The sequence below is a fragment of the Bidens hawaiensis genome, unplaced genomic scaffold (genome assembly GCF_021521415.1).
Source record: "Bidens hawaiensis isolate Kalapana, Puna unplaced genomic scaffold, B.hawaiensis_p1.1 tig00034286_1, whole genome shotgun sequence".
Classification (NCBI taxonomy): Eukaryota; Viridiplantae; Streptophyta; class Magnoliopsida; order Asterales; family Asteraceae; genus Bidens; species Bidens hawaiensis.
In genome coordinates, this window is record NW_027495933.1 from 1 (window position 1) to 72,089 (window position 72,089).

Below are 72,089 nucleotides of genomic sequence, written 5' to 3' on the forward strand. Positions count from 1 at the left end.
GTGCCAGTGTGCTCTACCTCTGGATCAGTACCAGTACATAGTCAGGAAGTTCATGCTCGAGTCTCTCGAGCCTGAGTTTCCTGAATCCCACCAGACTGTGTACGATGCCCCCAGTGGCAAGATCGGGGTATATGCTGCATTCTTTGTTTATGGGAACCTTAGGTTTCCATTGACAAAGTTTATGTATCGTGTCCTGGAGAGGCACGGTGTGCACCTGACCGAGGTGCATCCGATGGCGATTGCCAAGGTCCGGCACTTCGAGTGGGTGTGCCGGATTCTGGGTATTGAGCCCTACGTGGACCGCCTGATGACCTTCTATACTTGGAGGTGCGTCCAGGGGTGGTACACCCTAACAACCCGTATTAAGGGTTTGAAGATCTGCGTGACCGAGCGCAGTCTCCGATCGTGGAAGCGGGAGTTCTTCTACATCTCTGCCCGCGCCATCCCCATTGCTATGAAGTTCAAGAAGGGTCAAGCGCTTCCGAGCCTTCACGCTTCCAGCTACCAGGAGGCGGAATGGTTCGCGAAGATATCCCGGGTCCAATCTCCGGTTTACCGGTTTGCGGAGTCCGGGATGGTGCTGCTGGGGATGAGCCGGGTATGGAAGGATGCGTCCCGGTTTCCCATCCTTCTTGAATATGGTTTGAACTCTATTCCTTATGGTATGTCTTGTCTTTCTTGCTGATATTAGTTAATTTTCTAACTGTTTCTTTTTCTTTCAGAGGGGAATAATTTGGAGTCGCTCCTGTTCCCGCGGGAAGCTGACAGTCCTGTGCGGGTGGGCACTCGTGCTCTGGATGACAATGAGTTGCCCATCCTGGAGCAAACGGCGGATAGGTTTGTGGAGGTCTATCCGCCAGGCCAAGAGATCCTGAGCCACCGGCGGCCAGGTAAGGAGATATTCTATCCTGAACCCCTCAATGCTGTACCCGTTGCTGAAAATCCTTACGTCCTGTCTTCTGAGGAATCCGCAGATGGTCCTCCCCTTGTGCGGAAGAAGAAGACTGCTGCCGGCGTGAAGGGGAAGGAGAAGGCCACAGCTGATCCAGTGGTTCTATCTGACACGGGGTCAGATAGTGAAGAGGTGGCGGGGAAGCCCGGTGGTGAGAAGACCACTGCTCCGGAGGCTACGACCGTTACCTCCGGAGAACCAACGAAGACGACGGTGACCGGTACCAAGAGGCCGGCTCCATCGGGTTCCTCCCCGCCCGTCCGTACGTTCAGGGTCAAGAAAACCCGTAAGTATAATCATAATGCCTTTGTAGATTTGTCACTTCATAATTTTCTTTTAACACTTTCTTTGTGCAGGCGTGGATGTTGACGCAATCCTGGGTGAAGCGCAGGGGAGTACTTCCTCGCCAATGATGGTAGGCTCGGTCAGCCTTCCTGAGGCGTCGACCCAGTCGCCTGCGCCTGCATCCGCTGGTCCAGTTGGTCGTTCCGTCGAACCAACTGTTCCGGCCGAGATGACGTCACCCAGCCGGCCGTGAGTGCGATTTTTACAGCATCCTTCACGGAACCGGCGGTTACTGTTGCTTTTAAGGAGGCGGCGACCGCGGCGGAGACAACGACGGCGACCACGGCGGCTGCCACCATGCCCGCGCCACCGGCACCAATGGCCGGACCATCAGGTACGCGCAGGGCTTCACGCCGATCTTTGCCACCTTCCCGTCTGCCTGACCTGTTGGATGGATTTCCTTTAGGTTCAGGTGATGGGTTTGGCGGCTATCGGCCTGTCATTGACCCTACAGGTGCGTAGGGTTCCTTTCTTTTTCCCTTGTGTTTTTCATCATCTTTTCCTTACTGCTTTTGTTTCTTTTGCAGTGTCGGATTCCAATGAAGTGTATGTTCCTCGATGGAACATACGCCGAGGAACAACCCTTCGCACACCCGTGGAGTGCGTGGACTGGGCTCGCCACGCTGCTCCTCCGGGCGCGTTGGGGGAAGCCATGGTTAGCTACCAGGAGGGTAGGCTAACTAATGAGCTTCGGGTTCTCCAGGCCCGGATGCAGCCGCGCGTCGAGCTGCTTTGTCGTGAAAACGACAAGTTGAAAGCAGCTCACGCCAAGGACATATCTGAGGCGCGTGCTCTTCGGGAGGAGAACCAACAGCTGGCGGCAGCTGCCGCCGACAAGGAGAAGGCCTTCAAGGCCCTCGAGGTTGAAGTTCAGGCGCGACTCGAGGCCCGCTCCAAGGCTGCCCAAGCTGTGAATGAACAGCTTCGGCTGGCCAGGGAGACTGCGCGAAACGCAACCGAGAGGGCTGCCAAGGCTGAAGCCGTTGCTGAGCCTTTGCGTGTGGAGAATGAGGAGCTCAAGGCCAAATTAGAGGCTCTCCAACGCGCTCATGATGCCTTGGCAATGGAAGATGCCAAGAAACTCCAGGAAATCCTGGACCAAAGGGGGGTGCTTGACCAGACCCAGCGGAAGCTTAAGGGCGTCGAAGAGGCTGCCGCTAAGGAAGTTTTACTTGCCAACCTTAACAAGAGCGAAGCCGAACGCGCCCATACCGAAGCTCAAGCTGCCCTCCGATGGCTTCTTCGAGAAGCGTTGCCTCAGGTATGTTTAGATTTATCTTCACGCATTTCTTTTGTAAGAAAAGGTTCTAATACTTGTGTTTTCTTTGTAGGTTGTGCGTCGGGTCTTTTCAGAGACCTCTTACGATGATGCTATGACCGCAGCCCTCAACGCTTCTCATGATGATGGGGAAAAGGCCGGCTTCATGCTTGGTCTAGGGTTTGTTGAGAAAGGCGTCCCGCCTTCCAACTTCCCTTTGTTCAATGTGGATACTGAAGCCATTTATGACCAAGCATTGAACCAATACGCCGCCTTCCCGCATCCAGTGGTGGAGAAGGTGGACGAAGTAGCTGCTGCTGATGATGGGTTAGCTGTCCTCAAAGCGTTCCTCGAACCACCCCGTTCTTCTGACGGAGCGGGTCCAAGTGGAAGCGGCCCTGAGGCTTGATCCTGAAGATCCCTTCCCATTGCTAAGACTTGTATAGTTTTTTATTTTTTCTTTTAGGCGGGTAGTTACCCGGCCATTCTTGTAATATACTCTTGAAATATTAATCTTTTTGCGTATAAGATTGTTATTTCCTTCTTTGGATTCCTTGCTTTATAAACTTATGACTTGCATACTTAGTTTAAATTAGCAATTTTCCAAGTGTTTAGAATAAGAACCTTTGAACGTGGTTGATAGTGGGTTAAAGTTTCGCTTCCTCCTTCGTGATTGTGCGGGTAGAACCGTCACTTGCACTTGGTAGGATGGCTAAACTTTTAACTTTTATCTAACCTGCGTGTAGGTTTTTCTTACTTTTTGAGGATAAGTTAACCTTTGAACGTGGGTGATAATAGGTGTGAAGTTTTGCTTCCTCTTTCGTGATTGTGCGGGTAGAACCGTCACTTGCACTTAGTAGGATGGCAAAACTTTACCCTTATCTGACCTGCGTGTAGGTTTTTCTTGCCTTTTGAGGATAAGTTAACCTTTGAACGTGGTTGATAATAGGTGTGAAGTTTTGCTTCCTCTTTCGTGATTGTGCGGGTAGAACCGTCACTTGCACTTAGTAGGATGGCAAAACCTTACCCATACCTGACCTGCGTGTAGGTTCTTCTTACCTTTTGAGGATAAGTTAACCTTTGAACGTGGTTGATAATAGGTGTGAAGTTTTGCTTCCTCTTTCGTGATTGTGCGGGTAGAACCGTCACTTGCACTTAGTAGGATGGCAAAACCTTACCCATACCTGACCTTCGTGTAGGTTTTTCTTACCTTTTGAGGATAAGTTAACCTTTGAACGTGGTTGATAATAGGTGTGAAGTTTTGCTTCCTCTTTCGTGATTGTGCGGGTAGAACCGTCACTTGCACTTAGTAGGATGGCAAAACCTTACCCATACCTGACCTGCGTGTAGGTTTTTCTTACCTTTTTAAGAATTTTGTTTTGAACCGTTCGACGCGCGGTTGTCGATAGGTTAGTGTTCATTTTCCTTTCATGATTCATGCGGATAGACCGGCACTTTCATTTAATGGAATAATTGAACTCTTCTCCTTCAACTGACCTGCGTGAAGGTTTGCCACGTTATTGGGTTCGTGCGGGTAAGACCGCCTTCCCACGCAACGACTTCACGTAATGTGAATGCCGTCACCAGTGTTGGATAGTTTTAACCGTTCGACGCGCGGTTGTTGATAGGTTTTTATTCAGTTTCGTTAATGATTCATGCGGATAGACCGGCACTTTCATTTTTGGGTGCTGAACTTTTTCCCCTTCAACTGACCTGCGTGAAGGTTTGTCACGTTATTGGGTTCGTGCGGGTAGGACCGCCTTCCCATGCAATGACTTCACGTAATTATGCGGTGAAAACCGGCATATTAGTGTCCAGAAAAGTATAAATGTAAAATCATCAGCTTCGATATTCTTAAAAGAGAATCATTTCCATTAGAAGTGGCTCTTGGCCTTTTCTTTACAAATTGGAATTGATTTACATGCAAACTGTGTAAATGAGCTCCCTTGTTGGGATGGGAGTGCCATCGAGCCGATACGCACCTGGTTCGGGATCTCGTTCTTTACGCAGCATGTAGTCTCGATTTTGAAGCTGGAATTGATTCGTGTTTTCCCCAGCTGGGGTTCTATACGCACCCGCCTGCTCAGCCTTTATTACGCCACGAGGTGCGCGAGCGTCCCATCTCTGACAAATGCTTCGACCATATCTTTTACATCTATGCATTCTTCAGTGTTGTGGCCCTTTGTCTTGTGAAAGTCACAGTATTTGCTCCGATCTGCATCGTGACGATGTCGGATTATTGGCGGTTTTGGCCATGGGAGCCCTTCAGTGGCGAATATCTCAGTGACGCTTTTGGTGAGTGGCGTCCATCTGGAGTTCCGGTGCGACTGTACATTATCCCTTCCGCCCAACCGATTTTGCAAGCCGGATGAGGTGTCAAAGTTTACCCTTGACTGCCAGATGCCTAGCTTTCGTTTTTTATTTAATCGGGCGGTGAGGACGTTGTCTTCTCTCGTCCTCTGGGTGTAAAGGTTTGTGCTCTGTGGGAGATCTCTACCCAGTTGCTTCTCTGTTTCCGCATAGCGTTTTGCTGCTGTCATGATGCCATCCCATGTGGATGGCATGCCATCTTTACCCGTTAGGGTGCGGATGAGCTCTGGGTCATGTGCGCCCTGGATGAAGGCAGCGCGAACAAGATCTTCACTGATATTGCCCAAACTTAGCTTCTTTGAGTTGAAGCGAGTGATGAAGTTTGGCAGAGATTCGTCTTCCTCTCGTATGCATTTGAGGATTGTCCATTGCTCCTCGGTATACTTCCGTTGCTGGCTGAAGTGTTGGCTAAACTTTTGTTGGAAGTCTGCCCAGTCGTAGATGTGGTTGACCGGTAGACGATCGAACCATGCTCTAGCAGCCCCAACCAGCGTCATTTGGAACATGTAACACCACGTGGGTTCCGTCCAATTGCTGACGGTTGCCCCTGCTATGAACCTGTTCAAATGATCGTCTGGATCAGATATACCGTCATATGTGCCTATGTTGGGCATTTGTTTGGCACTCTTTGGGGCGATTGCTTCAGCAATGTCCCTTGCAAATTTGGACGTTCCTGCATTTGCAACGTTTGGTCTGAACGTTTTAGAGAAGTCTCGTGGACTTCCACCTGTACTTTTTGGTTTGAAGGCTTGTCCAAAATGCCTTTTCGGTTGGGATTCCGTTTCCTTACGCTTCCCTTTTGCCCTATGGCGAGGGTTCGCGTCGGAGTCGGATTCCTCCGAGTCATCCTCCCAGTATTCGAATTCGTCGGCCTGTTGTACGGAACGCAAGCGTTCGTCCAACTCAGCCTGGAATTCCTTTTGTCGTGCCTCCGCCCATGCCTTAACTTCATCGAGAGTCTGGCGGGGGAGTCTTCGTTTCTCAACCTGGGTATGAGTGGATCCCAGTAGGCGCTTATTTACTGCACTTGCCCCAGCTTTGGTAAGTGGGGTAGTGTTCGTAAAATTTACTTCGCTTGCCCCGGCTTCGGTAGCCGGGGTAGTGTTCGTAAAAACTGTGTTGCCGGTATTCCCCCTAGTAGCAGGGGTTATGGTTACCGGAATCTCTCTAACCATCTTTGTAGAAGTTTGAAAAAACTGGAGAAAAAGTTCTAGCTTTATGCACGGATGGCGCCAATGAAGAAACACTAACCAAACCCCGGGCAGATTACTGGTAACCTGGGGGTTGGATAGCTGTTTCCCACGAGGGGTTAGACCCTTGGAAGATGGTTCTTCTGATAACCTGCAAAACAGACACCGTGAGCTCGTCACTGGGAAGGGGGGGGTTCCTCCTTGTGACCACCCTCCGGCGTGAGAATCAGACTAGATTGCTCTTTAAATATAAAAGTATATTAAGAGATTGCTAGAGCAGATATCAGGTATAATATGATGATAATGTAGTAAGATATATTGTATTTGGATGATCATACCATTTGGGGTATTTATAGCCGAAGGTAGGTTTCCAAGGAGGTATGGCCGGCTGCAACAGTGTTCCTGTTCATCAACAGTAGCCTACGCACGTGCCCTGCTGGTAGTTGGTGGGTAGGCAGCGGCTGATAGCGACCAGGCCTGCTGTATACTATTCCCTTTCCACCAACTGCCGGCTACGCACGTGGTATGACAGTAGTTGGTGAGTAGGCAGCGGCTTAATAGTGATACAGTACAGGAGCATGCTGCTCGCCATACTGTATCAGTGAGCTGTCGTATCCCTGATCAGATCTTTCGCCCATACCTCGTCAGGTACAGTGAAAGGTCCTTCAGTATAGACTGGCTTATTTGGGCGGGAGTATTCCCCCTCCCGCCTCTGTGCGGGATTGCTCCCGGCTTTGCTCATTCCTTCAGGTGACACTGAATGATCGAGAGCTAAGTACCTAGTGCGTGTAGCCATGCTGCGCGGGTGGCCTTCCCTCATGGCTTGTATCCGAGGCTGCGGGAACAGGCGGAGTCCTTCACCATGGGAGGCATTTCCTGCGGGACCAGCTTGCATACTGCGCGTAAGGACGTCACTTCTCTGAGCATGGTTGGTCCTGCGGATCCAGTTGGTCTCTGCGCAGACGTCCCTGTTTAAGGTGAGTCCTGCGGGTCCAACTGGGCTCTGCTGGGACCTACCTCTTCAATGAAGAAAAACTATGAGAGAATGGTATCATATTTTCCGGGTCATAACTCGTTTCGAGATCCGAAAACCCAAGCTTAGCAAGACCCGTTCCACCCTCCCAATTCTTGTGTTTTGAACTCGAATAGTTTTCCTTTTAATTTTATTATTGCTTTTATTATGTTACCGTTATTAGATAAAAAATAATCGTCAAAATGTACAGACTGACCCAATTTAATTTCGGTGCCTCGTAACATAATACAAGTAATAATATAATTTAAGAAACAGCAAGTAGACATTATTAATATTATTATTATTATAATGAATAAAAATAGATGAAGTGGACAAGCTATAAGATTATGTTTAAGACATTCAAGTATGAAGTAAGTGGTAAGTTAAACTCTTCTGATAATAAAACAAAAAACAAAAAGTTTATTTAAATAGACATTTTAATGTAACAATTAAGTCTAACCTCCCTCAGAGCTCAACTCAACGCAACGCAACGCAACGCGTTTTCAGTTCTGCATGTGCATGATCCCCTCAAGTCTTACATGCATACATAATTACATATATATTATTAAAATAACATTTTGAAATTACATTATACATATATTATTAAGTGTTCTTAACGGCATTATATTTCGAGACAACACAGCATTAATATACATGACTTCTATATACTTAATTAAATAATGCTCAAACGTCTATGAGTTTTATTAAATAGATGCTTCTTCTAGATGACCCCCAAGTTAATATTAAATGAAATTGTTCACTAAAACGTTTTTATTAATTAAAGCCAAAGGAGATACATATGGATTAAAAGATAACTAGTAGGATTCTCCCGAGTGGTGTGGCGATAATTCTGTCATAGTCAGTTCGGTTCGTTATGATACCTGCACTAGCTATACTAATCGAAAAATTAAACCTAAAAAACCAAGTGGTGTATGCACAAAAGTTTTGGATGTTGACATGTGTTTTACATCGATTGAAAGTCATAAGAAGAATACCAGTAGCTCAGATAATACCTATTCCCGGTATCGTTGTTGTTCGGTTGAAATCAGTTCGATTCATCAAGGTCTTGGTATGCCACTGACACTCGTATAATTTACAATACAAAAAGAATACTATATTTTGAATACAAGTACGTTTTGTCGACACATGTTTTGTTGCTGATTTTTCATACATTGAATTTAAGTATGCTAAGAGTCTCAATAAGCTATTTCTTATATTGTATATAGCAGTATTTGTTTAATTATACAATAAAACTATCTACAAATAAGTTTAGTTAAGTTATTTGTGAATTGAGCTCGAGTTTTAGACACAGAGCTCAAAACATTAAAGGGATAATTTCCAGTTTGGATTCAAGTTTTCTCATTTACGTACCTATACTATAAGCCAAACCCCCAAAATTCATATCCATTCACTAACAAGTCCTTTAATCACCATAGAATCACCATAGTTCTAGTTTTATTTAAACTATAAATTTAATTGTAATGTTATGAACTAATACCTACTAAAATGTGTGTGATGGACCATTCCAATCTCCAATTACACATGTTGCATATATAACTACCCAGTATGATAGGAGTTTAGGACAATCGAAAATTGCCAAGATAGACTAGGAGTTTAGGACGATATAAAATTGCCGAGGTCGTCCATCTTTGACTTTTTATGCCTTTTTCTATTAGTTTTTGCTAACCTGTCACAAAGTTACTGGTGCAATTCCTTAACAACAATTTTTGATCACTTATTTGTTTGCTATTAAAGTTATATTATTAAACATTTATATAATTATCCTAATATCTTTATATTATAAATATACAATTTAAAAACGTATAAAGTATTATTTTAAATGAATAATTAAAGTTTATTAATAAAAGTAGTTCTAATACAGAATAACTTTCGTGTCTTTGTCACTTCATGTAATAGATTATTTTACTATTATTTTACTTTTATCTCTTAATATTTAAAACTTAGGTGTGTGTACTGTCAGTTGCATCAGGTTTTTGGGTTAAGTAGCTGAATTTTAGAACTCGAACATGATTCATTTTTTTAATTGTGTTAAAGATTTCAACCTTAATCCGAACATATATACATGGCTTGTTTAACCAATTAACCCAAATGTCAACCGATCATCCAAACCCAAAATAGCTTACTCTGGTGTGTGTATATATATATATATTTCATATTAACAAATAGGTTAGTAACCCGTTTATTATATCATCTTATTTAATTTTAAAAATAGAGTTTCTTTGCTATAATGAATTGATTTATTACCAAAGCTTTAATTTTTATGTTTACTCAACAAACTTTGTAAGGGAAAGAATAACAACTTTGATAATAAATATATCCACTTATAGCAAACCGAAAAGCAATTAAAAAATATATATAACCGATTTATAGTAAATCAATTCGTTTATAGTAATTGGGAAAATAATTGAAGGGTTGTTTCCAGCAAGAAAAAGGTAAAAGAAAAAAAAATAATTTCGAAAGTTAAAACCTAAAATAGGGATAGCGTGTCAACTCAAACCTGAAATGCTTATACTGATTATCTTTGTATCGTTTTCTCACATAGTCACATGTCAATAAATTGGCGACCGTACGTACTTAACACATGCTAACCGGAATAAGAAGTTCACGATACATATTCTTTCGAACCCCAATTGCACCTGACTAGTTTCGAATCATGGTTATAAAACTCGAACTAGTCTTGTTTAGTATATTACTAAACCATTATATATGTTTATACAAATGATTATTTGTATGTACATATTTACATTTTAACCTTATATATAACAAAACTAGTAATTTTTTTTTATGCGCTGGGCAAGTCGGTAAAACCCAAACGGTGATAAAACCTAAGCGGTGATACGGTAAGCCGACACGAATTAAGTCGGTTTCGATAACTTGCATTATTTTATCAAAACTAAGACAAAATAAAAAAAATATATAAAAATTGGGGATGGACCAATGGTGTGGCGTCGCCGTGTCGGTCGGTAAAACTCAATCGCTGGTAAAACCTGGCCGTTATCAATCCCGAATATTGAGGCGGCTGAGTCTACGCGAATTCAGTCAGTTTTCGTCATGTTGTTTACGGTACCGGAACTAAAAAACAAAAAGCCGCGTTCGGTCAGTTTTCATTGCGATACTGGAACTAAAACAAAACGCGTCGAGTCTATATGAATTCGGTCGGTTTCCGTCGCGTTCGAAACGATACCATAACTAAAACAAAATAATGAAAAAAAGAAAAAAAACAAAATTCACATTTGATAGGTTTTCATTACGTTCATTATGGACAGATACTAAATAAAAAAACAAAAAAAAATACAACCAGTAGGGTGCCACAAAGTGGCCCAATAGAGCCTTTGCGGCACCTAGCATGTGAATTTTATATATAATAATATACTATTTTGTTATTTTATCATCATGATGCATGCATATAAAAATATCTATTATGTAATTATAGAAAATGGTTCAAATAAAAAATAAAAAATTTTCTAAAAATGGTAAAAACCAATAGATTTCTAACATGTGACTAGGGGTGCAAACGAGCCGAGCCGAGCCCGAGCTCGACTAGGCTCGAGCTCGGCTCGTTTAACTTAAACAGAGCTCGAGCTCGAGCTGGGCTCGATTCGAGCTCTATTTTCATAGCTCGAGCTCGGCTCGGGCTCGACTCGTTTAGTTATATCAACTATTTTTTATATAATTATAATTATTTTTATATACATTTTTTTCTATTATAACTTTATGTAAAAAATAATATATATTATTTAGTTATTTCTATTTATTTTTTCCTAACATTATATATATTAATTAATAATTATTAAATATATATTTTAAAAAACTATAAAAATGTTAGGCTCGTTTAGGCTCACGAGCCGGCTGGGGCTCGATAAGTGAGGCTCGGGCTCGGGCTCGGGCTCGGGCTCGATTAAGCTCGGCCTCGATCGAGTTTTTTAACGAGCCGATCTCGAGTAGCTCGCTAGTAGCTCGGCTCATTTGCACCCCTACATGTGACATTACAAATTATGGTGAAAGAACAATTTTAGAAACCATGACGGTTATAATGGTGAAAGCGTAATTCTAGAAAACTATGTCGGTTTTTGATAATTTTAAATATCAACCATTGATTAACATGATTCAATAACTATGATATATTCCTAACCTAGAAAACCACTTGTTTTTAGAATAACTCTCTCATGTGATTATATATTTATTTATCATACAAAATAATTGCATTTTAAATGCAACGGCGGAGTAGGGTGTGTGTAACTGTGTAAGCATGTAAACTCATCCCCTATATAAACAAATATCAACCCCCCTGTTCTCTTGCATTACATTTACAACTCTCACATCTACCAACATGCAAACCAATAATATTATCAATCTCACTTTTCATTCTCATACTCAACCCCCAAAACGCCGTCGTTTCCTCTTTCTCGTTATGCCACTTTCAGCCCTCCTCCTACTCACACTCTTCGTTTCTTCCTTCTTAACATTTCCAAACCACACCCCTACACTTTCACTTTCTCCAAAACACACCCCTCAACTTTCAAACCATCACAGACGACTCCAAACCCAAACAGCCGTGTTACAATGCACGGGTGCACTTTACCACGACTTGTGCGTGTCCCCATTAACCAGGATCGTACCCGATCTCACCTCGGCTTCGTTGTCGAATATTATCTCGGCTACGGTTAATGAGACAATTTCGGATGTCCGAACCACGGATTTTAATGTGACTAATATTCGGAGAAAGCTTCCCCACCTTACTCTCCTCGAGATCCGAGCGCTCGAGGATTGTCACACGTTGTTTCTTGACACGGTCTCCCAGCTTAAAGCCGCTGTCTCGGATTTGTCCACGTCACCCGCGAAGAAGTACGATGATCTTCGAACGTTGCTTAGTGCCGCCATGACGAACCAAGACACGTGTCTTGATGGGTTTGAAGGCAGCAAGTCTCAGGTGAAGTTATAACTCTTGAGTAGCGGTTCAGTTTGATTCGGTTAATGGCTTAAAAAAAACCAAAGTCATCGGTTAATCTATAACCGATATGTATTTGGTTAATCTGTTAGTTTGTCAGTTTACGGTTCACTTTATAACCAACCCAGGCTAAAATTTTTGCTTAAAAATAAATGAAATAAATGTATAAATACATGAAATGCACGTATAAATATATAAAGTGGAGTTATAAAAAATACGATATGAAGATATAAAACATGAAATATAAAAGTAAAAAATGGAGGTATAAAAGTTTGAAATATATAAAATATGAATGGTTCTGTTCGGTTAACTGATTGTACAAAAAGAAGAAAAAAAAAGATAACCGATTTCTTGTTTATTTGTTTTTGTTTATATAAAGCTTGAAATATAGAAGTCATGGAGGTATACAACTGAAAATTTTAAATATATAAAAATATGATTTGTTTTGTTTGGTTAATCGGTTGTAAAAAAAAGAAAAAAAAAAAGATAACGGATTTCTGGTTTATTTGCTTTTTGTTAATTTTGGTTTGGTTTTGTTGGTTTTTGGTTAGCGGTTCGATTAGTGCTCACCTCTACTAATGTTAAGTGTGCACATAAAAATATTGTGTAATTATTGTTACATAAAGCTACGTCTAACATTTATTAATTACATTTGTGTCTAACAGGTAAAAATCAGTCGGAGTTTCCGCAAGGCGTTGAAAGAGATTTCTAAACAGGTGAGCATTTCGCTCGCATTATTAAAAAAAATAAACGGAACAAAGTCAGATTCGTTCCTGGACACGTCCAACCGGTTCCCAAAATGGGTGAAAACGGGGGACAGGAGGTTGCTACAAACTCAAACAAACGAAACGAAGTATGATTTGGTTGTTGCCAAAGACGGAAGTGGTAACTTTACAACAATCAATGAAGCATTAAACGCGGCCCCAAACTCAAGTACAACTAGATTCGTGATTTATATTAGAGCGGGCGCGTATTATGAGTACGTGGAGGTGATTAACAAGAAGAAGAACTTGATGTTCGTAGGCGATGGGATCGGGAAAACGTTGATTAAAGGCAACCGGAATGTGATCGACGGGTGGACTACTTTTCGATCAGCTACCGTGAGGAAGTAACAATAGTACTAGTACAATTACTACTATTTATTTTATGTGATTCGATATTAATTGGATAGTGGGTAAAAAAATGGGACATGGATATGACACGTTATTATCGTTTCTATTATTAGATAGAAACATAAGCATATCTAAAAAGGGGTACAGTTGGAATCTAGGTAAGGAAATAAAATATATTTATTATTTATATTTTTTTAGTTAGGTAAATATGTATTTTACTAAACTTGTTTTGGAAACTTGTTATGAAAATTATAATAGAAGTTCAATGTTGTAGTATATAAGAGTTTGTTAGTATATATATTTGGAATGACTCAAATTTATAACCATTACACTAAATTGGCAAATTATATTGTCTTTTTTATTATTTTTGCTTTTATATTTTAAGAAATTGTCTGGTTTGAAATATAAATATTTCATGACTGATCTAATTTTTCAGTTTTCACATTACTGTAAGTGTAGCAGTAAAATTGCTATTAGGTTAAATATTAGATAGAGATGCACAACCAGTCAAAACGTAATATAATATCATATTCAATCAATAGAAACAATATTATTAGATATACTTATTTTTAAATTCACGTCATACATACAATTATCTTCAAACATGAAATAAGATATGATATTGTGAAGTTAATGGAGAAAATAAGAATATAATGACCATGCAATAAATTATATTAGAAAAATTAGTAACTATAAAAAAAATTAAACTATATTTAATAAAGCTAGCTAGTAAATATGAATTAAAATCTAAGAGTATATTTGATATTAATATTAATTAGTAACTAGTTTAAAGAGTATATTTGTTGATAAAAAATTAAGAGTATATTTAATATTAATTTTATTCGTTTGAAAAAAAAATGATATTATATATATAATTTTCCTAGAAGTGTGTCTTTATTTAATGACTAAGTATTTTAGGGTAAAAATATAAATTTAGATTACGGTTCTATTGAGAAGTAGACAAGAAGCTGATACTATTGATCTATGATCCATCAACATGTTTATTAATTAAACAATAAGTAACTTATTAAATAATATGATTCTTACAAGAAACATGAAGATTCGGAAAGTGAAGCTACATGAACGAGCCCAATAAGGATTAATAAAACAAGTCAATCCGATGTTGGACTGACAAAAAATGTTTTTTTAATTTGTTCAAAAAAAAAAAGATTGGATCCATAGGAAATGGCAGGTAGTTGGGCCGTAGGTCACGGAAATAGCCATGCATGAGCATCATGTAGTCATGTACTGTTAAACCTCTTTGTCGGTGTATTTGTTTTTAAACCTATGGTCCCTGTTTTCATGTAAATGCACTTACCTAACGTTACATAATTATAAAGTGATCTTAAAACAATTTTTTTTACTTTTAAAAGTATTAGAAAATATTAACTTGTTTTGTATAATAAGTTAATTAGATTTCGATTATCTAATAATTAATATATACTAAACAAAATAAAACTTATCCAAAAGAATGTGATTTTGTTGCCCGCTTTCCTGCCACTTCATTATAAAAAAAAATGTATCTTGTCATAAAAAAAAAAAACTATTCCTGGAATATATTTGGTTACTCAAAAGAAACGAGTTACGATCAAGCTCGTCAAGGCTCGAACTTGGTTTGTTCCAAACTCTATACCTAAAGGCTAAAGCTCTCAAGTTTGACTTGGGAGAAACTAAGAAAGTTTTCAAGCTATGTTCTTGTTTATTATGCATTACTTATTTTATTGATCTACATGTATAGTTATGTACATATGTATTTACAGTTTACACATGAGCATAATATGTTATCAAAGTAGTTTTTTGTATAGAAATTACTCGTTTTGTATATATCTATGTAAATAATACTTATTATACTTACATAAATAACAATGTAAATAATAGGGTCTCGTTTAAACTCGCAGGACTATTCAAGGCCATTATATAAAATTTTTCCTGTTTATCTAACACAATCTCTAGTGGTTCACAAAGAACCGGGGTTGTTTAGACCAGAATCTATGTTATAGCTTATTCCCAAACACTCCTCTTTAACTATATTTATTGCTTACAGTTGTTTCAGGTGCAAATTTTATAATGAAGGGCATAACAGTCGAAAACTACGCGGGCCCCAGTAAACATCAAGCAGTTGCATTAAGGACAAGCGCCGATTTCTCTATGTTCTACCAATGCAGCTTCATCGGCTACCAAGACACTCTATATGTTCACACACTCCGCCAATTCTACCGTGAATGTGACATCTATGGCACCGTTGATTTCGTCTTCGGCAACGCAGCCGTCGTGTTTCAAAAATCTAACTTCTATGCCCGCCAGCCCGATGCAACCCAAAAGAACATGTTCACCGCTCAAGGTACTGTTGACTGAAATCCGACCTGGGGCAAGTAGAAAAACTGGCCCTTAAAATATAGTTTTTTATTTGAAACTATATAGAAAAACCATAAAAATATTGTAAAAATTATATCTTTTGGGCCCCGGGCCCACCTTGCGCCTCCTCCGGGCCGGCCTTGCAGTTTAATCAAGTCAAAGATTGGTTTTTTACTACTTTACCCTTAATGTATTTAGTTAGAAAGTCAAATAGTTGTTGATTAGCTAACAGATTTTTTTTAGTTGTTGAAAATTTTACATTAAGGCTTGTATTTCATTTTGCAATTAGTGAAATCATTCGCATCTTTCCCAAATCACAGGTAGAGATGATCCGAATCAAAACACCGGGATTTCGATACTAGAGTGCAAAATTGCAGCTGGATCAGAGCTTATACCTAACCAGTCCATGTTCAAATCCTACCTCGGGAGGCCGTGGAAGCAGTATTCAAGAACTGTGATTCTACGATCATATATCAGAGATTTGATTGAACCGGCTGGTTGGTTGGAATGGGACGGTGACTTTGCGCTAAGTACGCTTTATTATGGGGAGTATATGAACAGAGGACCAGGTTCAAACACAAGCGCTAGGGTCAAGTGGCTAGGATACAAACCGGTTTTGAATGAGACGGAGGCGAGTCCGTTTACCGTTGGAAACTTTATTCAGGGTGGGGAATGGTTGAATGGGACTGGGTTCCTTACTATCTTGATCTTCAACAGAATTTAACTGTTTCTAGTTGAAGTTTGCATGGTAGTTGATGGTTGTTTGTGGTTTAAGGTTTAGGATTTTAGATGAACAAAATTTATATTTTTTATATTTCCACATAATTGCTTTGATAATTTTATTGTTGCAGAATTGCTAAAAAGTTGATGATTCTTATTTATACAAGTCAACTTCTGCTATTTGTTTCTCTATCAAATTATCGTTTTATATACATTTAAATTCTCTGTTTCCTTTAACTGCATGTCATTATAGCATCAACGGCACGATACGTCTATACTCATCATGGCATTGACATAATTCAACCTTACAAGTAGCATTATGGGCAAGTATTTATTAATAAGTTGTGCTAAAAGTATACATGCAGAACATTTATATGACATTAAACAGCTACAACATCATCATCATTCTGGAAAGGCTACTTCATATGCCTCACATTTATACAACCAGAAAGATCAGTTTGCAGTTATAACCAGTTTTAAATTTTATTTAAGCTAAGCCAAGTGGAGAGCAACATTTATGGGCTTTCATCAATTGCCACTGGAACGGATTTCACCTGATAAATACGTTAAAACTAAGTTAAACATAGATACGTTAAAACTAAGTTTCTTTAATCGGATATAAGCATGCCAAAATTTTGAGGTCGCGTGTTGATGTGTAATGTTGTTGAATATTTGAAAACTTTTGTTGTTTAAATTGGTCATGCGAAAATTTCAAACAAGACTTTAAAATAACAAGTAAACCATCATTTGTTTACAATGTATTCTATATGATTATAAAAACTATAATTATATGATTATGTGCAAATAAAATTAGTCAGGCGGTTGAAAATCTTTGAATAACACCTTGGATAACTTTCAAACCTATTTGACCGACCCAACCTGGCCCTTTGACCCATTTCATTTTCAGGTAACCTTTTAAGATTTAACCCACATGACCATTAAAGCATACAATTAAACAATAAACATCCATTAACACTCACCAGATCACGGAACTTAAGAATATAAAACATCTCAAGATATCGTCTTGTTTCGCGCCTCTCAAGTTTCGAGACATACTTCCAGAAGCTATAAACTCCAGCTAATGTCATTAAACGTTCAGAGTAAATCATCCACGTGTACCTATAACATTACAAAAATGGCAAGTCAATTATCAGTCAACCGTCCGAACAAACATCAGTTTTGAATTTTGATATACCTTTCATGTATTCTTCTAAGCCCTCCATCAGATATCTTCACCCAGTAACTCTTGTCCTCCTTACATTTCTGAAAAAAGTTAACCATTGTGGCTGCTGCAGTATCCGGATGATACGGATCAATATGGAAACCCGAAACACCATCTTCGATTATCTCTGCTGGCCCACCATGGCAAGTTGCAAATGTTGGAAGCCCACAAGTCATGGCTTCCACCACTGTTAGCCCAAAAGCTTCATAAAAAGCAGGCTGAAATTACCAAAGATAAGAAGTTTTTTTTTTTATCAAAATAAGATTTAATAATCAAAAGAAGAACGATAATTTGCTTAAAATTTCAAATACCTGTACAAAGACCCCTCTTCCATCAGCAATATACCGATAAAGTTCACCATTTTGTGCACGGTTTGTTTGTGCTGAAATCCATCTAACCTGACCATCTAATTTGTATTTCTTGAAAAGACCATGCATTTTTTCAATTTCTGCAATTTCTTCTCTGTCACTAGACCTTTTCACATTATTGTAACCAGCAACCACAACTAGGTTTGCTAGTTCCCGAAGTTTATTATTCTTAGCATACGACTCAACCAGACCCGTAATGTTCTTCACCTGATCAAGTCTTGCCATTGAAAAAACCATTGGTTTTGATTTATCCTTCAAATTTCCACTATAAAAGTTCAAGAAAATTGCTAATTGTCACATAAACTGTTGATAACATTATTATTTTACCAAACTGAAAGATGAAATGGCATGAAAAGTGACTCACATGTGCTCGTCGTTCTGCTCAGGGTCAAACAATAACTTCTCAATTGTAGAGTGAAGAGATGTAAGTCGTTTTTCTTTCTCAGTATATGAGAAGTAAATGGTCATATCTGCCCCTGGAGACACAATGTTGAACTTGGGGTCAAAAACATCAATACCATGAACAACCCTGTAGAGGCCTGGAAGAGTGAAAGATGAATGACTCTCGTATTGTCCGACGGTATTTTTCCTAAAATTAATATATAAACAGAATAAGCTGATAAAGTTGTAACATGGAGCAATTAAATCAAACTAAAAATCATAAACTCACGTTCCAGCAATTTCTTGGTATGTGCTGGTGATGATAAAATCTGCATTGTTCATGGCTAAAAGATCAGCAGTAAATTGACAAGAAAAGTGATATTTCTCATCAAATTTCTTCCAATATAAGTCAGAGTCTGGGTACTTTGTTTTCTCCAAAGCATGAGCAATGTTGCACTGCATTTGTGAAAAAATCATCAATGAATTTCATCACTTTTACAGAATTTAAAGTTTTCATAATCTATTTAGCTACCTGGGTTACTCCCATTTTGTAAGATAATAAAGAGGCAACAAGATTTCCATCACTATAATTTCCAATTATAAGATCTGGAGTACCTTGTAACTCAGCAGCAATCTCACTTGCTGCATCCTAAATGAACCAAACACAATATTCATCACGAAAATGAAGTAACATGGAAAGTCCAATTTGGTAAATGATTTACCTCGGCAAATTTCTCCAAATAAGGCCATACATCAAACCTTGAGATCCATTTGCGTAGAACCCCTTTCTTGGTCCTGAAAGGAACACGCAGTATATGCGTGTATTCAGTTCCACTGACTCTTTCCAGTCGCTGGTTACATGAAGTGCCTTTTGCATCAGGTATCAACCGAGTCACCTTAAATAAAAAATAAAAACAGCGTTAGATAAATGTCAAAAACTGCTGATAAAAAACAAAATCAGAATACACATAATAGTTATGGAATGCATGAATCTGAAAAATAGTGACTTAAATAATCATACTTAACATACAATCAGAATCCTAGGTTTGATATCCAGTCCTTGTTGCTTTAATCTAAGAAGCATCTCTTTCTCCAAAGCACGGACTTGATCCAATATATAGACAATCTGTATCCAAAACATAGAAACAGATACTCATACGAAGTTCATGTATTAGGTTTAGTTAATGGAAAAAGAATGTACCTGGCCACCAGTATCTGGCAAGCCCAAAACATTTGCTTGCCCAAAGTAACCATGAATTGATAATATGACAACATTAAACACCATAGGTATTCTGGCAAGAAAAGTTTCCAAAATGGAAGGATCTGGAGCTTGGAGGATGTCTGAGAGAAGATGCATCATCTCAATGACTCTTTCAGCATTGTTTCCCCATCCTCTTTCAAAGCCCATTTCTTGTAAACTGCAACCAAATAAAGTTATAAGTTAAAGCACATGAAAGTACAAAACTTAAATGTTGGTAGCTCTTTAAGAGAAAGACGCTAACTCATATTGAAACTCAGAGTAGGCAGTATCAGATGGTAGCTTAGAAAGATAGTCCTCTGCTTTAGCCAAAGAAGATTGAAGTCTAGTTGTGCTTTGTATGCGGTCGTTCAACATCATTACCTGCATAACACTACAGAAGGTTAAGGTGGTATCAACAAATAATATCCTAAACTCTAGAAGTATCCAAACATGAAACTAACATGTCCATCATGTCGGTGCGTGCGAAGGAAATCAAGGAGCGGTTCCAGACAATCTTTGCTGCGAAACATGCTTGAAGACAGGTGGCGGTTAAGGAACTGAACTCCATTGCCAATGGATGAAGAGCGGCTTGGTCTAGGAAATGAAGCATTGAATGGCTCAAAATCCAGCTCCAGCACATAAGAGCTTTTTGGTCTGTCACATATTTGAAACAAGAAGATACAACCATCATATACGTGTCACATATTATCATGAAGAGAAATAGTGGAAGCAACTTACTGCCCGACAAGTTCTTCCTTGAAGACAAGATACTCTGAAACAGTCAGCTGTTCCACACTTAGCTGGTTTGCATCGACACGCACATATTCCCAAACACCAGGTCTTGGACGAATTGCTAAAGCTACAAATGGAGGTAGAACTATGCATTCCTATCATCAGACAAAAGTAAAATGCTCTTAGAGAAAAGAAAACAAACAGAGAATGAACAGAAAGACACCTTTGCACATTCTCCTAATTACATGTGTCAAAATGTCAAATCACATGCCTGGTGCAGGTTAAGATCATATGAAACATGACAATGAGTAGACTATGAATTTGCACAATAACCTTTTCTACTTATATTGTTAGAATTTATTAGGGCTATCATAACATGTCAGAACACGATAAGGCACGACTGCCTATGTGCTAGACACAACACAACACGATAGCTAATCGCGTCATTTTTTCCAAACACGAACCTACTCAGAAATAGGTTACACGACATGGCCTGAATAGGGACACGGTATATATCACATATGTAGTGAAGCAAAAGTTAAAATGTTAATTAATGCATAATCCTAAACATATTTGAAACAGAAGTCCAAATACAAGGTGTAAACCTGCAAGTTAACTAAGGCATTTGCTATATATTTTATTTTAATTACAAAATTAAAAATATAAACAGGTCATTAACAAGTTAACAGCTGTTTAACCTGATTGGACACGAATTTAACCGTGTCTTAATCGTGTTGACCTACTTAAGACTTGAAACCTGTTAAGCACAAAGCCTCAAACTTATTTAGAATTTGAAAGGCAACTAGTGCTCTTTGTAGACTTTAAGGGCATCGTGTCCTAACAGTCAAGGTGATGTCGGGACCTAAAATATCGAATGAAACAGTAGGGTGGTGTGGTTGTTCCATCGATTTTTTTTATGAAAGTTGTTTAACTCTGTGTTGTTTCTAAGGTTGTAAAGGAGCTGAGCCCGAGCTCGACTAGGCTTGAGCTTGCACTTGGCTCGTTCAAAGCTCTTTTTCTAAAGCTCGAGCTCGGCTCATGAGTTGTTTTTTTCAAGCTTGGGCTTTTTGCTCTTTAATTATTTATTAATTAAATATACACGTTTCTAATTATTTTTATAAATTTTAATAAAAAAATACCTTAAACTAGCATAAGCTCGGCTCGAGCTTGTATAGTACCTTAAACAAGCCAAAGCTCGGCTCGACCTCAGCCGTGCAGTGTATAATACATATAGGTCCAAAAGAGGTAAAACTTAAAAGTACACAAGGCTCGATAATTCTCGACGAGCCTAGGCGAGCTTCCCATGCCCGTCTCAAGCTCGGGCTTGATAACTAAACGAGCTTTATTTGAGGCTCGGGCTCGGCTCAAGCTTGAAAAAGCTCGGCTCGTTTCAAGCTTTTTATTGATTCAAGCTCGAGCAGCCCAGCTCGTTTGCACCCCTATTCATTTCATATCATGTTCACATGTAGCGAAATAAAATACAAGCATGAGCGTAAAATAGTTAAGGCTATCGTGTCTATCAATCATCAAATTAGGAAATAGTAAATATCAATCAAGCAATTAAGATCTAAACTCATAAAACCTAAATCCACATAATCTGTTTGACCTGTTTGGACACGAATTTAACGTCGTCTTAAACATGTGTACCTATTTAAGACATGAAAGCTGTTAAGCTCAAAGCCTCAAACCCAAACTTGTTTAAGTTTAACACTATGTCTGTAAACAAGCCGAGCCCAAGCTTGACAAGCTTGAGCTTGCACTCGGCTCGTTTTGAGCTCATTTTCGAAAGGTCGAGCTCGGCTCTTGAGTTGTTTTTTTCAAGCTTGGACATGGCTCTTTTATAATTTATTAATTAAATTATATAAGTTTTTAGTTATTTTTATATGTTTTAAGAAAAAACTTAAACGAGCTGAAGCTCAGCTCGAGCTCGGCTTTGCAGTGTGTAATGAATACATAGAAGTCCAAAAGAAATACACAACGCTTGACGAGCCTAAACAAGCTTCCCATACAAGGCTTGAGGCCGGGCTTGCTAACTAAACGAGCTTTATTTGAGGCTCAGACTCAGCTCAAGCTTGAAAACGCTCAACTAATTTCAAGCTTTTTATTGATGTGAGCTTGAGTAGCTCGCAAGCAGCTCGTGTCATAACAGGTTCGTGTCAGAAATAACGAAATAAAATAGTTTAGTTAGGTCTTTCGTCTATCGATCATCAAACTACGAATAGTAAACAACAATCAAGCAATTAATATCTAAACTCCTAAAACCTAAATCCAGACGGTTAATCACTACCTGAGCAGTCTTCAGTACATCTCCAAACGGACCATCAGTAAGCTTCTGGCGCGAAGTATCATCACCAATAGCATTCTTAAGTTCATCAAGTATCTGATGCGGCTGCAATATCGCCTTCCCCTGCGCCACATACCTACACAAATCATCCAAAATCAATCCGTAACCAAAACCTAACACTAATATCAGACTCCGATTAAATAACTAATCACCACCTGGAAAGAAGCGAAACAATCTCGTTGCGATGAGCGGTTAGGGTTTCTTGAACACGCTCACGCGTACTGTGTGTTCTGCTCAATTTAGCCGTCGCCATTGATTGATTGGAGTGTTGCGTACAGTTAGCTGATGTAGGTCCATTAAATAAGTGTTGGAATCAAAGATGATGATAAAGAGTGGTATGGAATTGATGTATCGCTATTGAACGTCGATCATGATATGATTTGGTAAAGCGGACATCTGTCACGTTCGTAGACGATTTCGTGTCCATTTGTTTATTGGTTCCATACCAAACTTGTTACGCCAATTGATGGGACTTCCTTTTCGTTTATCCGAAAAGTTATTTTGTCATCACTAGGAGATAAAATATGTTTATCAAATTAAATAATTTTGTTTTTAATTTAGACCATCTCCAATGTGTGATCATGAAAGCGGACGTTGGTGCATATAGCACCGCTTTGGGAAAGGGGCCCTCTCCCTTGATAGAGGGCACCATCGGGCAAGATGGTCGTGAACAGGTAACTATAATGTTTTTTTATTTTAATTTAATTTGCTGGGTTTCGGTGATTTATACGTCATGTTAGGCAAGCATCTTCAAAATGTGCATAATTAGCATATACACTCCACATAAGCATGATGATGCCAACTACAAATTCGTATTATTTGTAACAACTAACAAGTTGGTGTAATTAACGCACGTGATACAACTTGAGAATGTGTTATAGTATTCCCAATCCATTCTTCATCTTCAAATATAAAATTACTTAAAAAATCACTATTTTTTCTCTATACTTTTTTAATTGGATAATATTTTTATTTTTTATAAATTTATCGTTAGCTTTTTTCTTTCATCCAATTACAATCACTTTAAAAAATTATTAAAAAAATTATATATGTTGAACAGTGATCTCCAAATTTTCTCATGAATAGTAATATTTTCTTTCTGTTCCATGCATAACCACAGTCTAAAAAATAGAAAACACACTCACATTATTTAAATAACCAGTTGGGAATGCTCTTAATTGTACATATTGTGTTTATTAGGTTTTACTTGTTTATGAGTCACTAGGCTGAGATAAGCTTTACTCGAGTTATATCATGTATATATTGAAAGATCTCTTAGATTGAATAAAGTCAAATATTTGTCATTTGGGTGTTCATTGGTTCGATTTTCGGTTTTTTCTGTTTGATATTCTCTTCGATCGAAACGAAACCACATACAAGTTCGATTTTCAATTGAGTAAGCCTAATACCTTTTTAATTTTTATCTTTCGATACCATTATATTTGTTACTCAACTGTATTAGACTTTGGACTTTGGAGTATAAGATTAGGCTAAAGATGTAATTAAACTAAGATAAATGTAAACTCAAAAATAACCATTATTTTATAGTCGGCATATTTGATTCGAAACGAAATCAAGTTTCTGAAACCAAGAACCGGATTGGTTTCGACAAAAAACAGAACGTGTAACTCGATTCGGTTGTCAACGACTTCAACCTTCAACTAAGGTCAGCTATATGGGAGCTTTTAGTTAAATCTCTTAGCTTTCTTTGGTTGAAGGCTCGGTCAAAAAAATTAGGAATAAATTGGAGAAAATGGTTGAACTTTGATGTTTAATTTTGTTTGTTGTTTCTTTGTTTGTTTCAGCCTTGCTAGTTGCCTACTAGCGAGTTTGTCATGTTTTTAATAAAAGTTGTCGTTCTAAAAAAAATGGAGTTTTTAATTATTCCTCGTGATAAAGTCCAACAAACTCTCAAGCAACACGTACCTAAGATCACATGGCAAATGGTGTCCACGTGGGGCAAAAACATGATAATGTTATGAAACCAATAGAATCCATATTGGACCATTGACGTAACACATAGCGAATAAGTTGTAGACTTGTGGCCGCTGTGGCCTTCTAGAAATTATATCGATTTTACCGTTTTATTATTAACTATATTTAGATAAAATTGAAAACTTATAATACTATTGATTTATTAATCATGAAATTAGTTTAGCTTATAAATTTAAAAAATTTATCTTCGTACTGTATGAAAATGAAAAAAGAAATACAACTCCAGCAAGGTCTTCCTATCAATCTCATGGCTGATATCGGTTGATCACCCTCATCGACTCGTTGAGCGCAAATAAGAAATGCAGGGTATAAGCGAGAGTCTAAGTAACTGAATGAGAATGCATTACCTTATCCTAGAGAATTTACCAGATGAATTAGGGTTGATATCACTATCACGTGATGGTGGGCATGAATGACGGTGTAATCGTTCCAACAGCGTGTCTCTATTCATATTGGAGGAGATAAACATTTCTTTTACCATGCGGTATTTTTCTGCCACATAGCCATAACATAATTCTTAGGCCGGTTCAACTAACTTAAAGGCTTATGGTTTGAATTCTTAGGTCGGCCGTACCTCATCAATATGAAATTTCTAATTAATTTTCTTTGGCTTCTTATATGAACATGTATTACAATTTATTTTTTTCATATTATATGTGCATAGTCGTACTTTCTCTAAATAAGTATTTTTATGGTGTGAATCACCTTTTTTTTACAGTATTCATTGCCGATCGTGTCATCAATCATCAATGTGAGCAATGCTGTTGAGACCGGACAGGTTCGGCCGATCCGACCGAGCTTCGGTCTATTGACCGGTCCGGCTCTATGCAGCTCAGTTCCTAGAGAACTGGCCGGTCCAGATCGAAAAATCGGACCGGTTGAACCGGCTTTACTATTAAAAAAAAAAATTTTGAAAAATTTAATTTTAGCCCTAACAGCCATTTTTTAGACGAAAGTTGTTTGGCCGGTAGAACTGGTTAAACCGGTTACCCGTCCGGTTTACTATCCAATCCGGTTATGAAAACACTGAATGTACGTGAGTCTCTTTGAGATCTTACGATTTCACAATTCACCTACGAATGATTACAGATTGTGTTCATGGGTTGGAATTGCTGGATTGGGCTCTAATGATAGTGGACACAAAAGTCTTCACCACATATCAATCACTCTTGTCCAATTTATTAACAAACTGAACCTCGTCCATTTCGACCAGTATCGTTACATGCTTACATGAATCAATTTGAATTTGAACTTTTTTCACTGTATTACACGAGTAATAAATGATCAATTATGCCTGATTAAATGATGCGTGTCAGTGACTCGAACCAGTCAAACTATCCAAATTCTTACATCATCATTTGCTGTTATTTAGTGAAAAATAGAACTTCAATATTGTGGCTTTGGTAATAATTGTTAGGAACAAAGCGGCGCAACGAAACAACACACGAACAAGCATACACGATTATACACGCAGTAAATAGAAAATATAAACGATAAACACGACACAAGAATTTAACGTGGTTCGGTCCCCGCGAGGGGACCTACGTCCACGAGCTGCAACTAGGTTATTTCATTGATTAGGTGCACAGATTACAATTACATAGCGAGGGTATATATAGATATAAAACTAGGGTTAAAGGCTTAACCAACAAGAAACAATAACGGGCCAGGCTTTTGTTCTCCTTGTCACCAATTTAAGCCTAAGCCCAAAGCCTTCACAAACCCAACAATCTCCCACTTGAAGGCCTTACGCGAACCGCAACAGCCACCCAAACAAAACCCTGAACCCAGTAACTCCAGTAATCATTAATTAATAACTTGAATCCACCGAGCCTCCAGTTCCAAGAACAAGCTAAAACTTCAACAATGGAAATTCTCCAAGCCTTCAGTTCCCTATGAACAAGCTAAGATTTCAACAATCCAATCCACCTAGTTGCAGCGTCCGGCCTTTGCAGTAGTTATCCAAAAGGCCCATTGAAGCGCCCCAGCTCCAATACAGTCATCACAGACCCAGTCATGACAAAACCCGCAATGATTCATCTTCAATATCAACCGGCACCTACTTACTCACACAACCGCCTCCAGAGACTTCCAGAAGAAAGAAACACTCTCCTAATACAGCAAGCACCCAAGAGAGAATTTTCATTCGGAATTCCGGTCTTAAAACCCCAACGTCATTGTGTAATTGTACCTGAACACTCTCGTGCTCCCACTGTTACCAAATCCCCGCCAAGGTTTAAACCTCCGAATATGCTCAAGCTGACATCCTTGTGGCTCCAGGATTCATGCTTGCATTATGAACCCACTTAGCTCTACCCGATGTAGCGAGCCAAGACTTTTACAACTCTAGAAAAGTCTTCAATAATAGATTCGTCGATGCTTCATTGAGGTAGGTAATAAGAAAATGAAGCAAAACAGAATCTCGAACCCAAGAGTCTTCAATGCCTTCCACTGAGCCCCAATGCATTACTACCGACACATTCTCAGAAGCAGAATTTATAATTTATGGACATCGACTCAAAAGAATGTCCCACACCTTCATGCAACACCACCAAGTCAACCTATGCTCAGCTCCCACTGTCTCTATTATTCCAACCAATGGCAAGACAACACTCATGAGTCGAATCTCCACTCGTACTTCCCTAGCGAAAACCTTCACCCAGTATCGGTACAAAAGATTCCTCAAATGTCAAACCACTGATCACCACCGAACAAGAATAGCTTAATAGTTCCACTAGCTAATAGGCAAATGGTTATAAAAACAGTCGAGCTTCCAACAAGAAGCAAGCGGTACCAAGGGTTCTATGACCGTAAACACGATCAGTTAACGCAAACCCTAACCGAAAGATCATCCAAACGAGCAATAGATCACATGACTTGTCACTAACCTCTTTTTTCACTTATGTCGTCACCAGCGCACCCACTGGTTCAATTTTCTCCAAGTTTATCCATCACCAGTACCACATCCAAGTTCCCATGACAAACTAATCAACCGAAATCCATAACTGTCGAACATTCCGATCATAACCATCTTGTCTTCAATTATAACAACAACAAAGAAGAACAAAATCGGAAATAGTGAATAGACACAACAATGGCACGGGCCTGAACTTCACGATTGTTCAACTGAACAATGTCAATCAAACCAATTTGCTCCTGCAATAACCGACTAATCAAGTAACTGAAAAAATAAACCGTAACAATTACCTCAGATTATCTCTTGCAGACAAATCTAAGCTCGGAACGCTGAAACATCACAAAACCCAATTTCTCAAATTTTCTGGTTGATAATAAATGTCAAAACCCGAACTTGAAAATATAATTCCAAAAAAAAACCATAATTCTTGGTAAAGTAATATCTCTTTGTCAAACACAACCAAAAATAATGAAAATAGTAAAAAACTACTTCCCTTTTTTTTTTACGTACCATCACCCCATAAGTCCTTGGTTGGACCACACACACATCCCAATAGAACAAAACATGCCAAACCAAAAGAAAGTAAATTTTAACCTTTAATACTTTCTCAATCACGATCATCACCAAAAAAAAAGAAAACAGTGACCTCAAATCAAGTCGGCATCCTCATGTTCCATGACGATAAACCAGGCTACGACTCCGGACACTTCAAACCAATCGCCACTCAACATTCTCCGGCTAACACTAGCGATACCTTTCCGGCCACCTCACAACCTGTATCGATATTCCGGCAACTCCAATATGTCGGCAACTTTTGCCAACACCAACCACCAATCCTAATCGAGATCAGATCCGAACTCCGACAACCGCTACCTTTTGACGATGCAACTGTGATTTGTGAATTCGAAATACACCTCGGCCACACAAACTTTTTTGCTTGACATTGGCCTACAAATTTCTGGCGTCACAAGCTTTCAATCGGCAAGACCGCCAATAACTTGCAAGTTGCAAATAAGGTGCGACAATTCTGATCGTCTATGTCAGATCCAAATCGTAACCCTAACTCAGCCGCCAATCTTGAATTGCTGATCACCGATGAACACGAACTACAAATAAACCAAACTGCGAATCGTTTTCCGTGTACCGTGTGTTCAACGAGCCAAAGCTCTAATACCACTTGTTAGGAACAAAGCGGCGCAGCGGAACAACACACGAACAAGCACACACGATTATACACTCAGTAAATAGAAAATATAAACGATAAACACGAGACAAGAATTTAACGTGGTTCGGTCCCTGCGAGGGAACCTACGTCAACGGGCTGCAACTAGGTTATTTCATTGATTAGGTGCACATATTACAATTACATAGCGAGGGTATATATAGATATAAAACCAGAGTTAAAGGCTTAACTAATAATAAACAATAACGGGCCAGGCTTTTGTTCTCCTTGTCACCAATTTGAGCCTAAGCCCAAAGCCTTCACAAACCCAACAATAATATTTCACATATTAATTAACTTCAAAACCGAGCTTGCAAATGTAAATCACTCACGATTTAAAAATGGATGGTTTGTTAATTGAATAATAATATTTTTATGGGCTTTTTAAGTTGCTGGATTAATAGATTACATGGCAAGTACTAGAATGGAATTGCCAACAACACAAACCTTCGAAGGTTCTTGGGAAAAAGTAAAGGTTATATAAAAGAGATGAAAGAAGACCCTAATTTGCCTCAATCTTCTATTAGTTTCATAAAAACTAGGGCTAATTGTGTTGATTGTAGATTTAATTTGTAGATTAATTTTTTTGAGGTGAATTGTGAGTGAAAGATCAGTGTCTTTGATTTGTTGGTTCAAAATTCTTTTTTAACTTTTTATTGTAACCAATTTTTGAAACTTGTGAAAGGAAATCATGAATGAGTTTGACAATGTTTGATAAAAGTATTGGAATAACTTTCTCCTTCTATCTTAAATGTTCGTATATTGGATTTATCGTAGATGGCCCATGTACCAGCCATTGCGAATGTGATAACAAAAGTAAAAGAATGTTTATAAAGTGAATATCAAATTATTAAAATATAAGTATATTTTATGTAAATCACCTTTGTTATGATGCATAAACAATGTTATATCTTTATTTTGCTAATATGTTATATGGGGTGGGGTGATGTGGTGCTAGTGGAAGGAATGCGGGTATATTACCCTCATGAGGCGTCTCTTGTGAAACCTCAAATGAGGGTATCCAAAATCGGGTGTTATTACCTGATAAAAGAAGAGAGAGTCGTGTGTGTGTGTGGAGAGAGAGAAGAGACTTGAGAATTTTAGAGAGAACTGGTGCAACTTGTTTAAGTGGCTTTGAGGTTAGAAATGATGTAAATGACATGAAAATGTGAGATTGGTAAGGATTAGGGTACTTGAGATTGAGCATCCAATGTTTTAAAAACTGGTACGTACCGTCGGTTGAACTGGTTATACCGGATTTTGGTAAGGCAGCCGTATTTAGAGTCCGGTATTTTTAGGTGGTTTGCTAAAACATCGTACTATCGTTTTTTTTTAATACCGGTTTCAACCGGTAGACTGATTTTAAAACCAAGAGATTTTTGATGTTTTTTGCGGCCCATATTCTTTAAAAATGACCTTTGACCTAGCAGATAAAATTAAAACGAGTAAATAAAGTAAACTAGTTAATCAATCAATTGTGTATCCAGCAAATCTAAGGTTGGTTTCTTTACATATTTTTTAATTGATTAATTTCATATATAAAGTATAAGCTTCTTATTTGACCGGATCATTGTTCATGTGCTATATTTGGTTTACGTGTAATGTTTATTAATGTACTTTAGGTTATTTATTGAGTTGAAATTGTATTTATATGGAATTATAGGGTAAACTATTCAATATAATCAAACTTCCGGATACAATCCGGTTCAACCAGTTATACTATTTTTGAACCAAACTCGATATAAATAAAATACTGGCTTGTAAAACATTGTGAGCACCCTCTCTCCCTAACATTATTATAACTATGATATTTCATAAAAATATATAAATTAATGCGAGAGAAAAGAGTATACATACTTGTAAATTGTAATTCAAAAGGAAGAACAAGAAAAGGACAAAAATTAAATAATTTCTAAAAACAACGCTAGGAACTAGGATGTATAATACGAGCATACCCCTAGCCCTACGGCTACGAGTCTAAAATAAGAGAGATAAAACATCTGATGTATTTTGGCAGGTTTGACAAAGAACTCAGGACAAGAATTAAGCAAATGACGTCACTCCCCCACTAGACATATCATTTTTTTAGAAAAAATTATGAAAATAGTCCAAAATAATTAAGATTTTGAAAATAGTTCAAGAAATTTTCATATTTCATAGATAGTCCAAGTAATTTTATCGGTGCCGATAGGTTTGAAAAAAGTTGAAAAAATCTGATGGTTTTCAAAGGTCCAATACCTAGCTGTCAAGTGTCCCACTACCCACCTACCCCCGATTGTTTTTCGACGTGTCACTCCCCCACTAGACATATCATTTTTTTAGAAAAAATTATGAAAATAGTCCAAAATAATTAAGATTTTGAAAATAGTTCAAGAAATTTTCATATTTCATAAATAGTCCAAGTAATTCTATCGGTGCCGATAGGTTTGAAAAAAGTTGAAAAAATCTGATGGTTTTCAAAGATCCAATACCAAGCTGTCAAGTGTCCCACTACCCACCTACCCCCGATTGTTTTTCAATGAAATCCGTCTGGACCGATAATTTTGGAATGAAAATCATCTCCCATGAAAACCATCTCAAAAAATCATGAAAATCTGTGTTTTTTTGAAATTCAGCTGAACAGATGAATTTCAAATGAATTTCGTCTTCGAAGATAATTTAAAAAAATAAATGCCCCACCAACACCACCACCATTACCCGCCCATCATCATCACACCTTTCCGGTCACCACCCCACCCTCCACCATTGAGATTGATGAGGTAATGAATGAAAACTATATACTCATATCAATCATCATAAACAGATAATAGATAATAATGAGGTTATATGATTACTTTTGCTTGATTCAGTAGTTCAACATTTTACTTTTACATATCAATGAGCAGCAATCTATGTGTATGTGTGTAAATCATGTTTTAGCTTCTGCATCTGTATGTATGTTCATTGTTACGCTTTGATGGAAATCAACGGTTACGGTGGTAACGTAATCTCATCTTCCGTTCGTTTCGGATGGATCTGTCGACGGAAACGAACCTTTACAGTTTACGTAATCGGACTACGGCGGTTAATCTCCGACGGCTGTTTCAATTCCGACGGTGAATCTTCCGGGCGACGGTGTTTGTGTGTGAGTCTGTCCGTGCTTGGACTTGGATAAGGTGGTGGTGGTGGGTGGGGTGGTGGCCGGAAAGGTGTGATGATGATGGGCGGGTAATGGAGATGATGTTTGCCGGAAAAGTGGGAGTGGTGGTGGTGCCGGCGGTGGGTGGGGCTGGTGGCGGGAAAGTGGAGATCATGGCGGTGGTGTTGGTGGTGCATTTTTTTTTAAATTATCTTCGAACACGAAATTCATTTGAAATTCATCTGTTCAGATGAATTTCAAAAAACCACGGATTTTCATAATTTTTGAAGATTGTTTTTATGGGAGATGATTTTCATTCCAAAATATTCGGTCCAGACGGATTTCATTGGAAAACCATCGGGGGTAGGTGGGTAGTGGGACACTTGGCAGCTTGGTATTGGATCTTTGAAAACCATCGGAATTTTTCAACTTTTTTCAAACCTAACGGCACCGATAGAATTACTTGGACTATTTATGAAATATGAAAATTTCTTAGACTATTTTCAGAATCTCTCTCCTATTTTAAACTATTTTCAGAAATTTCATTTTTTAACATTTAGTTTGTATTATTGACGGGCTACTGACCCATCCTTTCAACTTTATTTTCAGAGCATCGGAGACCACCCAATGAGAAAACCCATAATAGATTAGAAAATCTCATGCCTCAATCTAAAACCCCATCTTTATTGCCATATGTGAGATTTAAACACAGATCGCCTTAACTTAACCATTGAGGAAGGGATCAATAACCAAAAATTTTCATATTATTTACCCAATAACATTTTCTGATATTTGCAATATTACACGTAATAATTTAAAAACTCTTATTAATAAACACTAGTAAAATGAATATACGACTACGTATGTAAATATATAAATGGGATAAATATTGAAAATGAAAAATAATTTGTAAACTTGCTAAAAGCCCGGTAACTAAATGAAGAAACACTAATCGACCCCAGGCAGATTACGGATAATCTGGGGGTTAAATAGATGTTTCCCACGAGGGGTTAGACCCGGCAAAGATGGTTCTTCTGATAACCTGCAAAACAGACACCGTGAGCTCGTCACTGAGAAGGGGGGGTACCTCCTTGTGACCACCCTCCGGCGTGAGAATCAGACTAGATTGCTCTTGAATATAAGTGTATATTAAGAGATTGCTAGAGCAGATATCAGGTATAAGATGTAAGATACAAGATAAGATGAGATGATCATACCATTTGGGGTATTTATAGCCGAAGGTAGGTTTCCAAGAGGGTATAGCCGGTTGAATAGTATTCCTGTTCTACCAACTGTGGCCTACGCACGTGCCATGCTGGTAGTTGGTGGGTAGGCAGCGGCTGACAGTGACCAGGCCTGCTGTGTACTATTCCTTGTCCACCAACTGCAGGCTATGCACGTGGTATGACAGGAGTTGGTGAGTAGGTAGCGGCTAATAGTGACATACAGTACAAGAGCATGCTGCTCGCCATACTGTTGTCAATGGGCTGTCGTATCTCTGGTCAGATCTTTTGCCCATACCTCGTCAGGTACAGTACAAAAGATCTTCCAGTATCGTACGGACTGGCTCATTTGGGCGGGAGTATTCCCCCTCCCGCCTTTGTGCGGGATTGTTCCCGGCTTTGCTCATTCCTTCAGGTGACTACTGAATTATTGAGAGCTAAGTGCCTTGTGCGTGTAGCCTTGCTGCGCGGGTGGCCTTCCCTGATGGCTTGTATCCGCAGCTGCGGGAACAGGCGGAGTACTTCACCATTGGGAGGCATTTCCTGCGGGAACAGCTTGCGTACTGCGCGTAAGGACGTCACGTCTCTGAGCATGGTGGGTCCTGCGGATCCAGTTGGTTTCTGCGCAGACGTCTCTCTTCAAGGTGAGTCCTGTGGGTCCAACTGGGCTCTGCTGGGACCTACCTCTTCAAGTCCCCCCAGTCCAATGTTCTTCTCATGAGTGTTTAATAAGTGAGGTGAACTTTTGGACTTAAGCAAAGGGTTTTTGAAAAGGGTTTAGTTTTAAGGTTTTCCATGGGGATTCTTCCCGCGGAAGTCCTTATGTCACTTGCAGAAATTCCCGACTTTCCTGCTTGATCTTTGGGTATGATGCGGGTAGGTCTGTAACCTCCTCGCAAGTCAGGAGCGTTGAGACACTTGTGTGGATTCTCCATGAGGTTTTGGTAGTTTTGAACATAGTGATCAATTATGTTAAAACCACCAATTCCATCTTGAAGCTTCAAATAATGTAGTTCTCGACGTTCCCGCTATGCGGGGATGTTATTCCTGTTTCCGCAAGCATTGCCCAGAAGATCCTTCTTGGCTTCAATTCCCTGCAGGTGCTAAGTATGTGAAGGGTTTTGCCTTAACACTGTACTCGCACCTGTCTTACAGTTACTTGGATGCCAAGGTAAGGGGTATTTTCCCGCTTACTTTTGAATCTTTTTGAAATTTTGAAATTCGAAGAGTTGGTGAAAGGATAAGAACAGTCCAAACTGTTGAAACGTCGTCCGACGGTTTCTTCTGACTGTGTCAGGACGTGCAGGAAGTTATGGTGACGTGACAGTATATGGTCATTCCAGACGCTTTTTCAGACGCGTGGGCGCGATTTTTCGGGCACGTGGCCGCGAAATTAATGGCACGCGTCCTTTCAACAGCTGTTGCCAGCTTGCACTTTGCCACGTGTCATAGTTTCACTGCACCTGCGATTTCTCTCTCTTCCGCATTAAATTCATCGCATTAATTGCGATGAGTATATAAAGGGGGAGAGGGTCTCTTGTAATTCACACTTTCACTCTTCTCTTCTTGTAAACGATTTCCGGCGAATACTTTCTGCCAAGCATTCTCCTGAAATCACTCTTCTTTACCTCCAAACCATGTCTTCTACCTACGATTTTGAAGCTGCTGCCGAAGAATCTGACGTGCACGTCGAGATCCCGACGTCTGCGTCTGATAAAGACGATAAGAGCACTGCTGGCGAATGCCAGTGTGCTCTTCCGGCCGACCTCTATCGGTACGTCGTCCGGAAGTTCATGCTCGAGTCGTTCGAGCCTGAGTTTCCGGAGCCACACCAGACGGTGTACGATGCCCCCCAGGGCAAGATAGGGGTGTACGCTGCATTCTTCGTTTATGGGAATCTCAGGTTCCCATTGACGAAGTTTGTATACCGTGTCTTGTAGAGGCACGGCGTGCATCTGACGGAGGTACACCCGATGGCGATAGCCAAGATCCGCCACTTTGAGTGGGTGTGCCTCATTCTGGGCGTGGAGCCCCATCCTGACCGGTTGATGACCTTCTATTCTTGGAGGTGCATCCAGGGGTGGTACACCTTGGTCAATCGGATCAAGGGATTGAAGATCTGCGCTACCGAGCGCAGTCTTCGGTCGTGGAAGCGTGAGTTTTTTTATATCTCCGCTCGCGTCATCCCCCTTGCGATGACCTTTAAGAATGGGAGAGCACTCCCCGCCCTTCACGCCCTCAACTACCAGGAGGCGGAGTGGTTCGCCAAGATCTCCCGGGTCCAGACTCCGGTCTACCGCTTTGCGGAGTCTGGGATGGTGATGCTTGGGATGAGCCGGGTGTGGAAGGAGGCGTCACAGGTTCCCATCGTCCTCGAATACGGTTTGAACTCTGTCCCTTACGGTATGCTCTGTCTTCTTTGTTTATATAGGTTTGTCTTCTAACTGTTTTTCTTTTATTTCAGAGGGGAACGACTTGCAGTCGCTCCTGCATCCGCGGGAGGCTGATAGTCCCGCTCGGATGGGTACTCGTGCTCTAGATGAGAACGAGTTGCCCATCCTTGAACAGACGGCGGATCGGTTCGTGGAGGTCTACCCGCCAGGCCACGAGATCCTGAGCGCCAGGCGGCCAGGTAAGGAGTTATTCAACCCTCGACCCCTCAATGCTGAAATCTCTGCTGGAATTCCTCTAATCTTGTGTTCTGATGAGGAATCCGCAGATGGTCCTCCGTTGGTGCGGAAGAAGAAGGCTGCCGGCGGGAAGGGGAAGGCGAAGGTTGCCTCCACTGCCGATCCGGTGCCTCGGTCTGATTCAGAGACTGAGAGCGAGGAGGTGGCGGGGAACCCTGGTGGTGATAAGACCACTGCTCCGGAGGCTGAGACGACCGTCACCTCCGAGCAGCCCAGGACAACGACGGTGAGCGGCGTGAAGAGGCCGGCTCCATCGGGTTCGTCCCCGCCTGTTCGCACTTTTAGGCTCAAGAAAACCCGTAAGTACAAACTTCCTTTACTTTTTAACTTCATATCTTTCCGCCATTATACTTATATCTTCTTTGTGCAGGCGTGGATGCTACCGCATTCCAGGGTGCAGCGGGGAGGAGCACCTCCGGACCCATGACGGTAGGTTTGGTCAACCTACCTGAGGCGATGACCCAGGCGGCTGCGCCTGCTTCAGTTGTTGGTTCAGTTGCTCACCCAGTTGAGCCAACTGTTCCAACTGCGATGACATCTCCGCCGGCTGTCAGTGCCATATTTACTGAATCTGTTACTGAGCCGGCGGTGACTATTCCTGCGGGTACTTCCGCAGCGGCGACCACGGTTGTGAGTTCACCTCCGGTGAGTTCACCTCCGTTGGTTTCTACCGCGGCGGCCTCCATGCCTCCTCCGACGTCGGCAGCTACGGCCGATCCTCCAGGTATGCTTGGGGCTTCTCGCCAACCTCTGCCTCCTTCCCATCTGCCTGACCTCTTGGATGGATTTCCCTTGGGTTCAGGTGATGGGTTTGGCGGCTATCGGCCTGTTGTCGACCCTACAGGTGCGTAGGGTTCTTTTAGCCTTTTTTTTTATCGTCTTTTCCTAACTGCTTTTTGTTTTTTGCAGTGTCGGATTCCAATGAAGTGTATGTTCCACGATGGAACATCCGCCGAGGAACAACCCTTCGCACGCCTGTAGAGTGCGTGGAGTGGGCTCGTCACGCAGCTCCCAGTGATGCGTTGGGGGAAGCCATGGCTAGCTACCAGGAGGGTAGGCTAACCAATGAGCTTCGGGTTCTCCTGGCCCGGATGCAGCCGCGCGTCGATCTGCTTTGTCGTGAAAACGACAAGTTAAAAGCAGCTCGCATCCAAGAAGTAGCTCAGGCGCGGGCTGTCCGAGAGGAGAATAGGAGGCTTACCGCAGTGGCTGCGGAAAAGGAGAAGGCCTTCAAGGCCCTCGAGGTTGAAGTTCAGGCCCGGCTCGAGGCCCGTTCCAAGGCTGCCCAAGCTGTTAACGAACAGCTTCGGCTGGCTAAGGAAACTGCACGGAACGCAACCGAGAGGGCCACCAAGGCTGAAGCTGTTGCGAGCCTTTACGCCTCGAGAATGAGGAACTTAAAGCCAAACTAGAGGCGCTCCAACAGGCTCATGATGCCTTGGCGATGGAAGACGCCAAGAAGCTCCAAGAGATCTTGGACCAGAGGGGGGTGCTTGACCATACTGAGCGGAAGCTAAAGGGCGTTGAAGAGGCTGCGGCTAAAGAAGTGTTGCTTGCCAACCTTAACAAAAGTGAAGCCGAACGCGCCCGTAACCAAGCTCAAGCTGCCCTCCAGGAAGCTCTGGTTACCAAGGAATGGCTTCTTCGAGAAGCGTTGTCTCAGGTAAGCTTAGCTTCATAATGTCTTCACGCTTTTCTTTGTAAATAGAAAAGGTTTTGATACTTGTATATATTTTTTTTTGTAGGTTGTGCATCGAGTCTTCACGGACACATCATACGACGATGCCATGAGCGCAGCCCTCAACGCTTCTCATGAGGATGGGGAAAAGGCCGGCTTCCTGCTTGGTCTAGGGTTCGTTGAGAAAGGCATCCCGCCTTCCAACTTCCTTTTGTATGATGTGGATACTGAAGCTGTTTATGACCAAGCAGTGAATCAGTATGCCGCCTTCCCGCATCCGGTGGTGGAGAAGGTGAACGAAGTTGCTGCTGCTGATGATGGGCTAGCTATCCTTAAAGCTTTCCTTGAACCGCCACGCTCTACTGATGGTGCTGGTCCAAGTGGAAGTGGTCCTGAAGCTTGATCCTGAAGATCCCTTCCCACTGTTAGGATAGGTTTAGCTTGTATAGATTTATATTCTTGTAGGCGGGTAGTTACCCGGCCATTCTTGTAATGAATATTATGAAATATAAATCTTTGTGCGGGTAAGACCGCTACTTTCACTGGATGACTTGCTTTATAAACGTTATATGACTTGCTCATGCATACTTTAGTTTAAATTAGCAATTTCCCAAGTGTTTAGAATAAGTTAACCTTTGAATGTGGTAGATAATAGGTTGAAGTTTTGCTTCCTCCTTCGTGATTGTGCGGGTAGGACCGTCACTTGCACTTAGTAGGATGGCTAAACTTTACCTATATCTGACCTGCGTGGAGGTTTTCCTCATCTTTTTAGAAATTTTCTAAGTGTTTAGAATAAGTTAACCTTTGAACGTGGTAGATAATAGGTTGAAGTTTTGCTTCCTCTTTCGTGATTGTGCGGGTAGGACCGTCACTTGCACTTAGTAGGATGGCTAAACTTTACCTACATCTAACCTGCGTGGAGGTTTTCCTCATCCTTCTGTTAGAAATTTTCTAAAGTATTTTGAATAAGTTAACCGTTCGACGCGCGGTTGTTAATAGGTTAGTGTTCAGTTTCCTCTATCATGATTCGTGCGGATAGACCGGCACTTTCATTTAGTGTGATGACTGAACATTACCTTTAACTGACCTGCGTGAAGGTTTGCCGTTTTTTGGGTTTATGCGGGTTTTGCCGCCTTCCCCACGCAACGACTTTCCACGTAATTATGCGGTGAGTATCTGCATCAGTGTTGAATAAATTAACCGTTCGACGCGCGGTTGTTAATAGGTTAGTGTTCAGTTTCCTCTATCATAATTCGTGCGGATAGACCGGCACTTTCATTTAGTGGGATGACTGAACTTTACCTTTAACTGACCTGCGTGAAGGTTTGCCTTTTTTTGGGTTTATGCGGGTTTTGCCGCCTTCCCCACGCAACGACTTTCCACGTAATTATGCGGTGAAAACCGGCATATCAGTGTTGAATAAATTAACCGTTCGACGCGCGGTTGTTAATAGGTTAGTGTTCAGTTTCCTCTATCATGATTCGTGCGGATAGACCGGCACTTTCATTGGGATGACTGAACTTTACCTTTAACTGACCTGCGTGAAGGTTTGATTTTTTTGGGTTTATGCGGGTTTTGCCGCCTTCCCCACGCAACGACTTCTTTCACACTTATGTATGCGGTGAAGACCGGCATATCCGTGTGGAAAGTTCATAAGTATAAATGTAAAATCATCAGCGTCGATGTTCTAAGGAGAATCATTTCCATTAGAAGTGGCTCTGGGCCTTTTCTTTACAAATTTGGAATTGATCTACATGCAAACTGTGTAATTGAGCTCCCTTCCATGTTGTTGTGATGGGAGTGCCATCGAGCCGATATGCACCTGGTTCGGGATCTCGTTGTTTACACAGTATGTAGTCTCCGGCATTGAAGCTGCAATTTTATTCGTGTTTTCCCCAGCTGGGGTTCTACACGCATCAGCCTGCTCAGCGTTCGTTACGCCAAGAGGTGTGCGAGCGTCCCATCTCTGACAAATGCTTCGACGATGTCCTTTACGTCTGTGCATTCTTCGGTGTTGTGGCCTTTTGTCCTGTGAAAGTCACAGTATTTGCCCCGATCAGCATTGTGACGATGTCGGATTATTGGAGCCTTTGGCCATGGGAGCTCCTCAGTGGCGAATATCTCGGTGACGCTTTTGGTGAGTGGCGTCCATCAGGAGTTCTGGTTCGACTGTACGTTATCCCTTCCGCCTAACCGATGTTGCAAGCCGGATGAGGTGTCAAAGTTTACCCTTGACTGCCAAATGCCTAGCTTCCGCTTTTTGTTTAGTCGGGCGGTAAGGACGTTGTCTTCTCTTGTTTTCTGGGTGTAGAGGTTTGTGCTCTGGGGGAGATCTCTACCCAGTTGCTTCCCCATTTCCGCAAAGCGTTTAGCTGCTGTCATGATGGCATCCCATGTGGATGGCATGCCATCTTTACCCGTTAAGGTGCGGATGAGCTCTGGGTCGTTCGCGCCCTGGATGAAAGCAGCGCGAACAAGATCTTCGCTAATATTACCCAGACTTAGCTTCTTTGAGTTGAAGCGAGTGATGAAGTCTGGCAAAGATTCATCTTCCTCTCGAATGCATTTGAGGATTGTCCATTGCTCTTAGGTATACTTTCTTTGTTGGCTGAAGTGTTTGCTAAATTTCTGCTGGAAGTCTTCCCAATCGTATATGTGGTGGACCGGTAGACGATCGAACCACGCTCTAGCTGCCCCAATAAGCGTCATTTGGAACATGTAACACCACGTAGGTTCCGTCCAACTACTGACGGTTGCCCCCGCTATGAACCTGTTCAAATGATCGTCTGGATCAGATATACCATCGTAAGTGCCGATGTCGGACATCTGTTTGGCACTTTTCGGGACGATTGCTTCCGCAATGTCCCTTGCAAATTTGGACGTTCCCGCCTTTGCAGCAGTTGGTGTAAATGTTTTGGAGAAGTCACGTGGGTTTCCACCTGCGTTTTTTGGTTTGAAGGTTTCTCCAAAACGCCTTCTCGGTTGGGAGTCCGTTTCCTTACGCTTCCCTTTCGCCCTATGACGAGGGTTTGCGTCACTATCGGATTCCTCCGAATCATTGTCCCAGTACTCTCCGAATTCCTCAGGCTGTTGGAGTGAACGTAAGCGTTCATCCAACTCAGCTTGGAATTCTTTTTGACGTGCCTCCGCCCACGCTTTAACTTCATCGATTGTTTGGCGGGGGAGCCTTGTTCGTTGTCTCTCTAACTGGGTATCGGTGAATCCCAGTGAGCGATTATTTACTGCACTTGCCCCAGCTTGGGTAACCGGGGTAGTGTTCGTAAAAACTGTGTAGTCGCCGGTATTCCCCTCAGTAGCTGGGGTTGTGGTTACCGGAGTTTCTTTAACCATCTTTCCAGAAGTTTGAAAAAACTGAAAAGAAATGAAGTTCTAGCTTTTATGCACGGATGGCGCCAATGAAGAAACACTAATCGACCCCAGGCAGATTACGGATAATCTGGGGGTTAAATAGATGTTTCCCACGAGGGGTTAGACCCGACAAAGATGGTTCTTCTGATAACCTGCAAAACAGACACCGTGAGCTCGTCACTGAGAAGGGGGGTACCTCCTTGTGACCACCCTCCGGCGTGAGAATCAGACTAGATTGCTCTTGAATATAAGTGTATATTAAGAGATTGCTAGAGCAGATATCAGGTATAAGATGTAAGATACAAGATAAGATGAGATGATCATACCATTTGGGGTATTTATAGCCGAAGGTAGGTTTCCAAGAGGGTATAGCCGGTTGAATAGTATTCCTGTTCTACCAACTGTGGCCTACGCACGTGCCATGCTGGTAGTTGGTGGGTAGGCAGCGGCTGACAGTGACCAGGCCTGCTGTGTACTATTCCTTTTCCACCAACTGCAGGCTATGCACGTGGTATGACAGGAGTTGGTGAGTAGGTAGCGGCTAATAGTGACATACAGTACAAGAGCATGCTGCTCGCCATACTGTTGTCAATGGGCTGTCGTATCTCTGGTCAGATCTTTTGCCCATACCTCGTCAGGTACAGTACAAAAGATCTTCCAGTATCGTACGGACTGGCTCATTTGGGCGGGAGTATTCCCCCTCCCGCCTTTGTGCGGGATTGTTCCCGGCTTTGCTCATTCCTTCAGGTGACTACTGAATTATTGAGAGCTAAGTGCCTTGTGCGTGTAGCCTTGCTGCGCGGGTGGCCTTCCCTGATGGCTTGTATCCGCAGCTGCGGGAACAGGCGGAGTACTTCACCATTGGGAGGCATTTCCTGCGGGAACAGCTTGCGTACTGCGCGTAAGGACGTCATGTCTCTGAGCATGGTGGGTCCTGCGGATCCAGTTGGTTTCTGCGCAGACGTCTCTCTTCAAGGTGAGTCCTGCGGGTCCAACTGGGCTCTGCTGGGACCTACCTCTTCACTAAATGACGTTTTTTATTAAATAAAGTGAAAAATGAAAAGTATAACATTATTATTAACACTTTATTTTGTTAACTTTAACAAATAAAAACAAGAAAAATATTAAGTACTAGAATGGTTGAAACTAACACTATTATTATTTTATTATTTTTGACCATATCCATACATTTAGTTGACATTACTATTATTACTATTACTATTATTACTAATATATATAAAGAGAACTTTGGTGCCGCAGGTGTCTGATTGGGTTACTTGACGGCACCTTACTGATCACTGTAGTTTTTTTTTATTGCTTATGTTTTTGTTTTTTGGTTCCGATAACATAACGTGAATCGATCGAATGCCAATTTAGTTTTTCTTTAGTTCCAGTATCGTAACAAACATAAAAGTTGCTGACCGAATTCGCGTAGGTTCACCATATTTTTTTTAGTTCCAAGGTTGTAACGAACGTAACGAACACTACCAAATGTTAAATTTGTTTTTTATTTAGTTCTAATTACCATAACAAACGCGAAGAAGACCAACCAAATTTGCTTAGACTCGCCACCTCAACGTCCGAGATTGACAACGCTCAGGTTTTATCAATGCCCAAGTTTTACCAACCATCGTCACCCCATTGGTTAACCTCAGTTTTTTATACTTTTTTTTGTTTTAGTTCCGACATTTAAAGCACACAATCGAAACCGAAGGAATTCGCATCGACTTACTGTTTCAACGCTTAGGTTTTACCAACGACTGGATTTTACCGATGTGCCCGGCGCAACTCGCCGGGTGACAAACTAGTCAGTAATATTCACAAATATTTTCCCCTAACTAAATTGTAAATCTCGAAAATATCTAAACTCTTTTACATCATCAACTCTAAATATAATTCTAAAATTCTAAATTAAATATGCACATTTTATAAACCTTAATAATTTAAATATTGTATAAAATCCTACGTTACATTTTTTAATTTAATAAGTACGTCCCATAAAAACACACTAAGCAATATATGCACGAAACCAATGAAATATAGATAAAACTTCAAACAGAACCTTTGAGCCACCTTATTTTTCGAAAAACTAAAATAAACTTCTAGAACTTCCTCCTCAAAACATAAACATTTGTTTTTTACTTTTTTAAGGTCGTCCTAATCTTTAATCAACAGTAAAGCCAATGTTGATCCAAAAGGGACACCCCACGAAGGTTCATTAATATCTACTGTCACGCACCATCGTCCTTGCTACTTAAACCCCTTGCTCGATACTTCCACTCACATCTCTCGTTTCTTAAACACTACTCTACACCCTTAAAAACATTTGCAACAAGTGACCATGTGTGGTGGTGCTATTCTAGCCGATCTCATCCCTCGTTCCCGACGTCCTAACCCGAACAACGTCTGGCCCAACTCAACCTTCTACCCGAAACTCAACCCGTTCGAAGCCGAATTTAATCTGTTTGCTCAGCAAACTAATTATTCTCACAAGCGATCAGCTATTTCATTTTCAGGTAACCACTTTATTTCTCGTTATTATATTTACAAGAAAATGTGTTTTGTTTTGTGGGACAGCTATACACACAATGTTTGTCATCTATAGTTGAAAAGCCTGGGTGGTTTCGAGTTCGGGTTCGAAATTAAACAAGGCAACTTAGCTAGGCTCTAGCTCGATTTTAAAGTTAAACAAGTTTAAGATCGAGCCGACCCGAGCCTGGGTTGATTTTGGTTCGGTTACAAAAATGATCCAAATCAGCTTAGGATGTTTCAAATCAACATTTTATAGCTAGTTTTACTCAAGCTTTTATCGAGTGAGCCCGGGCTTTTTGAATAGCCCTAATCTACAATTGTTTAAATAGAGCTTGGACAAATGACCGTTTTGATCAAAAAGTTTTAAAAGTTTTGCTGTCTATTGTCAGAATAAAGTTTAGGATATTAGACAAACTATCGTTCCGCCAATAATTTTGCAAGTTTGAACCCTTTTGGTCAGAATGGCCATCTGAATATTAGACAAACGGCCGTTCCGACAAATAATTTTGTAAGTTTGAACCTTTTGGTCAGAACGTCTATCAAGATTTTGTTCGTACGGGGTTTTGACTATTAATTTTCAAAGTTTACCTTTTTTTCCTTTTTTTTCCCGTCAAAATGGCCATCTAAGTATTTTGTGGAGGGCATTGATAATGTGAAATTAACCATTTTTAAAGTTTGATATATTTTTTTAAATGATATTTGAGTGTTTGGTGAACGGTCACTTAATGCTGTGAAATCTAACGGATAATTTTCAAAGTTAAATTTTCTTGTCCAGGAACCGTTATTTGAGTGTTTCATAAACGACCGTTTGATGGTGTGAAATCAAACGAGGGTTCCATGACACTTTGTTTAGCGCCTTTTCGGTGTTAAGTTTAATTTCTAACATAGGCTTTTTATCGAACAGGTGGTGCGCATGAAAACAACGATCACAATACCAAGAGCCATAACAAAAGACAAAGAAAGAACTTATACCGCGGAATCCGCCAGCGTCCATGGGGCAAATGGGCATCCGAGATTCGCGACCCAAGCAAAGGCGTTCGCGTTTGGTTAGGCACATTCAACACGGCCGAAGAAGCCGCCAGAGCTTACGACAAAGCCGCCCGCAAAATCCGTGGAAGAAAAGCCAAAGTCAACTTCCCAAACGAAGTAGACTCCTCTTACGATCAATCACATATTAATCTGAACAACACTTGCGAACCTCACACCGGTTATGTTATCGGGTCTTCTGATAAAGAAGTAGCGTTTGTTCCTGAACCGGTGACGAAAGTTGAGGCTGTTGAAGAAGATATTCAAGTGCAGATGCTGTCAGAGGAGCTTATGGCTTTTGAGACGTGTATGAAGTTTTATGAAATTCCGTATCTTGACGGGCAGTCAGCGGTGGCTTCAGTGAGTGTTCAAGAGGGTGATTCGATTGAGCTATGGAGTTTCGATGACGTTGTACTGTAATTAAGAAATTATTATTATCATTAACCTTTAAATGTGTTGGTTAATTTTGTTATTGTTGTTATTATTTGCAGTTAAGTTGTTTTGTTTAGGGGTTTAATTTCGAAATAATTTGTGATTTAAGTTTCTTTGGATATAAAAATAAAAATAACTTTTCTTTCTTTTTATTTTTTAAGCTTGGGTCATACCCACACCAGAAATGTTATTAAAAAACCAAGAGAGAATATATGACTCGCATAGGCTATTTGACTTGTTTTTTGTTTTTTTTTTCATTATTTTTGATAACTTTAAAATTACAAAAATATAACAAATAACAACTGAGTTGGTCATAAAATATAAACACGTAATTTAAAAGTAAATATTTTGCCCCGTACTAATGTTAATCTAACAACATACGAACAACATGAGCGTTTTTGATAACGATTTTTTAGATGTGGTCATGCGATCCATTTTGGTTTGACACCTATACGAGTTATCTAAGCTTTTGAAATATAATTGCTATAAAAATAATTACGTTTGTTGATGTAGATGTTTTGGATCGTGTTAATTCAGCTTTTGAAGTATAGCCTTTATAAAGTTATAGTCGTTCAATGCCTTATAGATACATGACAAATGAAATAAAAGTTGTTGGATGACGAATTATTTAAGTATTACATGGTTGGAGCAAGAAACGTTGATATCTGGTTTATACGTGTCTTATCATCTATACGGCTCGTATAGACCAGAAAATCACAAATCTCGGGTCAAAGTACAGACTGACATGTTGTCTATATGAGCCATATATTCCCTATGCAACTCTTATAGGTCAGATGAGGCGGGCTATACGAGCAAGAAAACCCATATGGCTCATATTGGGTCTATATGACTCGTATAGACTGCAAAAAACTGACACACTGTCACCTCCGTACGTATGTCAATAATTTAAGACTATACGACTCGTATAGACTTATTTGCACACCAAATGACTGGTGTTTGAATATAACCACCCATTTTTTATTCTTTTAATGGGTATTTCTATTATCTCGAAAATTTGAACCCATTACTTTTCATTTATTAAAGGGTTACCAACCCAGTTGGTGAAAAAATGTTGTAAACAACTTGTGAGATTTAGTTATTTGACCTTATGATTAAAAATTGAGAAAATAACGGTTTGCGTCCCTATAATTTGAGGGTGGAGTCACGTTGAGTCCCTGAAAAAAAAATTGAACAAGTTGAATCCTTATGGTTCATAAAATGAACTAGATGAGTCCTCACTGTTAAGTTTCCATCCATAGAAAAGCTGAAATTACTAATATGCCCTTTTATAAGATTCGTATGAGTCCATATGGTTTGTGGTTGTGCTCACTTTACGTCCCTCTTTTTAAATTTCTATCCAAACTATTTTTTTATACAAACTTATCAAACCAAACTACTTTTTAAATAAAACTAACAGAATCAAACTACTTTTTTAACAAAACTAATCGGGCTGAACTAGTTTTTTAAGAAACACTAAGCGAACGAAACAACTTTTTTAACAAACCTAATCGAACCGACCAACTTTTTAACAAAACTAATCAATCCGAACTACTTTTTTTAGCAAAACTAATTGAACCGGATTGGTTCTGAACAAAAACTAATCGAACCGAACTACTTTTTCAACAAATCTATTCGAACTGAACTTCTTTTTAACAAAACTAATCAAACTGAACTACTTTCTTTTAACAAAACTAATCGAACCGAACAACTTTACAACAAAACTAATGGAACCGAACTACTTTTTTAACCAAACTAATCGAACCAAACTACTTTTTTAACCAAACTAATCGAACTGAACTACTTTTTTTAACAAATATAATCGAACCGGACTACTACTTAAACAAAACTAATCAAACCAGACTACTTTTTTAACAAAACTAATCGGGTCGAACTAGTTTTCTAACAAAAACTAATCGAACCGAACTACTTTTTTAACAAATCGAACCGAACTACTTTTTCAACAAAACTAACCGAAGAGAACTTTTTTAAATAAGCTGATCAAACTAAACTTTATTAACAAACTACATTGAACCATTCTTTATTAAAAAAAAAAACTAATCGATTCGGACAATCATATAACAAAAACTTACAAAAGCCCTCAATTTGATAATTCGATCATCGGTGGCATTTCGTCGAACACTTGGTAGGCATCGCCAACTTCACACAAAACCCACTTCAAATAAACACAAAATCTAGCAGTGGTGATGAAAAAAAAACCATTTTGGTTATGGTAGAGGGTTAGAATTCAAAAACACAATTGAGTATAAACAATGATGATGGTAACAAATTTGGAGAATCTTATAGGGAGTAGGGTTTGGTGGTGTGTAGCAACGGCAGCAGGTTCCGAGACACTATGAGACTACAGCGGCAGAAGGACCAATGACAGCAGGTTCCGAGGCTACAGCGAAAGTTGGAATTGGAGTATTGGAATTGAACGAGGCTGGAGATTGAAGACAATAGGGAGTCGGGTCACAAGAACGATGCTTTCTTTCTTTCTTTGTCTTTTGTTTTTGTTTTTTTGGTTTTTTTATATTTTAATGTGTGAAAAGACCGGTTTGTTCCTCGATGTTAGTAACAGAAAGTTAACAGAGGGACTCATTCGGGTCACTTTTGGAACCATGAGGATTCAACCAGTTCTATTTTTTTTTTCGGGAACTCAATGTGACTCCGTCCTCAGACCACAAGGACGCAAACAGTAATTTTCTCTTAAAAATATAAAAAAATTGTTGTAAAAAATCGTTATTGAGAATTGAAAATACATATTTAATTGAAATTGACTTTGTTCAACACAGACTCTTAGGTTGGTAAGATATGGTTTTGGGTTTTGACTTTTGACTACATCTTTTGTATGAATAAATGCGTGTGTATATTTCTTTTAAGAGAACTTTTATAAACACCGCCACTAAAGAGACCCAACAAGGCAACAACCACAACCAACCTAGTTGTATAATTTTATTAATAAGGAGATCATTAAAGTAATACTCTCGTTAAAAGTTTAAGTGACGTCTTTGTTAGATAAGATTTTCTAATACAAGTCTTAAGGTTATGATTAAACATCCTTTATCATAGTTATTATTAATAATTATTAGTGTCATGTGTATTTAAATACATAGTGTTATTTAGTTTTCTTATGAACATTCTGATATAAATTTTTTTATTGAAAACCAAGTTTGTTTCATAGCAAAGTTTTTTTTGTTCTATTAAAACTACTTTTGAATTTAAAAACGTAAATTAGGTGACACAAAATCAAGAGTACAAGGAAAAGGCTCTAAGCCAACATGGCTACCCAAGTCTAAACACACAAAAATTGTCTCAATTTAGTAACAATGTTGCATGTTTACGATCACGATCACGATAAATAATACATATATATGAAACAAAAATTGCTAAAAGTCAACAAAAGTTTTAACTAATACATAGTAGATAATTGTTAACATAACATTCATTAACGTATTTAAAACAAAAATCCACCAGACACTTCATTAATACATAACATACATTAATAAAAATCAAATCATAGTATCCATTGAAACCAATTCCAAGTTTCAAATGGTCTTTCTATTAATTATTCAAAGACTAGAGGTTAAAGCCTAAAGGGGTGCGATGTTTGAAATTAGGGCATTGGCGCTACCACATATACTCGTTACGAAACCTCCCTCGAAACGTTGTGGCATCTTACTTTGGGTTTTCAAAAAAAGTAACCATTCATTGGAACGTCATGAGCCAATTCTCGATCACGTGCACAATTTTTTATTTGATCGTCCCGTATCTTCAAGTTCTTCTACTGCTTCGGCCACCAAAGCAATAAATTCAATTGTATAATTGCACGAGTCGGAAGATATTGATGAGTTGGGTGGAGACCGAATGCTTAAAGCCTCCATTTGATTTTTTTTTTTATTTTTTTGTTTTTTTTAATATTAAGTTGTATTAGAGTTTGAGAATAAATGTTTGAAAAAAATTTAAATAATTTTATTAGTTTATGTAGTGGGAAAGATGTTTTCTTTCTTAATTTATCAATTGACGGTCAAATGACCCTGAATAACGTCCACATTCTGCATCACATTCGTGATTGCCACCGGTATAATTTACTTTTCCTGATATTGACCTCGAGGCCGAAGGATATGTGGAAAGGAAAGAAGTATTCGGGAAAGATTGGCTATATTTGGCCGAGTCAAACTCATTCGTAGGTGGTACAATTAGGATGGTTTATTTTTGTAACTTCTGTGTGTTATCCAACAATAATATATTTAACAATTGACAAAAGTCATTGAGATGTCGGTCAACCAATCCTTATTTCGACTATGTAATATGATTATTGAATGCATAACGATTTTTTCTTAGTCTTGTGATTAAAATACTTTTGACTTTTCTTTTAATATATGCTTTAAAAATAATAAATAATATATTAGTTTGAACTTTGAAAACCTTCTAAATACTAATAGTAAACAACAAAAAGAATAGAATATCTTACAATTTAACTAAAAATTAGCTTTTCAAAATATGTCACACTTGTAAGTGGAAAAAAAGAAAAAATTCTGTGATTTTTTATGCATTTGAAAAATTTTTGTACCACTTTATAAATTTTTAGTATTTTTTGAAAGTGGTGAGTAGCAGAGAAAGAAAAGATAATGCTAAAGATATAAAAAGATTTTATTTGATTGAACAGAAGAGAGAAGATACAATGATTTTTAGTGTAATTTTGAATTTTTAAGAAAAGGGATGGGAATGCTCTAAGAGCATTCTTAGCATGTCCTGCATATTATGGTGAGTAGGTTTTCTATATTATATAGAGTAATTGTCAGTGGTTGTGAATTAGGGAGATATAGAAAGGTTTTGCTCATGAGTAATTTAGAGAAACAATGTTCACCCTCTATAACTTTTTAATGTTTTTTAAATGTGGTTGTAAGTAGATGAGAAATAAAAAGGTAATGATAAAAGTATAAATAAATTGTTATTTAATTAAAAATAAGATAAAAAAATATAATATTTTTAATATAATTGTATATATGAAGATAAAGTTATGCCGAAAATGCTTATAAACTCAATAACAAAAAAATTATTACTCAATCTCTCATCCCATTTCCAACCCTATACTCTATGGGAAACCAAACTTATCCCCTCTATTGAAAGTGTTTTTCATCCCCCAATGTATTTTGTGTTATATTTATGAGTTAAAGTGAGTGAAAGAAAAAAGAGAAAAAACAATTGAAAAATGAATTAAGAAGTATTATTTAGTTAAACGAGGATAGATATGTGATATAAGATGTGAAAGATTTTTAAAAAATCTCAAAACGAAGTTAGAAAATAATGTCAAAAAAAGTTAGAGAACAATGGTCTTTAGTTTAATTTAGAGATGGAGCGTGATTCACAAACAAATCACAAATAGCTTACTTTGTAACCATCATTATCTCTAAATTTTTTTCAATTCCCCAAGAAATGGATGGAAATATAAATCGGGTGTATTCTCAAGTTTTTCTTTAGAAAAAAAGGAATGAAAAGTTATTTGTGTTCCCAAGTTTTATTTAAGAGGAGAAATGAAAGGAAAAGAGGAGAAAATGTGAGGTTTTAAAAGACAAACACTTTTTTTTTAATATGGCAAAAATTGGATGAAAATGAGAGGAAAAGAGATATGATGTATGAAAGGAAAAGAAAAAAAAGTTTCATTTCCTTTCATTAAGTTAACTCGGGAGCACGGCGTTAAGGGAAACCACAATACTCCCTCATATTTAATGTCACTATCCATCATTCCATTCCCTATAAAAATTTTTTTCTTGTAACATTGTGTTCTCGAGTTCCACTTAAGGAAGGAAAGGAAAAGAAATGAATGGAGAGATAGACGTGGATGTGTTTCCAAATTATTATTATTATTTTTTTTGAAAGAAAGGAATGAAAAGTTAAACATTTTGTGCTTCCAAGTTTCATTTAAAGAGAGAAAGGAAAGAAAAATGACAGAAAATGTAAAGTTTTAAAGGGTGAAAGTTTTCTTTCCAATATGAAAAGAATTTGATGGAAAAAAAAAGATCAGAATGTTTGAACGAAAAGGAAAAAAAAACAGTTTTCCTTTCATTTCTTCTTTTTTCGTTAAGTTAACTCGGGAACACCAAGTGTTAGTGAATGGAAGAAAGAATAATAAAAAAGAATTATTAATTAAGTGAAATAGGATATGGTTAATGAGATGTGGAATGTTTTTAAAAAATGAGGTAGATTTACGAAATGATGATTTTTAGTTAAATTTAAATGATACAGATAGGCAACCTATTGTGAATACTCTAAAAAAATTATTATAAAGTAAAAGCATATTATATATAGTGAATATGGTGAATGTCTACTAATTTATAAATTGATGCTAGCTTTTGAACCCGTGTATTCAACTATGATTATAAAAATACTTATAAATTAATTAATGTAGATTTAATGGAAAAAACAAACGGTGTTAACGATTTAAATAGCATGATTTTAATGGAAACGTTAGATGTTGATTTGCAAAAAAATTAAAAAATGTACTAAAGTTGCGTAGTTGGTTAAACCTTATGTATGAAAATGACATTTAATTCAATAATGCATAAAATCCATACTATGTTATAACCCACTTGACAAAATAGTTTTGACTCATGACCTATGGATAGCCAGATTGAATGTGATGAGAGATCAGGAATTAAAAGAAATGTAAGCTTAGCACATAAGATTTAACATTTTTTTTATTAGTATTGTAAGATAAGATTTGGTTTTAATTAAGAGATTAGGTTTTGCGATTCAAAAAGGGGTAGCGGCGCAGCTTGTTGCCCGCTTGCCTTCTGTTTCGATGTAATCCAATATACAATTAATATTCACAAAAAAAAAATTAAGAGATACAATTTTCAGGATTAGGCTAAACGCATATGCCAAAAAAAATTCTATGTTTGGTTTTCAATTAAGAGATACATTTTATATGGTTAGACTAAACGAGTAAGCGTACATATCATTTTCTTAGAATTTTTTTTTCTAGAAGATATTGTTCTATTTATAATTTTGTAATTAGTGATACAAAAATACTCAAAAGACTTCCAAATCACATATAATATGAAAAGTTTTTTTTTTTTTTTTTAATTCCTAAAGCTCTTAAAATGTATTTGAAAATTGAAAAATGTCGTGTTTGTGAGAAGGGGCTTGTTCTCACAACAGACTTCTAGATTTTTAGTAAGTTACTTTTAAAAAAATGACAAATTTTATTTATAGAGAAAGGGCTTGTTCTTACCACAACCCAACTGTTAGTTATATTATAACCCTTTTATAATATCTTGTTCAAGTGGTGAGCTTAAGTTATTATAAATTGATTTGAAGTTTTTGTCATTTTTTGCAAACCTAGTATGACATCCTTTACAACCGCTTTGTTTTCAAACGAATATTCCAGCTTAGTTCATGCAAGTAGACAAGTATCTATTTATCTTAATTTTTGTAACTAGTGTATAATATAATAAAAAAACACTCGGCAAAAAGCTTTAGCCATCATGGTGAGTTTTGTCATTAAAAAAGGGTTACTGCTCTCGCTCGCTCTCTCTCTCTCTCTCTATTATAATTGAATCATTTTGTTCAGTATTAGTTATAAAATCAAGGCTTATAAAATACATGTATTATTACTGCTCTCTCTCTCTCTATTATAATTGAATCATTGTGTTTTTATTTTGTTAGAATGTATAATATAAATATATTAATATATATATATATATATACATATATATATGTGTGTGACTTGATGTCACTTATTATTCTCATATTTCAAATTTGTATAAAAATCCAAACTTTCTTACAAAACAACAAACCTTTATAAACTTAAATATCATCAGCTACTTCTCCAATTAATTTATATTTAACAAAATCTTTTTATAGCAAAGTTATTTTTTATATTTCGTATATATTTAAATATTATAATATACTTCTAAGAAAAATTTAAAAAGATAATAAATTTAAAGTTAGTATTTTTAAAATAACCTTTATTTTAAAAGATTGACAAAATATCATCGCGTCTGAAGCTGTGGAGCTACTTACCCGTGTTCAGCGGGTCATGCATAGTAATGTTATGACTCCAAGATCAGCAAATATAGTTTTTAAAAGATTGGGTTTTGAGATTCAAAAAGGAGTAGCGGCGCAGCTTGTTGCTCGCTTGCCTTCTGTTTCGATGTAATCCAATATTTGCAAATATAAATTTCACATGATTGAAAAAAATAAATTATTATTTATTACCGTTAAAAAAAACCTTTATTTAAACACGAAAGAGTTAAAACATTACATGAGTAAGAATATAAAACATTGTATAAATAAAAATCTTGCATAAAATTAAAAATTATAAAAGTAGGAGTGATTTCTGAGAGAAATATTATAGGTGTGAGTTTGAATAAAGTTGAAGTGTGTATATATAGGGTTTTTTTTGTTCTATATTTAATTTTTATTTATATAATTATTTATAGCCAGCAGAGACTTTTTTTGTTCTTTTTATTTAATAAAACTTTTATTTTTCTAATAACGAAGCGGCAACCGTTGGAACTGACCCCACATGTTCCGCTTCACCTTAGATATACAAAAACTACATCGTCCATGTTTTACTTAGCATCGGTGAAGTCCTTTCCACTCCTCGTCCGTCGGTTTCCACCTCATTCAGACATCGGGTAATGTTGCCTATTGTGGAGGACACTAAAAATATATGAAGATTAAATTTTTCATAAGATTATTGAACAAATAAAAGTACATTTTAGGAGTGTTTTATTTATGTGTTTTCAATGTGGTATATTGGTAGGGAGTTTGGGTTTCTCAATGGAGACCTAAGTTTAATTCTCACTTATAACACTTTGGGGGAACATTGGTGGCTCAATGAATGAAGACTGGGATCTTTGTGATCTCCGGTTCGATCCTGAGGGCATCCAGGTTTTACCACCAGTAGACCTTCGGGCGGGTGGGTTTTCACCGGAACTGGAGATAACTTGGAGGCGTTTAAGGGCTCCGTACGGCTGAGTTGGGCCAGCTAGCGGTGGCCTTTAGCCATTGGTCATCCCGTACGTAGTACCTAGGCATTTTATGTTTGTTGGTCGTTAAAAAAAAGTAGTGTTTTATTTATAATGTTACTAACTTTTTACAAAATTTGATATAAATAAAATTATGCATATATCAGGTGGTCTTTAAAGCATTGATAATTTTAGTCTAGTGGTAGAAAAGCTTGGGTTCTTCAGTGAAGACCCAAATTCATATACCAATTGTGTCACTTTAGGTGGATATTGACAATGAAGGATTTGAGCTACGCGTTGCGAGGTTGTCAGTTCAGATCTCGAGCACACTCGGGTTTTAGTCCCACCGTGTGTTACACCAGAGAGTTCTGCTCTTGTGATGACATAATGACTGTCAAGTGGTAGCCAGCGGTATGGTTTTCGAGGGAAATGCCCAAGCCAAACTCTGAAGCCAACGTAGGCCCGGTTATGAGTTATGACAACATAGTCTAGCCAAAGTGAAATAACGGGGCTCTCCAAAATAAAGAATACGATAACCTATACATAAAAAAGAAATCGTCGTACGTTCTAAAAAAACAAAAACAATATTTGAATGCATATTCGAGTGAATTATTCCTTAAATTACAGAAGAAAAGAAACCGTTAGAAACAAAAGAAATATAGCGTGTTTCCTATGGATGGTGGGAAAGACGGCGCCGCTGGTTTTTACGTGTGTCAACTTTTACACTCTTAGCAATTGCTGGACGACAGCATGTGCCCTAACAGAGGAGCTTACTTTGTTGACTTCCAAACTAAATAGAATCTATACTTTACTTTTATTTTATTTTAAGGGATATATTATTGGTACACCCTTTAGTTATCCACACACCCTACATACGTTCATATAGGGGTTATACGATCGTATGAAACCGACTTGAAAAGGGGTGTGTATAAGTCAAAAGATGTGTGGATAACCAGAGCCTTATTTTATGGCTACTTGTAACACAAGTTTAGCATTTATTGTACTTTCCCTTATAATTTTCACTAAGGTTTGAATAAATCAAATTATAGTAGTTACTTTCCAATTGATTTATCTCTTTGTTGCGTTAATTTGAGTACATGACAATACACATGTCGTGGTGTAAAATTGTTGTTTTCGTGTTGAGCTCAAACCGTTAACCCTATGTATGTGGCCTGCTTTACACTAACTTTCACGACAAAACTTATTAATCAACAAAACAACACATGTTAATGACCAAAAGACAAAAGCAGCACATGTGCTTGTGTGGTAAAAAAAATAACCTTTTAATGGGCATTGTGCAAACACAATATATTAACTAACTAAACACAAATAACACCAACGATTAACCAACCAACGAGCAAGTGTTATAAACAATATACATTAATCGACAAAATAACATATGTTATTGACCAAAAGATAAAATCAACACATGCTACTAGAGTAGTAGCATAACAAAAGGAATAAAGCAACACTTATGTTGGCCAAAACCCACATATTAACACAATAAACAACATAAATTTCACATTACTTTAGCTATTTCGTATTCATTGTTATCATTAGTATTATTAGTTAAAATTTTTTTCTCTAAATTCTTTCGTTAGTACTAATTGCCACACTCTTATAACATATTTTTATATTTTATTTGTTCTACTACTAGTCTACTACGTTGTTTGTTCTGGAGCAGGTTGTCTCATTGGAAGCAGCCTCTCTATCCCTTAGTTAAGGTTTGCCTACATCTCATCCATCTCATATAGTTTTTGATATTTGTAAGATCTACTGGGTATGGATGCTGTTGTTGTAAATTACACATCGTTGCATCAACAAGGTTACCATATGAGTTATTGATACAAAGAAAAGTAATAAGCAAAACCATCTATTATTCAAATACATCTGTGTCGAAGTATCATAACAGAGAGAAAAAAGCTATACACTTATGAAGGGTTTTGTTATTTCGAATTAACTCAAATTTAAGTTGCATAAACATAAATGGGCCTTTTAACGGAGTAAAAAAAGCACATAAGATACGGTGATTAGTAAAGAGCCAAGCCCAGCCCAGCTTCAAATTTCCAAATTGTAAAGGAGATATACATACCGGCACAAAAAAAAAAACCCGGTTCCTGACCCGACCTTACCCTACCCGTGGGTACGGACCAGGCTTTGGGTTTCTCCCCGGAACCGACCCGGACCCAGTGAAACCGGTTCCGCCAATACCCGATCAAAGCCCGACCCAGCCCTACTCGAAACCCGAAAATAACCCCGGTGGAAACGGTTAAAACCTGGTCAAATACCCGACTATACCCGGAACTGGTTTCTACCCGGACCTGGTTTTGACTTTTGTTAACCATACCCGGAATTGGTTCCTACCCGGTTCCGGTTCCTGAAAATACCGGGTTTGTGCACATATATACCAGCACAGACCCTAGGTTGCTTGCTTTCTTATTTGTAGTCAGTCGACGACTTGACGAGAGGATCGGAGATGGTGTCGTTGAAGCTATGGAGATAGTGGCTCCGGTGAGTATTCCGGAGGGTGATTTAATTGAGCTATGGAGTTTCGATGACGGTGTACTGTAATTAGGAAATTATTAGCCTTTAAATGTGTTGTATTAAGTTGTTTGTTTAAGGCTTTAATTTCAAGTAATTTGTGAAGTTTTTTGGATATGAAAATGAACTTGGATTTAATTACTTAGTAGAAAGTTAACGGATAAATGAAATTAACGTGCTAATTATGAGAATCAAGTAGAGTAATTATGTAATTACGTAATTACATACGTAATGGAATGGAATCATCCATTACATATGGAATCTCATTCCATCAAAATTATTTTTTCCTACCCCTTTTTTTTTTCATTCCATTCCTCCATCTTACTTTCTCAACAACACCACCACCTAACAACAACCGCCGCCGCCGCCACCGTCTCACATCCACCTCCGCTGCTACCGCCGTCGACAACACCACCACCTTACCACCAGCGCTACCATCGCCATCGTCGCCGTCACCATCATCGTAGTAACCACCGCAACCATTGTCGCTGCCGTCGCCTGACCATCACCACTACCAATGCCAACACCGCTACCACCACCACCACAACCACCGCCCTTGCCGCTTAATCGCCACTACCACCACCGTCACCAGCGCCACCACCATTTTGGTCATCGGAGCTACCACCACCGTCGTATTGGAGTTTTTTTTTATTTGGTAAAAAAATATTGGGATATGAGTGTTTTTATTATTTTTATTTCAATCTAACAACTATTTTGGATACCAAACAACATAAAATAATAATTCATTTTATTTCCATAAGTTAACCAAATAAGACAAAGGAATCGTAATGAACCATTTCATTCATTTGTCTATTCCATTCATTCTCTCATTCTATTTTTCTTTTATTCCATTACCTTTAACCAAACATACCCTTAAAGCGTATATATTTTAAGAACTTGAGTTTTGTTCAGCACGGACTTGCTTTTAAGATTGGTAAGATATGGTTTTGGCAACAAAACATATGTATGTTAAAATACCTTAGCAATGATTATTAGTGTCATGGTTATTTAAATACACATATTTTAGTTATTTTTTAATGAGTATTCTAATATAAATTTTATTGAAATCAAGTTTGTATAAAACAAAGTATGGCTGGCAACGGTCCCAACTTTAACATTTGTTTTTTTCAACGGTCCGCGACTAACTGAGTACTAATTCGGTTATGTTTTTGTTGATGTGTCCATCTGAGTTGTCAAAAACATATGACATGGCAGCCTACGTGGATATTAGTTTTTACTTAACAATTTTACATTCATAATCAAAATCCCTAATTCTCTCTTCCACCAACTCCGGCGACGGTTCTTTTCCGGCAACCAGAGAAAGAGATCGCTAGCCATCCTCCAAGATCTGAACTCTTCACCACCAACGCGTCAACCCCCCCCCCCCCCCCAATTTATCATATATGAATCGGGTTCCTGAATCGGAACACGGTGGTGGGTCGCCGGAAAAACGGGACGAGACGATTGGATACGAACTGAGATGAATAACGAGTATGGAGGAAACGGCTCGAGTAGATTCAAAACTCCGCAAGCATGATGGTGGTGATGCACAAAGTTGATGGTGGCCGGCCGCCCGGCCGGAAATGGAGGCTGACAAATTGGTGCATGTTGCAGAAACAAAATAGAAGTGTGAATCATAATGAGGTCGTAGTAGACTAGTATTGGTATGAGATGATGATGGACATGGTGGCCGGAAATGGTGAACGTGACGGTGGTTGATGCGGCATTGGGCGGTGGTGGTGGGGGTGGCGGTGGGACGGTGGTGTGAGGAGGTGGGTTTGAGTTTGATGGCGGGGATGGGTGGGAGGTCGGAGTCCAGTACGGGTTTCTGATTCTCCGGTTGCATGGTGGGGTTAGGGTTTTGACTGACGGCTGACTTGAGATTGAGAATAAATGATCCTTCAATTTCATATCCACGTAGGCTGCTATGTCATATGTTTTTGACAACTCAGATGGACACATCAGCAAAAACATAACGGAGTTAGTACTCCGTCAGTCGCGGACTGGTGGAAGAAACGAATGTTAAAGTTGGGACCGTTGCCAGGCAAAATAAAAGTTGGGAACAGCGTCGACAAAAATGAAATAGTTGTGAACAATAAAAACCAATTTTCCTTTTTAAAAAACAAAAATAAAGAGACTAAACTATTAAAGCACGTGCATAAGGGAATGGTCATATGCTAGCATGGCTACCCAAGTCTAAAAAACACAACAATGACAATTGTCTCACTTTAGTATCCACATTTTTTGTCTATGTTTTAGAGGGTAAAAAAAAAAGAAAAACGGAAGAAGATAAATTTTTTAAAGAGTTAAATTTATTGTTTTCTAGATGCTCCACAAGCATAATATGATCTATAGATTCAACATGACTACGATAGTGCACACATAATTAGTCGACATTGCCTCTCTCGTTTGCAAGGGAGTCTTTTGTGTGTATTTTTGTTGAGGACGAATCTTAATGTGAAGAAATTGACTTAAATTGGAACTCAATTATTTTGGACACGTAACTAATCTTTTTGTGCCAATAGTTTTCTTTCAATCATAGTTCTCAAGGACTTTGTCAAAGCTTCCTAATACATAGCCAACCCACTCCCACTTGTCTTTTAACTCCAACAACCGTGTACTTGACAAAGTCCTTTCATAGTGGAATCGACCTTCTATCATTACCAAACGGGTTTTTCTTCCACCTCCATGTGCACAACTTCTATATGTATCTAGATGGAAGAAAGACGTGATTTTTTTAAAACTTTCGATCCTTGCCCAGTCATCCAGCCAACATAGTATACCTTAATATACCTTCTATATTTTTTGTCTTCGGTTTTGTTAAATATTTAGCTTAGCTATTTCTTATTGTACCTTCATCATCAAATGCTTCGATGACTGATGTAAAATTTTACATGGAATCTCTGCCATGATCGAGAGTTTTTGTGAATGGCTTTGACAGTGTTGACCCATGGACTTTTTGGGTCGGACTTTAACCTCCAAAGCTATTCCGATAGCAGTACCAAGTTTAATGCTCTAATGTTACGATACCGTACATGTCACACCAGCAAAAATGTTATTCATATTCTCCATCACGCCCGTGAATCCGTGATCACCACCACGCATTGATAGGGGGGGGGGGCCTGCAGCGATGTTTCATGATAATTACATATTTACATGATCACTCGGCTCAATCATGCAAGCCCTAGTTCACACTTCCACTAATCAATAACCCCAAATACAAACATGTGGAAGGTCTTCACTATTTTTGCCACGTCAAGGAGCTTTTTAGGGTCAATCCCATTGTATAATTTACTTTTCCTGAAATTGACCTTGAGGTCGAAGGATTAGTGGGAAGAAACAAGTATTAGTGGACCTTGTAGAAAAGTAAAAACTGCAAGTACTTCCACTTTTGTCCTTTTCTTCGATTTTTTTATTAAATTAAAAACATAAATATTTTAAACTGATAATACAGGAAAAGTTCATCCAGATTATGGATTTCTTCTTATTATGCATTTAAAGATTTATTACTGTATTTAATTTAGTTGATCATATTTGCTTTAATCTTTACTTTATCGTTTTATTAATATATATTCTTAGTAAAAATGTTATCACAATATAATATAAATAAATATATATTATGCTATTGTTGGTAAAATTTTTTGTTTTAGCCATACTTTGACACATATTTTTTGTTATTCTTTTGTAACTTTAAAATATAATGGCTTCTATACTCTGAAATATGTTACGATATGCTTATTTTTAACTACGTATCAATATAAATTTTATTCAAAAAAAATCCACTCTACATTTCAACATAAATTTTATTCAAAACGAGTTGGGGCAAATATGATGTTATAAACAACTAGAGTCGTTAAATGTTAAACCCAATTAAAAATTCGGGAAATAAAAAAAGGTAGGGGCCCACTGTTCCACATACTCGTATGGGCCCGATGATTTTTTTAATTCTCATAGATGATCCTGTATAAACGTACGGTAAAAAAAATAGGTTGCCCCTGAATTTTTTTTCTATATCCGCCACTGTCGGATCCATACTCCAAACTAATATTAAAAATTCAGGAAATAAAAAAAGGTAGGGGCCCACTGTTCCATATACTCGTATAGGGCCCGATGATTTTTTTAATTCTCATAGATGATCCTGTATAAACGTACGGTAAAAAAAAAGTAGGTTGCCCCTGAATTTTTTTTCTATATCCGCCACTGCCGGATCCATACTCCAAACTAATATTCTAGTTGCTTTGTTTTCAAATGAATATTCTTGTTTAGTTCATGCAAGTAGACACTTAATAAAAAAAAATTTTGAACAGCAAGTATATTTAAAAAAAAAAAAAAAACACTCGGCATTATAACGTGTTTCCTATGGGTGGAGGGAAAGACGGCGCCGCTGGTTTTTACGTGTGTCAACTTTTTTACACCTGGACGACATCATGTGCCCTACTAGAGGAGTTTGTTTTGTTGACCACTTGACTTTCAAAACTAAAAAGAATTTACAGTTTACTTTTAAGTTTAAAAATTACCATTTGTTATAACTTTTCCAACACTTGGGTGTAAGAGCATTCTCAACCGAAACAAGGAACATTTTGTTAAAAGATATCATCATATATAATCAATCACAATATTAAGATCACAAATCCATTTACACTTCATGAACTTGGAACGCATGACTTGCTATTAAAATCGAAGGAATAAATAATTTAATCGCATTTCAACAAGAAGTTGATTGTGAGGTCGATGGTATATGGATATAGGAACGATCGATAAATTTGCGCTAAAATAAAAAGGTTAAATCACAAATTAAAAGAATTAATTGGCTGTTGACCTTTTTTTAATGGCTTGGCTAAAACTTGTTCACCGGTACTTAATGGAAAACCTGCAGTATGGAGACGAAGACATCGACCCTAATTACCGGGCTATAACGTGTCGGGTTCTTACCCCGAATCCAGTTTAACCAGTCAATATTTACCGGCTTTTAAAACATTGGTTGTCTAGAACATAACAAAATCATATTTAGGGTGTTTGGGATTCCTTATTTCTTCTCCTTATAACTTTTTGTCAAAAGTTTAATAAGTCAGAATATCCTGACTTATTAAATAAATGACTCACAGAAAAGTTAATAAGTTAATGGCTGCACAATCCGGCAGTGGCGGATACAGGAATTTTTTTCAGGTGGTGCACTACTTTTAGATGCTTCAATTTCATAGAGTTAGGTATAAAGAATCCTGAATCGGTTCGATGGCTCGAGGTTCGATGGATCAAGCCGATAGATCAATTCTGAAACACTTAGGGTTCGGCTACTCTAAACCCATAATTTGAAATCATCACCAAACACAATATCAATTCAATTACTCATGTATATACCTTCTACCTTCCTAATCATGTGTATAACAAAAGCACTAAAGTAATATAAACAAACATACAAGATTAAGTAGCCAACAAAAACTCACATAGGGTGCGGCTTTGAAAAAAAAAATCAAGAACAAGAGGTGAAAATGATGAAGAGAGTTGCATATTAAAACTAACAAATCAACAATTACAAACTAACAAATTAAATCTAAAATTTAGCAAATAACTTAACAATTAACAAGAACAATTAACATTTAACAAATGAATGTAAACTTACCTTCAAAGTGGGAGGATTCGAGGAAGAGTAGCAAAACAGGAGGAAGGAGCAACAAACCAACGATGGTGTGTAGTCGGCCGGAAAAGCAGCAGGTAGCAGCGGTGGTCCCTAGTAGCCGTGTGCGTGAGTTTGAAAAGACAAAAAGAAAAAAAAATTCGCTGGAAGCCAGAATCGAACATGTGACATTCAATTTACAAAACCAACTATTTAACAGCTAGACCAACGCCTTTAATGTAAATAGGGTAATTCCTTCCTAATTTATAATGTGGCTCCTCTAATATTTTCTATATGTAAATACACTATTATTTTGAAACTTAGATGGTTCCGAGAAACCACCCATTTATTATATAGATCCACCCCTGCATTCCGGTTAACCAATAACCGGTTAATTATTTGGCGGGAAACAACTGGTTAATCGGGTCGGGTACTAACCGGTTTTGAGATAAGAAACCCCTACCCAGTATAACGGTTTCTAGTATAATCGAACCGAACCGAACCATTTAACCGGTGAATTACCGAAAAAAGAATCGATTTTATAAAATAATAAAAAGTTCGGTTAATCGATTATCTTGTGCACCTGCCAAAATAGGCAATCTGAAACATCCTTTCAAGAAATAAACATAAATGGGCTAAAAATAGCCCGTCAGGTACGTTGATTACTCTCAGTAAAGAGCCCAGCATAGCAAAGCCAGTTTCCAATTACCAAATTGTAAACCCTAGGTTTCTTCTTCTTCTTCTTATTATTATTTGCAGCGAGTAGAAGCCGCCGGTGAGGGAGTGATCGGAGATGGTGTCGTTGAAGCTACAGAAGAGGCTGTCCGCCAGCGTCCTCAAATGCGGCAAAGGCAAAGTCTGGCTTGATCCTAATGAAGTCAATGAGATCTCCATGGCCAATTCTCGTATGCTCTTCTTATTCTATTCATTCCTATTTTGTTAATTGTTAGGTGTTTGTCGTTAATAGGAAATATTATTGATTGAATGTTGACACTTCTTATTCATTTGATTGTTTATGATTACTGTTTTATATAAGTAAAATATTAGAGGCTTGCAGATTAGGGTTAGGTTTAATATAGGTTTAATATAGGTTAAAATGGTAACATAATTCATTAATTGTAGCTTCTTTTTAACTTTATATAATTGATGATTAGCTAATTTGATTGTTTGGTATTGCCATTATATACAAGCAAAGTGGAGGTTCATTTTGAAGTCAGAAAATGAACAAATTGATATATATCTATAAACTGATTTTTATCTTACTTGCTGTTTTTTAATGGAAAATTGAAGGTCAAAACATAAGAAAGTTGGTCAAGGATGGATTCATCATCAGGAAGCCAACCAAGATCCACTCAAGATCGCGTGCTCGTCGCATGAAGGAAGCAAAGAGAAAGGGGCGTCACTCTGGATATGGTATATGATTCTAATTTATTAATAATTTGTACTTTAAATGTGCCTAAAGATATAATTATATACTTTAGGTAAGCGTAAGGGTACAAGGGAGGCTAGGTTGCCAACAAAGATTCTCTGGATGAGGAGGATGCGAGTGCTTAGGCGTTTGCTTCGCAAGTACCGTGAGGCTAAGAAGATTGACAAACACATGTACCATGACATGTACATGAAGGTGAAGGGTAATGTTTTCAAGAACAAACGTGTGTTGATGGAAAGCATTCACAAGTCAAAGGCTGAGAAGGCTAGAGAGAAGACATTGTCTGACCAGTTCGAGGCTAAGCGTGCTAAGAACAAGGCTAGCCGTGAAAGGAAGTTGGCTCGCAGAGAGGAACGTTTGGCTCAGGTAGTTTATTCTTCTGGTGTGTTAATTGCATTAAGGGTAAAATTAGCATTTAATCAATCAAGTATATGACTTATTTTGTACAGGGCCCACTGGAGAAGGTTCCAGCTCCAGCAGCCGCTGCTCCTGCCGCACAACCTGCACAGTGAGTGAAATCATTTTATGCTAACTTATTTATGAATTTTGTTGGACCGTTATTTGATGTATGTTGTCATGTTTTCTTTTTCAGGGCAACAAAGAAATCCAAGAAGTGAGTTATGAATTTTTTTTTGTCGATTTTAGGAGTGAAGAAAGGGGGTGCTTTAAATGATGATGAAGTTTTGTTCTTCGAGTTTTTGCACTTTTTAAAACAGTTTTTTGTTGAGCTGTTTTAAAAATCATGATGACATAAAATCTTTATTCAAAGTTTGCTTTGTTACTTGCGACTGGCATTTTTTCTGTCAGTCTTTTGGTGTAAGATTTAAATTTGCGTTGGAGGCAAAGTGAAAAGTAGTATGATTGGAACCAAACCTCACCATGTATTGTTGAGTTATGGCGTCTATAAACTGGTATACAACGATGCAAATTGAAGTAAGTTTGTTCGTTTGGCTAGTTTAAGATTACCTCTGGCCGGACTGTATAAGCTCAGTTAGCTGAGTTAATCTTTATAATTTATATATATTATCAAAACCGAAATGGGATTTCAAAAATGAAATTTTGTGTGCAGTAAACAAAACTGTATGCAAAGTACAAATCCTAAGGCGTTTTATTTGTCAACATTATAGAATAATAATGGCTAGAAAAAAACATGAAGCGAAGTGGCGAACACTAGAGAAGCAGAGATACGAGTGATTTGGGTAGCGGGTCGAAATGGGTGATTTTTTTTATGTTGGCAAAGATCTTTTAGAAGCTTCAAGCTATTAAGAAAAAACTCATACTCAATAAAAAGATTTGTTTGGTTAAAGAAGCTTTAAGTTTGGAGAGAAAGCTCCTTTTTAAAACGCTATTACTACTACTAGCGTTTGAGAAAGATTACAAGCTTTTACATTTGAATTTACAAGTTTGGTGTTTGAACTATTATCAACTTTTGTTAATTTATATAATAGTTACATATTTTCTCCTTATTCAAAACTAACTACCTCATGACTCTTTAAAAGTCCATAACTTTTTAACACGTTAATATTTTTTAAACAAATTACATCATAAAAAAAGCATTTTATTCTGTTTAATTTGAGTATGATGTTGCTATACTTCTTTACCGGTTATGATTGGCCACAAGTCGAGTCAGACGAGCTCGGGCCATTTGTAAGACCAAATTAGGGTCGGAACGAGTCGATAAAAAATGGTTAATTTAGTTTGGTTCATGTCAGTACGGTTTTGGGTAGAAAGGGGCCAAGTCAGAACATGCTTCAGATTAAAACGGTGTCGGGTCGGAAAGGGTTTCAAATCAAAAGAGGTTGGTTTAAAAAATTATCTATTTGAAAGTACCGTATATTTTAGCTTTGTTTCTTGATTTTCGCCACCGCTTACACACTTACTGCCTTTGCACGAAGTACACGTTTGCATTCGGGTTATGCGTGCACTAATATCAAGTGAATCACGTACCGACACTGATTACTCGGTTGATGTCAGGTTGCGTGCGCACTTCGCCGCACCGCGCTGGCACCCAATTAGTTTTATTAAAAGCTCCAGCTAATCTGCCAAATAACTAAATATATCTAAAAAGTTCCAGCTACTCTGTCAAACACTTAGCTAAATATATCTAAAAAGCTACAGCTACCATTACCAGCTTCCAACTAGTTTTGCCAAACATAACCTAAAAGTAGCTATGTCTATTTAAAGGCTTCTATACACATTCAGTAATGACCCAAGATTAAAATGTTGGAGGTGTTTTGTATGAATTGCTATCCAAATCATCTCCATGACAACCCGAAACAGTTTCCTTATTGGTGTCGGTTTTATTATGATTTTCAAACCCAACCTGGAAACGCTCGACCCACGCAACCCTGACACGAAGTCATGTAAACATGTTGCTAACAGTTTGGATTGGCTGGTTAGGCTTACGGTTTAATTCTTTTAAGCTTACATTGAACCATTATCGAGTGGTTTACCTACAAAGATCACAACCCAACTAAACACGAGCCAATTATCCAATGGATTAGATGGGTCAATCCCTTTACGACTCGGAGCCTTTTAGACTCTTAACAACTCATGAAAACACTCGGTTGCTGACTGCATTGGGAGCAACAACCAAGAAGACTATTTGCATAAGCTGATTGTCGTCACCGATTCTATAAGCTTGCGAGATAATAATTCAATGTAATGGATGTGCTTTTCACATACGGATAGGATTTGTCAGTTAAAAGAGTTTAAGCTCCAAGCACTCAAGCAGAGCTGCAGAGGTGATAGTTTCAAGCCATTTACTTATAAATCGGTTGATTCATGTTATGTTTTATATTTTCAAACATAGACACTCCTATATCATGATCATAGAAAGTAGATTATTACTAAAATAATGTATACAACCTTAGCCTGTTGTTATTGTATTAACCAACTTCCAGAACTACCTTTTTGCTTTTGATGTGAAAAAAGGTGTAAAATGTTGATACACATCATATACAACATGAAGAAACACTTTTCAATGTTGGAAACCAACCTCAAAAGGTAAGTTCTAAAAGTTGGTTGCATTTATATGGGAGTGTAACATTTCAGTTGAGGTCATAAAAGTCAAACAGTTTAACAGTCATATTAATAGAAAACCTTGAGCAAAAAAACTTATCAGTGGCAACTTAGTTACCATTGATAGCTCAGTTGCTGGCTTGCTGCTGATGCTTACCGTCAATTGACCAAACTGCAACTAATCAATTATGACTTACCATTGATGATTGCCACTATGATCAGTTTCCTTACAATTTCCATCAATCAGTGAGATCCAGACCAAAAGTCCCGCACCTTGGAACTGCAGCGAGTTGCCCCAAGCCCACCACGCCCCCTTGAATCCTTGGGTTCGTCGGCACATGAAGTTAGAATAATAATGAACACGCAATCCACACTTCTCAACTTGTATCAATCTATAATCTTATGTCTCATTGGTCATAAGTAATCCCGATCAACCAAAATGGCTTGATGACACTAAATTTATCAATTCATCAACTTTGAAGACTTCATTTACATGATTTTAATAAAGTAACTGAGATTTAATTAGCAAACCAAAGCAATCAGTAATTTATAATTGAATTTTAATATCTTGTTATAGGGTTTAAGAAGAGTTTTCTTATTTAAATATTGCTGCTGGAACAATTACATGCCATTTAACTGATTTTTATTTCATCTGAAATAAGCAACAAGATTAAAAAATCTTATCAGGCAAATATATCGCCGGTGACATTTAGTTTCCTCTATTATACCTCTTACAACATTCATGAATAAATGTCGCTGCTCGCTCTGGAACAACAAAATACTTAATGAATTTCTGAAATATGATAAACCAGCGATCACTTATTATCTCACAAAAATGGCTTCAACTTCATTAAAATTCACTAGCATGTTGCTTCAATCAGTGGGGCCAATCATCTTTTCTGGCACTACAAGCTGATCGAATTCTTCACTATTCAAGACTCCCAATTGGAGAGCAGCTTCCTGCACAAGTTGGAAATGTTAATCTCAAACGGGTTGAAGTCACCCTATGTCTATTTATGCGTACAGCCGTTTTGATTGCTACAGTAATAATACTATTTTGGTATCAATAAGTAGCATATTATGGGGGGTGTTTGGGATTCCTTATTTTATCTCCTAATAACCTTTTCATAAGTTAATAAGTAACAAAACTGTAACTTATTAACTTTTCCCTCTCACATCAAAAGCAATCCCAAACACCTTATTCTTTTTTAAATAGTTTATAAGTTATAAGTTAGTGAAAATAAGCAATCCCTAATTAGTTTTGGTCACTAAAGAAAGGAGCACCCACCTTGAGTGTGCATCCCTGCTTGTGGGCAGTCTTGGCAACAGCAGCAGCGCTGTCATAACCGATTTTCTGTATCCAAGAAATTCCAAATAACAATTTATTTGGTTAATATTCAGACATTAATATATGTAAAAGATGCAGATTTGTAAATTCAAGCGGAAGCTTACAGGATTCAAGGATGTTACAAGCATAAGTGACTGCAAGGATCTAGAAAGATAATAATATTATGAATCACATTGTACTTTAAACACCAAATCACAGTAAATTTAAGAACTTTCTTTTTATTGTAAGGTTACCTCGTGTAATAACTTTGATATCCTCTCCCTATTCGCTTGAATGCCTCTTACACAATTCTTTTCAAAAGAAGCAGATGCATTGGCTAGAAGCCTGATTGACTGTAAGAACAATATCAACACCACTCAAGATTATTATATAGTGAAATGACTTTAGTGATAAATATATACATTTGAGTTTGAATTTGAGGCCACTTATGTGTAAAAGAGTACTAGCAATCATTGGCTTGAAAACATTGAGCTCAAAATGTCCATTTGAACCACCCACTGTAAGCGCAACATGGTTTCCAATTGCCTGCATGGGAACAGACATTAATGTCATTTACATAATCAATGTAATAATACTGTTTTCGTACTCATAAATTATAAATTCACAAAGATTTATACCTGAGCACAAACCATAGTCAGAGCTTCACACTGTGTAGGATTCACTTTCCCCTAAAATAGACCACAGAGTCAAAATAATCAATAAAGTTGCTAAATTTAGCATCCAAATTGTAACAAATAAGATTTTTGCAAGTGTATATAAGATGGTGACTTTACAGGCATGATGCTGCTACCAGGTTCATTCTCAGGAAGAATAAGCCCCCCAAGACCACAACGTGGACCACTAGATGTATAAAATTGAAGATAAGATGAGCATAAAGCATCCTATAAAGTAAAATAGATATAAATCTACAATTTTCATACCTTCCTAGGAACCGTATATCATTTGCAATCTTCATGAGAGAAGTGGCAATTGTGTTTAGGGCTCCACTAGCTTCAACAAAGGCGTCATGTGCAGCCTGATAATATAATGCGAGGAAAATAGTAAGCATTTCTTCCATGTTGAACTACATTAAAACAAGTATCAGTTAGAAAAATAAAACTAACCAGCGCCTCAAACTTATTTTCAGCTGTTATAAATGGCAACCTTGTTTCATCAGCTACAGCTGCAGCAATCTTTACATCAAATCTGTACCAGCATCATATGTCATCATATTTAAAGAAAAAGTTAATAAAGGATAGTAAACTTAAAAATAAAAAATAAGTACCCTTTCTTTGTGTTCAATCCTGTCCCAACAGCAGTGCCACCTTGCGCAAGCTGAAAACATGAAAACCTATGTCAGTCACGATTCACACACACATACATACACAGAGATTTTATGTTAACATAAAAGATAGACTGGCAACCTGATACAAGCGAGGGAGCGTGCATATGAGCCTATCGATTCCATACTTCACCTGCAACAACAAGATACTTATTCCTGACCAGAAAACATATGATTTATCCTTCTAAATTCAAATTGTTAGCCAGATTAATTTTCAAAGAATGAGATGAGAAAACGTACTTGTGTTGTATAGCCACTGAACTCTTGCCCAAGTGTCAAGGGTGTTGCATCTTGAGTATGAGTGCGCCCAATTTTAACTATATCAGAAAACTCATTTGTCTGTCAAAGGTAAACGCGCTCAGTAAGCATCACAGTGGTACACAAAAAGAAAACTATGGCTATGAAGTTAAAGCATACAATTAAATACTTAATTACCTTTGCTTGTAGGGCCGTATGCAACTGCTTAAGTTTTGGGATAAGTCTAGAGTTGATTTCGGTTGCAGCTGCAATATGCATAACCTATAAACAAATAAAACAATTGTCAACACCTAGAAAGTCAACAATAACTTTAAAATGAATAAACTGGCAACTAATGTTTTCAAAAGCTTACAGTTGGGAATGTATCGTTTGAGGACTGTGATCTGTTTACATGGTCATTTGGATGCACAAACTTGTCACCACGCTTATGGCCAAGTATTTCAGCTGCTCTATTTGCAATGACCTATCACACACGTTTTGAACAAAGAATAGCATGATTAAAAGAATATGATAAGTATTGTTGAAAAATGAAAAGCACTATAGTTACCTCGTTGGCATTCATATTGCTTTGAGTACCACTGCCGGTCTGCCATATAACAAGTGGAAAGTGATCATTTAACTTTCCCTCAGCCACTTCTTGCGCAGCTTCCATTATTGCTTTACCAACGGATGGATCCAGACCATATTCCATGTTTACCTGTAATCAACATAATCTCATTAGCCATATAATACAGCATCTAAAGTAACATAATATTTGATAAACAGTAAAACAAAATATAAGCACGTGTTGTAAAATCTTAAAGTTTACAAAACTTTTGCCATTTAAATGAAGAGTCTGAAAACATATTCAATTATTTCTGATGAACCGAAGATAATTTATAGTGACGAACGTGTTTCATTTGATTGTTAATAAAACAATGTTAATGCTACTTCAACTTAAGTATAAAGAAATACTGTTGCAAGGTTGCAAGAACCTTAGCAGCACACTTTTTGAGGATTCCGAAAGAAAGAATGATTGGTTCCGGCATTCTTTCACGGTCACCTCCAATTTCAAAATTCTGTAAAGATCTTTGTGTTTGAGCTCCCCACAACCTAAAATATGGGATTTATAATTAGTGAAAAGAAACAAATGCAAGCTCATTACCACCAAATCAAATTTATGTTTTGTGGTAAAAATAAGTATTGCAGCCAAGGTTTTATATTGCATATCATATAGCACATCAAGTAGGAAATATAAGCTTTGTTTAGACTTCCTATCACAAAATGGCTGACCGTACCCGGCCCGATCACCCTGCTAGGCCCGGATTTAAAAAAAATAAATTTATACATATCGTTTTGAAAAAAAATACGTATTCTTAATGTTTTAAGCCCAATTACTCAATTCATCTAAGCTCATTTTTATAAAAAAAACCTATTTGCACAACCCAAATGATAAACATCAAGCCCATTTAAAAATGTAATTGTTTAAGCCCAATAAAAAAGTCTTTTTACTAAAGGCACAACTTTTCTCTCAGTCTTCGGCTCAAAATTTTTTAACGATTCTCGAGGACGGCCACTTGGATTAATTACAGTGCAGTATGAAATTGTATAAATCATGAATTACATTATGCTTAATGTTTTATATGAACTCATAGAACAACCCTTTATCATAATAACCAAATCAATCTAAGGTTCATCATCTATACTGTAACTTATAAGGGCAAAAAAAGATCCAAAAACTATCAAATAAACGATTAATTAAAAAACGAACTTATCAGAGGGGAGTTGAATGGGTCCAAACGTATCTCGTTCCTCTCTAAAACCCGTAGACAAATGTCTCCGGAACGAGTGGCTGACCCACCAGGTGTTCGACGAAATGCTTGAACCAACATCGCCATTTGGTGTTGCTGTGATTCATCGAAAGGAAGAAATAGTGATACGAGGTCAATGAGACCCAAAATAATAACCCAGGAGAGATTAGAGTCGGAAATGAGTACTAAAAATAAATTTCTTAAACCCAACCCGAGAAACCTGAAAGTATAACCCGAATATCTCGGGGTCAAGAACTTATGAATGAGATGCTCGTTAGCCTTTCGTTGGAGTGAGTCAATGTTTTATATTTAACCCCAAACTATCTAGTATTAAATGTCCGTGACCCTAAAGAAGTTTAGTCGTTTTGTTAACACAAAGAGACATAGTTTCGTAAATAAAATGCTAAAAACCCAGGACCATTTTCCGCATTAATGCTTAATTTAATTTTACAAATTTTTGGGTGGTCTATCATGCCAACATTCAATTTCATCCATTTTAACGAGCGTGACCAGGCTCACTGCACATAAAAGCACTCACACAGGGGTAGTGTGGTGTTTGCATGAGCTTATGCAACCACACGACCTACTTAGACCTTCTTTATCAGCAACCAATCTTGGGTTGGTTGCCAAAAAAAGTAAAAAGAACAGATAGTTATTAATTCATCAAAGGTTGTCAAAACATCTCGACCGGATCGTTCAGCCAACCCAAAGTTGTTGAGTCTTTTTATTATAGTGGAATGCACTTGGCAAGATGCCATTAATTGATGACTTAATTTTCTTTTTTCTTTCTCTTTTCAAACAATTAGTTTTATTAATAATATAGTTTAGGTTTAATAACTTACATTATTTAACTTTTTCTATAATCTAAAACCAAAGTATTATTTAGATTTTTTTTAACATTTTGATATAAATTTTATTAGAAACGAAGTACTTTTAAGATTATGTATTTTTTAATATGAGTTTGTAAGATTTTTTTTAAAACTTGTATACAAATTATTATGTTTGAAACGAAATTGAAGT

The 72,089-nt window shown here is 38.0% G+C and overlaps 3 protein-coding genes and 2 pseudogenes across 6 annotated transcripts; 3 read left to right on the plus strand and 2 right to left on the minus strand.

The window, feature by feature from the left end:
• The first annotated feature begins 11,478 nt into the window (after positions 1–11,478).
• Positions 11,479–16,482, plus strand: LOC143586056 (pectinesterase-like; annotated as a pseudogene). Its single transcript, XR_013144644.1, has 4 exons — positions 11,479–12,078; positions 12,762–13,200; positions 15,253–15,549; positions 15,884–16,482. The product of XR_013144644.1 is annotated as a pectinesterase-like (transcript).
• Positions 16,483–16,631: 149 nt separating this feature from the next.
• LOC143586055 (sucrose synthase 2-like) lies at positions 16,632–22,827 on the minus strand. Of its 2 annotated transcripts, XM_077067689.1 has the most exons (15): positions 22,726–22,827; positions 22,514–22,646; positions 20,233–20,381; positions 19,956–20,148; positions 19,757–19,875; positions 19,456–19,672; positions 19,285–19,380; positions 18,977–19,150; positions 18,787–18,903; positions 18,544–18,710; positions 18,238–18,462; positions 17,817–18,138; positions 17,479–17,723; positions 17,264–17,402; positions 16,632–16,837 (listed from the first exon to the last, which is right to left on the minus strand). In XM_077067689.1, exons 1-15 carry the CDS (start codon positions 22,821–22,823, stop codon positions 16,799–16,801), a joined length of 2,433 nt encoding a protein of 810 aa, XP_076923804.1. In that variant the 5' UTR covers positions 22,824–22,827; the 3' UTR covers positions 16,632–16,798. The 2 variants fall into 2 exon arrangements, with proteins under 2 accessions (XP_076923804.1, XP_076923805.1); XM_077067690.1 differs by lacking the exons at positions 20,233–20,381; positions 22,514–22,646; positions 22,726–22,827 and having other exon boundaries at positions 19,757–19,885; positions 19,956–19,960.
• A 20,293-nt stretch (positions 22,828–43,120) lies between these two features.
• LOC143586057 (ethylene-responsive transcription factor ERF071-like) lies at positions 43,121–44,860 on the plus strand. The gene is made up of 2 exons (XM_077067692.1): positions 43,121–43,298; positions 44,219–44,860. The coding sequence occupies exons 1-2, from the start codon at positions 43,124–43,126 to the stop codon at positions 44,758–44,760; spliced, it is 717 nt and encodes a 238-aa protein (XP_076923807.1). The 5' UTR covers positions 43,121–43,123; the 3' UTR covers positions 44,761–44,860.
• A 17,829-nt stretch (positions 44,861–62,689) lies between these two features.
• On the plus strand, positions 62,690–64,072 carry LOC143586058 (large ribosomal subunit protein eL19y-like). Its single transcript, XM_077067693.1, has 5 exons — positions 62,690–62,807; positions 63,193–63,315; positions 63,384–63,697; positions 63,781–63,839; positions 63,924–64,072. The coding sequence occupies exons 1-5, from the start codon at positions 62,696–62,698 to the stop codon at positions 63,946–63,948; spliced, it is 633 nt and encodes a 210-aa protein (XP_076923808.1). The 5' UTR covers positions 62,690–62,695; the 3' UTR covers positions 63,949–64,072.
• Positions 64,073–67,181: 3,109 nt separating this feature from the next.
• Positions 67,182–71,156, minus strand: LOC143586059 (fumarate hydratase 1, mitochondrial-like; annotated as a pseudogene). Its single transcript, XR_013144645.1, has 17 exons — positions 71,030–71,156; positions 70,254–70,371; positions 69,827–69,976; positions 69,632–69,742; positions 69,457–69,540; positions 69,262–69,360; positions 69,104–69,154; positions 68,965–69,014; positions 68,804–68,885; positions 68,621–68,715; positions 68,474–68,540; positions 68,318–68,368; positions 68,126–68,225; positions 67,934–68,055; positions 67,805–67,834; positions 67,641–67,706; positions 67,182–67,312 (listed from the first exon to the last, which is right to left on the minus strand). The product of XR_013144645.1 is annotated as a fumarate hydratase 1, mitochondrial-like (transcript).
• Positions 71,157–72,089: the final 933 nt, after the last annotated feature.

What these genes read in the sequence shown, in the direction of transcription:
- LOC143586055 (XM_077067689.1), bottom strand. Translation starts at nt 22,823, where the DNA reads ATGGCGACGGCTAAATTGAGCAGAACACACAGTACGCGTGAGCGTGTT. An exon ending in TACTCTGAGTTTCAATATGA is followed by an intron (nt 19,673 to 19,756) that starts GTTAGCGTCTTT and finishes ATTTGGTTGCAG; the next exon opens with TTTACAAGAAATGGGCTTTG. An exon ending in TGCCAGATACTGGTGGCCAG is followed by an intron (nt 19,381 to 19,455) that starts GTACATTCTTTT and finishes TTTTGGATACAG; the next exon opens with ATTGTCTATATATTGGATCA.
- LOC143586058 (XM_077067693.1), top strand. Translation starts at nt 62,696, where the DNA reads ATGGTGTCGTTGAAGCTACAGAAGAGGCTGTCCGCCAGCGTCCTCAAA. An exon ending in GGGGCGTCACTCTGGATATG is followed by an intron (nt 63,316 to 63,383) that starts GTATATGATTCT and finishes TATATACTTTAG; the next exon opens with GTAAGCGTAAGGGTACAAGG. An exon ending in GAGAGGAACGTTTGGCTCAG is followed by an intron (nt 63,698 to 63,780) that starts GTAGTTTATTCT and finishes TATTTTGTACAG; the next exon opens with GGCCCACTGGAGAAGGTTCC.
- LOC143586057 (XM_077067692.1), top strand. Translation starts at nt 43,124, where the DNA reads ATGTGTGGTGGTGCTATTCTAGCCGATCTCATCCCTCGTTCCCGACGT. An exon ending in ATCAGCTATTTCATTTTCAG is followed by an intron (nt 43,299 to 44,218) that starts GTAACCACTTTA and finishes TTTATCGAACAG; the next exon opens with GTGGTGCGCATGAAAACAAC.